The sequence below is a fragment of the Cornus florida genome, unplaced genomic scaffold (assembly GCF_030987335.1).
Source record: "Cornus florida cultivar Cherokee Brave unplaced genomic scaffold, ASM3098733v1 CherokeeBrave_3.0.0_Hap2_Chr08, whole genome shotgun sequence".
Lineage (NCBI taxonomy): Eukaryota > Viridiplantae > Streptophyta > Magnoliopsida > Cornales > Cornaceae > Cornus > Cornus florida.
The window spans coordinates 20,333,282-20,405,370 of record NW_026775578.1 but is presented as its reverse complement, the minus strand read 5'-3'; the positions used below and the strand labels follow the sequence as shown (position 1 = coordinate 20,405,370).

Below are 72,089 nucleotides of genomic sequence, written 5' to 3'. Positions count from 1 at the left end.
AGCAAAATAGTCATTTTACATTGTTGATATTTTGGAATAAAAAGCATTTAAAAAATTAGGGGCAAATTTGTATTTTCGCACCTTTTTAACTGTGTCGAAAAAAAAAAAAATGGATTTAAGTGATAGTAATTTTGTACAAGTGTTTCAATGTGATATTTGTCCAACCTCCGGGGTGTCTCTGAAATTAATAAGGGTGACTACGGATTGGATCAGATTAGGCATCAATCCTAATCGGATCCACTCCCAACGGATTTGAAAAATCTTTGTCTGCCACCGCTCCGTGGGATAATAGATCGGATCCGTAATACGAGGGATCAAATTCGCGGATGAAGGTTTTTACTAAATTGTCCAATATTGTTTATTTTTTAACCATAACCCAATAGATTAAAATTTTAATTTATCAACATCAATTCATATATATAAATTATCATTAACTAACTATATTAACTAATACATTATTTGAATATGTGTGTGTGTGTATAGATATATATATATCTCACTAATTGAATTGATCGTATTCACGGATCAGATCGAATTTTAAATCTGTCCAATTCGTGAGACACGGATTCAATTGAATCCATTACCCATCTGTGGTATAGCGATTCGATCCAATTCACATGGATCTGATTCATAGATTATTTGTCTCACATCCTAATTTACTCTTCAAATTCCCCTTAAAATTATTAGTTTTAAAATTATCTCTTATTTTTTCCTAATTTATTCTTCAAACTCCTTGAAAAAAAGTTAAATTTTTCTTATTAAATTAAATTTTAATTGTTTCATTTTTAAGTTATCATTTTTCTTACTTTTTTTTTTCCTTTTTATAATTTTTTTTCCCTCTAATCTTTTAAATAATTTTTTTTCTTGATATTGTGCTCCCCAAACTAAAATTCTGACTCCTCCCCTTATTTGGTGAATGTACCTACGTAGATACAAAAGGCTGGGGGAGACTTGTAATTAAGGTTCACAAGTACACAGCAAAGGGAGTCAAGCCCAGACACCTTCTGCCAAGTTTCATGCTAAACTTCGTGGGTGTTGTCATCACCAATTTAAAAATCGTCCCGGAAGGATTCAAGTTCTCATAATGAGTTATTTGTCACGACACAAAAACAAATAAATAAATGAAAGAAAAGAAAAGAAAAAAGGTTACAAAATCGTGTCAATTTAATTTCATCTTCCATTAATATGAACATTATCTGAAAAATGTGGCAGAATGTTTCATTTTCACTTTTACTCCAACCTACAGACTCCTATCAAAACATATGAACCTGAACATATTTACAATCGCGGGTCTTCATGTGAAATGGATGCCCTCTATTGCTCTTTCAGCTCTGATCATTGAAGAGAGATCTTCCTTCAACGACACATTTCCCTGCATCGTGCACGTGCTTAAACATGACCGGCACTGGTTCCTCCTCCTCCTCCGCCTCCTCCTCCTGATTGTAATGCTCTTACGAAATACTTATGACCTTCCATCCTACAAGTATGATGTCAATGCATTAGACATGATTCAGAGAAGTTTTCATAGAATAAAAACTTTATGGAGATACTTGAAAAAGTAGTTCAGAGGCGTACGATTCCATAAGGAATAGATTGTTGAACAAAAGAATGCAATTAAAATTGACTGACAATAATTAATTTATACAAATAGCATGCAGGAATATTACATCCTCTAATTAATAGAGACCCTCTGGTATTAGTATAATTGATGACACAATAAAGAAAGAGGAGATAGTAGACACAGGCACATAATTAAGCCAAGCATGGAACTTACCTGACAAAGCAAGAAGTGAGGATCAAGTCACTGTCGAGTCCACTGATGTTGAGCGGGCAGATTGTGGAAGTGAGGGTAGTTAGACACTGCAGATCATCAGAAACTTCAACTACACATACGGCCACGTATTGTTGATCGGGAGTACAACCTGAGTCTCCAGTCTTGATGATACAGAATCTTTTCCCAATCCCCGTATATGAAAAGCAGAACGAGAAATGGATGGAGTCGGACCAATCCCCAGGTGGGGCTGCAAACTCAGGAAATCCAACTAGCTGAGGAGGAGATATACGTAGATTGTTCTCATCAGAACAGGAACGAACCCGGTATGCATACAACCCTCTATTGTAGAAATAAATGACACCTTCAATAAACTCAGCCTTTCCAGAGAAGGGATGGTATATAGTTTTTTGGTCTTTTGACAAGATCATCTTCTCCCACTTGCTGTTCTTCAAATTAGAACCAGAGAAATTCCAGTAGAAAAATTCATTATGAGAATTTCTACCATTGAAATCTGCAACCGAAATGAGGAGAAAATTATTTACAACCGCATAACCTACAACATTGGTACAGTCCGGCAAATCAAACTGAGGAGGTAATTGTGATTGCCATTTGACCACTCCAACAGTAAAGGACTCAAGAGTTGGCAATGGGACATTCAATGAAGTTGCCGCAGATTGCCCATAAACAAGAAGGTCGATATTTCCAACAACCATAACTATGGGGAACGGTTTCGGTGTGACTCGATCAGTCTTTGGCAACTCAATGACTCGTTCATTCAGAGTGTCAAATAAATGAACAGGAGCTTGGCGGATCTGGCTGCCCTGAAGGTCGAGCTGCGAATAAGTACACAGTAAGTATAATTCATTATACACCATACCACAAGACACTGATCCTAAACATGGAGAAGATTCATAGCCCAAATACTTTCTCCGATTAAACACTTCAAATCGACGTTCAGCGTTTACTTCGTCCATATCCATCACTAATTTAAAAATCGCAGCAGAGTAAACAGAAGAACTTTTCAATTGGCAAACCATGTAAATTACTCCCCTCGCCTCCCGCGGATTCTTAATCGTGATCGGCAATTGTGGTTTCTCCTTCTCCACCATCTTCGTCAATCTCATCTTCTTTCTCTCCTTTGAAATATTTGGAAAAACTCTCTTGCTTTTTAGAGTTTTATTGTACTGAGATGAAGAGGCTCTTCTCAAACACATATGAACTTCCTTCTTGACAAAGCAAGAATTGAGGATCAAGTCACTGTTGAGTCCACTGACGTTTAGTGGGCAGATTGTGGAAGTGAGGGTAGTTAGACACCGCAGATCATCAGAAACTTCAACTACAGATATGGCCACGTATTGTTGATCACCAATACACCCCGAGTCCCCAGTCTTGATGATACAGAATCTCTTCCCAATCCCCATATATGCAAAGCAGAAGGAGAAATAGACGGAGTCGGACCAATCCAGAGGCGGGGATGCAAACTTGGGAAATCCAACTAGCTGAGGAGGAGATATATGTAGACCCTCCTCGTCAGAACATGAATCAACCTTGTATACAGACAAGGCTCCATTGCAGGAATAAATGACACCATCAATGAACTCAGCCTTTCCATGGAAGGGATAGTATACATCTTTCGACAAGATCAACTTTTCCCACTTGCAGTTTGAATTAGAGAAATTCAAGTAGAAAAATTCATTACGGGAAATTACACCATTGAAATCTTCAACCGAAAGGAGCAGAAAATTGTTTATAACAGCATAACCTTCAACGCTGGTACATTTAGGCAAATCAAACTGAGGTGGTAATTGTGAATCCCATTCCAGGTCTCCACAGCTAAAGCTCTCAAGTGTGGGCAATGGGACATTCAATGAAGTTCCCACGGATTGCCCATACACATAAAGTTGAGTTCCAACAGCCATAACTACGGGCATGGGTTTGGGTGCAACAACTCGATCAGAGTTTGACAACTCAAAGAGTCGTTCATTCACAGTGTCGAATATATGAACAGGAGCTTGGCGGATTTGGCCGCCGCCTTTACCGCCAAGCTTCGAATAACTACACACTAGGTATAAATCGTTATACACCATATCACAAGACACATCTCCTAAACGTGGAGGAGATTCATACCCCACATACTCCTTCCGATTAAACACAACAAATCGATCTTTAGCTTTTACTTCTTCATCGATTTCTATCTCTAATTTAAATATTGCTGCGGAGTAAACAGAAGAATTTTTCAGTTGAGCAACTATGTAAATTACTTGCCTTACCTCCTCGTCCTCCTCCTTAAACGCTGGTGCTTCCTCCTTCTCCACCATCATCGTCAATCTCATCTTCTTTCCCGGATCCATCGAATTAGGGTTTTATCGTAGGGCAGTTGATGTTGCGGTTGTTGAAGAAGGGAACAAATTCAAGGATTTGGGGATTTAATTTTGTATTTATATCCATACGGTCAATACTAGTAAAGGAAATTAGATTCCTAATCTAATTTTACATCCAAACTAAAAGGGCAAAACCTAATCCAAATCCAATTTGGAAACAGAACCTTCTCCTCCGCTAATCCAAATCCAATTTGGAAACCTATATTGAGGAGGGACAATACTTGCGTCCTTCCTTGTGGGATTTACAATATCCTGGCACCATTGATTGCTATGGATGAATAATAAATGAATACATACTTATTTATCAAATAAAAAATAGTGTTAATTAAAATAAAATATGTTCATTTATTATTAGTGAATACGTACTCAATATTTACAAAAAAAATAATAAGCATTATAATTTATGAAATATTACACTATTAAAATTAATATTCATCAACCATTATGGTTAAGTCCTTTGGTAGTTGCTAACCTTTACATAATATGAATATTAAATTAGATAGTAACTAATTTATGATTAATTATGTCTACTACAAAAATTAATATTTATTAATCACTATGATTGGGTCATTTTAGTTGCTACCAATCTTCACATAATATGATTGGGTCACTTTGGTAGCTACCAATCTTCACATAATATGAATATTAAATTAGACAGAAATTAATTCATCATTAAGTTATATTTACTACTAAAATTAATATTCATCGACTATTATGGTTAGGCCACTTTGGTAGCTACTAACACTCACATAATATAAATATTAAATTAGTTAGTAACTAATTAATCATTAATTTATCCATTTAACATTATACACACATACTCATAATTGTCGATTGAAGTTTAAGCCATTTCGATCTCAAAAACTTAATAGTTCGAAATTTCATAGAAAATATCTTTTTAATTTATATACATAATAAAACATATTATTTTATTTTCGGACTTAAAGATCATAATTGAATTAATCTAAAATTAATTCTCCATCATGTATATATGTTTGGGTATAAAACAATAATTCATTATGTCTAACAAAAATTTAATTAAATTTCTAGACTCACATATCATTCTAGAAATTTTATATAAATTCACATACTTGATGTATTTAATATTTTATTAATATTATTATTTTTAAAATAATAATAAAATTAGAATATTCATATTTAATCAGATGTATGACAAAATTCATTAACCAATCAAATCTTTAATGGACATTCATATACATCTATAGTAACTCGTGTGAAAGTAAGTTACCTTCCACAAAATTCATTACGCTCGAAAATTGAGATAAAAGGTCAAAATTCTTTACTACCAAAAAACATTGCTGATTCTTTCCGAGTCGTGGCATGCATCAGGAACATATCTATAACAACAATTAAAACATACATATGTGTGGAGGCGATTCCAAACAAATAAACTAAACAAATTATAGTTTAAATTTATACATATTATTTATGCAACTTTAAAAGAAAATAACGAGTTCCCAAACCATAAGCTCTGATACCACATGTAAACTATAATAATTCGTGTTAAGCCATTAATCACAAATTTACATGAATCTCATATTTTAGAACTTCATGATTTTCACATATCTATAATACATAAATAAATGGTTAGATATAAATACCTCGATTCATGATATCAAACATTGTTGAGATTAAATCCAACGTCTAGATCCTTTAATCACGAACTAATCTGCCACTCTGATCAATAGGCAAATGTGGAAACTGGTTTCTCTCTCTTGGCCTTTTGCACACATAAAACTTTTACTTGTTGTATCATTAATTATACATAATTGATGGAGTATATGCACTTTTATAAAGGTAGAGAGAGGACCAGTTTTCGTTTTAGTAACATAATTTTACTTTCCATCAAAGTAAGGAATAAGAAAGGAAAACACTTCTCCAATAAGTAATTACCAAAAATGTAATTATAAGTTGACCAAAAATAAATAATATTAATTCATATCTATTTACTTAGCTACCAAGTAATATGTCACATGTCTAAATCATGTGAGCCACAATTAAATAAATAATCTTACATTCTCCCACTTGGCACATATAATAATTTCTGTAGTGGTTTAGTAAAATAGTCATTAGTGTGCACCATAAATCAGATTAAGGTATTAAGTTGGTCATCATAAATACTATAGTAAACAAACTACCAATGTGAGTCATGGCAGTTGTATGTCCCTAAATGACACAGTCCCTTCCATGTACCACAATACTAGTAACCTATTCAACATAGTCTATAAATGAGAAGTATCAATAATGATCTAACAATAATGTCTTTTCCAAGACTATTCCTATTACCACTTATTAAAGCAATACTTCCTCCGATTAAACATACCACATGACACTGATCCTAAACATGGAGAAGATTCATAGCCCAAATACTTCCTCCAATTAAACATTTCAAATCGACGTTCAGCGTTTACTTCGTCCATATCCATCACTAATTTAAAAATCGCAGCAGAGTAAACAGAAGAACTTTTCAATTGGCAAACCATGTAAATTACTCCCCTCGCCTCCCGCGGATTCTTAATCGTGATCGGCAATTATGGTTTCTCCTTCTCCACCATCTTCATCAATCTCATTTTCTTTCTCTCCTTTGAAATATTTGGAAAAACTCTCTTTCTTTTTAGGGTATTATTGTACTGAGATGAAGAGGCTCTTCTCAAACACATATGAACTTCCTTCTTGACAAAGCAAGAATTGAGGATCAAGTCACTGTAGAGTCCACTGACGTTTAGTGGGCAGATTGTGGAAGTGAGGGTAATTAGACACTATAGATCATCAGAAACTTCAACCACAAATATGGCCACGTATTGTTGATCACCAATACACACCCAAGGGCGGATCCAGAATTTTCTTTTTCCCTATTCCACCCACTCCCATCAACCCTCTTCTTTCGTAAAAGAGACCTATATTATTAGGACAAAAGAGGAAAAGTTTTAATATATTCTGAAATTGAAAACTAAACTTCCAAGTCTTTAATTCCCATTAATAAATTAGTTGAGCATCACATCATAACAATATTATATATATGTATGTAGAAACAAAAAAAAAAAAAAAAAAAATCAATATGTAAAACATGAATAAATAAACCTAACTAATAGCTAAAAATGCCAATTAAAATTTTAGAAAAAGTAAGAGTTTGTTACCTGATGACTGATGAAGAATGTTTCTTGAACCTTGTTCTTGCTAAATGTTAAGACCCAGTGCTAACCCTAAAAAATAAGAAAACACTCAAGTTGTGAGGAAGAGGTTTCACAATCTCACTCATAACAATTAAAACACCACCATCTAAGTACTATCTGTATCATGTATTAACCCAACTCAACTATACTTTTAGTCAAAATGTTGAACACCTATCCGTAGAAAGAGGTGTGATTACGGATAGGTGTGATTAGCACATATTATACTCAACTCTTATGTTAAATTAATTCAATAACAAAGTACAATGCATCAGTTTAGGAATAATCTTCAAAATTAACAAATCAATATCCTGATATTCTGCATACTAATAACAAAAGAAAATCAAAAACCAAAATTTGAAAATAAAAATATGGTAGAAAGATTGAATATATCCTTCGTACATTACACAGATTGTATTTCTATGTGAAACAAAACATCCAGGATTTCTCAATGGGGTGGGCTAAATCAAAATATATCAACCAAAATTAATCCAAATCCAATTTGGAAACCTATATTGAGGAGGGACAATACTTGCGTCCTTCCTTGTGGGATTTACAATGTCCTGCCACCATTGATTGCTATGGATGAATAATAAATGAATACATACTTATTTATCAAATAAAAAATAGTGTTAATTAAAATAAAATATGTTCATTTATTAGTAGTAAATACATACTCAATATTTACAAAAAATAATAAGCATTATAATTTATGAAATATTACACTATTAAAATTAATATTCATTAACCATTATGGTTAAGTCCTTTGGTAGTTGCTAACCTTTACATAATATGAATATTAAATTAGATAGTAACTAATTTATGATTAATTATATCTACTACAAAAATTAATATTTATTAATCACTATGATTGGGTCATTTTAGTAACTACCAATCTTCACATAATATGATTGGGCCACTTTGATAGCTACCAATCTTCACATAGTATGATTGGGTCACTTTGGTAGCTACCAATCTTCACATAATATGAATATTAAATTAGACAGAAATTAATTCATCATTAAGTTATATTTATTACTAAAATTAATAGTCATCGATTATTATGGTTAGGCCACTTTGGTAGCTACTAACACTCACATAATATAAATATTAAATTAGTTAGTAACTAATTAATCATTAATTTATCCATTTTACATTATACACACATACTCATAATTGTCGATTGAAATTTAAGCCATTTCGATCTCAAAAACTTAATAGTTCGAAATTTCATAGAAAATATCTTTTTATTTTATATACATAATAAAACATATTATTTTATTTTCAGACTTAAAGATCATAATTGAATTAATCTAAAATTAATTCTCCATCATGTATGTATGTTTGGGTATAAAACAATAATTCATTATGTCTAACAAAAATTTAATTAAATTTCTAGACTCACATATCATTCTAGAAATTTTATATAAATTCACATACTTGATGTATTTAATATTTTATTAATATTATTATTTTTAAAATAATAATAAAATTAGAATATTCATAATTAATCAGATGTATGGCAAAATTTAGTAACCAATCAAATCTTTAATGGACATTCATATACATCTATAGTAACTCGTGTGAAAGTAAGTTACCTTCCACAAAATTCATTACGCTCGAAAATCGAGATAAAAAGTCAAAATTCTTAACTACCAAAAAACATTGCTGATTCTTTCCGGGACGTGGCATGCATCAGGGACATATTTATAACAACAATTAAAACATACATATGTGTGGAGGCGATTCCAAACAAATAAACTAAACAAATTATAGTTTAAATTTATACATATTATTTATGCAACTTTAAAAGAAAATAACGAGTTCCCAAACCATAAGCTCTGATACCACATGTAAACTATAATAATTCGTGTTAAGCCATTAATCACAAATTTACATGAATCTCATATTTTAGAACTTCATGATTTTCACATATCTATAATACATAAATAAATGGTTAGATATAAATACCTCGATTCATGATATCAAACATTGTTGAGATTAAATCCAACGTCTAGATCCTTTAATCACGAACTAATCTGCCACTCTGATCAACAGGCAAAGGTGGAAACTGGTTTCTCTCTCTTGGCCTTTTGCACACATAAAACTTTTACGTGTTGTATCATTAATTATACATAATTGATGGAGTATATGCACTTTTATAAAGGCAGAGAGAGGACCAGTTTTCGTTTTAGTAACATAATTTTACTTTCCATCAAAGTAAGGAATAAGAAAGAAAAACACTTTTCCAATAAGTAATTACCAAAAATGTAATTATAAGTTGACCAAAAATAAATAATATTAATTCATATCTATTTACTTAGCTACCAAGTAATATGTCACATGTCTAAATCATGTGAGCCACAATTAAATAAATAATTTTACATTCTCCCACTTGGCACATATAATAATTTCTGTAGTGGTTTAGTAAAATAGTCATTAGTGTGCACCATAAATCAGATTAAGGTATTAAGTTGGTCATCATAAATACTATAGTAAACAAACTACCAATGTGAGTCATGGCAGTTGTATGTCCCTAAATGACACAGTCCCTTCCATGTACCACAATACTAGTAACCTATTCAACATAGTCTATAAATGAGAAGTATCAATAATGATCTAACAATAATGTCTTTTCCAAGACTATTCCTATTACCACTTATTAAAGCAATACTTCCTCCGATTAAACATACCACATGACACTGATCCTAAACATGGAGAAGATTCATAGCCCAAATACTTCCTCCAATTAAACATTTCAAATCGACGTTCAGCGTTTACTTCGTCCATATCCATCACTAATTTAAAAATCGCAGCAGAGTAAATAGAAGAACTTTTCAATTGGCAAACCATGTAAATTACTCCCCTCGCCTCCCGCGGATTCTTAATCGTGATCGGCAATTATGGTTTCTCCTTCTCCACCATCTTCATCAATCTCATTTTCTTTCTCTCCTTTGAAATATTTGGAAAAACTCTCTTTCTTTTTAGGGTATTATTGTACTGAGATGAAGAGGCTCTTCTCAAACATATATGAACTTCCTTCTTGACAAAGCAAGAATTGAGGATCAAGTCACTGTAGAGTCCACTGACGTTTAGTGGGCAGATTGTGGAAGTGAGGGTAATTAGACACTATAGATCATCAGAAACTTCAACCACAAATATGGCCACGTATTGTTGATCACCAATACACACCCAAGGGCGGATCCAGAATTTTCTTTTTCCCTATTCCACCCACTCCCATCAACCCTCTTCTTTCGTAAAAGAGACCTATATTATTAGGACAAAAGAGGAAAAGTTTTAATATATTCTGAAATTGAAAACTAAATTTCCAAGTCTTTAATTCCCATTAATAAATTAGTTGAGCATCACATCATAACAATATTATATATATGTATGTAGAAACAAAAAAAAAAAAAAAAATCAATATGTAAAACATGAATAAATAAACCTAACTAATAGCTAAAAATGCCAATTAAAATTTTAGAAAAAGTAAGAGTTTGTTACCTGATGACTGATGAAGAATGTTTCTTGAACCTTGTTCTTGCTAAATGTTAAGACCCAGTGCTAACCCTAAAAAATAAGAAAACACTCAAGTTGTGAGGAAGAGGTTTCACAATCTCACTCATAACAATTAAAACACCACCATCTAAGTACTATCTGTATCATGTATTAACCCAACTCAACTATACTTTTAGTCAAAATGTTGAACACCTATCCGTAGAAAGAGGTGTGATTACGGATAGGTGTGATTAGCACATATTATACTCAACTCTTATGTTAAATTAATTCAATAACAAAGTACAATGCATCAGTTTAGGAATAATCTTCAAAATTAACAAATCAATATCCTGATATTCTGTATACTAATAACAAAAGAAAATCAAAAACCAAAATTTGAAAATAAAAATATGGTAGAAAGATTGAATATATCCTTCGTACATTACACAGATTGTATTTCTATGTGAAACAAAACATCCAGGATTTCTCAATGGGGTGGGCTAAATCAAAATATATCAACCAAAATTAATCCAAATCCAATTTGGAAACCTATATTGAGGAGGGACAATACTTGCGTCCTTCCTTGTGGGATTTACAATGTCCTGCCACCATTGATTGCTATGGATGAATAATAAATGAATACATACTTATTTATCAAATAAAAAATAGTGTTAATTAAAATAAAATATGTTCATTTATTATTAGTAAATACATACTCAATATTTACAAAAAATAATAAGCATTATAATTTATGAAATATTACACTATTAAAATTAATATTCATTAACCATTATGGTTAAGTCCTTTGGTAGTTGCTAACCTTTACATAATATGAATATTAAATTAGATAGTAACTAATTTATGATTAATTATATCTACTACAAAAATTAATATTTATTAATCACTATGATTGGGTCATTTTAGTAACTACCAATCTTCACATAATATGATTGGGCCACTTTGATAGCTACCAATCTTCACATAGTATGATTGGGTCACTTTGGTAGCTACCAATCTTCACATAATATGAATATTAAATTAGACAGAAATTAATTCATCATTAAGTTATATTTATTACTAAAATTAATAGTCATCGATTATTATGGTTAGGCCACTTTGGTAGCTACTAACACTCACATAATATAAATATTAAATTAGTTAGTAATTAATTAATCATTAATTTATCCATTTTACATTATACACACATACTCATAATTGTCGATTGAAATTTAAGCCATTTCGATCTCAAAAACTTAATAGTTCGAAATTTCATAGAAAATATCTTTTTATTTTATATACATAATAAAACATATTATTTTATTTTCAGACTTAAAGATCATAATTGAATTAATCTAAAATTAATTCTCCATCATGTATGTATGTTTGGGTATAAAACAATAATTCATTATGTCTAACAAAAATTTAATTAAATTTCTAGACTCACATATCATTCTAGAAATTTTATATAAATTCACATACTTGATGTATTTAATATTTTATTAATATTATTATTTTTAAAATAATAATAAAATTAGAATATTCATATTTAATCAGATGTATGGCAAAATTTATTAACCAATCAAATCTTTAATGGACATTCATATACATCTATAGTAACTCGTGTGAAAGTAAGTTACCTTCCACAAAATTCATTACGCTCGAAAATCGAGATAAAAAGTCAAAATTCTTTACTACCAAAAAACATTGCTGATTCTTTCCGGGTCGTGGCATGCATCAGGGACATATTTATAACAACAATTAAAACATACATATGTGTGGAGGCGATTCCAAACAAATAAACTAAACAAATTATAGTTTAAATTTATACATATTATTTATGCAACTTTAAAAGAAAATAACGAGTTCCCAAACCATAAGCTCTGATACCACATGTAAACTATAATAATTCGTGTTAAGCCATTAATCACAAATTTACATGAATCTCATATTTTAGAACTTCATGATTTTCACATATCTATAATACATAAATAAATGGTTAGATATAAATACCTCGATTCATGATATCAAACATTGTTGAGATTAAATCCAACGTCTAGATCCTTTAATCACGAACTAATCTGCCACTCTGATCAACAGGCAAAGGTGGAAACTGGTTTCTCTCTCTTGGCCTTTTGCACACATAAAACTTTTACGTGTTGTATCATTAATTATACATAATTGATGGAGTATATGCACTTTTATAAAGGCAGAGAGAGGACCAGTTTTCGTTTTAGTAACATAATTTTACTTTCCATCAAAGTAAGGAATAAGAAAGAAAAACACTTTTCCAATAAGTAATTACCAAAAATGTAATTATAAGTTGACCAAAAATAAATAATATTAATTCATATCTATTTACTTAGCTACCAAGTAATATGTCACATGTCTAAATCATGTGAGCCACAATTAAATAAATAATTTTACATTCTCCCACTTGGCACATATAATAATTTCTGTAGTGGTTTAGTAAAATAGTCATTAGTGTGCACCATAAATCAGATTAAGGTATTAAGTTGGTCATCATAAATACTATAGTAAACAAACTACCAATGTGAGTCATGGCAGTTGTATGTCCCTAAATGACACAGTCCCTTCCATGTACCACAATACTAGTAATCTATTCAACATAGTCTATAAATGAGAAGTATCAATAATAATCTAACAATAATGTCTTTTCCAAGACTATTCCTATTACCACTTATTAAAGCAATACTTCCTCCGATTAAACATACCACATGACACTGATCCTAAACATGGAGAAGATTCATGGCCCAAATACTTCCTCCAATTAAACATTTCAAATCGACGTTCAGCGTTTACTTCGTCCATATCCATCACTAATTTAAAAATCGCAGCAGAGTAAACAGAAGAACTTTTCAATTGGCAAACCATGTAAATTACTCCCCTCGCCTCCCGCGGATTCTTAATCGTGATCGGCAATTATGGTTTCTCCTTCTTCACCATCTTCATCAATCTCATTTTCTTTCTCTCCTTTGAAATATTTGGAAAAACTCTCTTTCTTTTTAGGGTATTATTGTACTGAGATGAAGAGGCTCTTCTCAAACACATATGAACTTCCTTCTTGACAAAGCAAGAATTGAGGATCAAGTCACTGTAGAGTCCACTGACGTTTAGTGGGCAGATTGTGGAAGTGAGGGTAATTAGACACTATAGATCATCAGAAACTTCAACCACAAATATGGCCACGTATTGTTGATCACCAATACACACCCAAGGGCGGATCCAGAATTTTCTTTTTCCCTATTCCACCCACTCCCATCAACCCTCTTCTTTCGTAAAAGAGACCTATATTATTAGGACAAAAGAGGAAAAGTTTTAATATATTCTGAAATTGAAAACTAAACTTCCAAGTCTTTAATTCCCATTAATAAATTGGTTGAGCATCACATTATAACAATATTATGCATATGTATGTAGAAACAAAAAAAAAAAAAAAAAAAATCAATATGTAAAACATGAATAAATAAACCTAACTAATAGCTAAAAATGCCAATTAAAATTTTAGAAAAAGTAAGAGTTTGTTACCTGATGACTGAGGAAGCATGTTTCTTGAACCTTATTCTTGCTAAATGTTAAGACCCAATGCTAACCCTAAAAAATAAGAAAACACTCAAGTTGTGAGGAAGAGGTTTACAATCTCACTCATAACAATTAAAACACCACCATCTAAGTACTATCTGTATCATGTATTAACCCAACCCAACTATACTTTCAGTCAAAATGTTGAACACCTATCCGTAGAAAGAGGTGTGATTACGGATAGGTGTGATTAGCACATATTATACTCAACTCTTATGTTAAATTAATTCAATAACAAAGTACAATGCATCAGTTTAGGAATAATCTTCAAAATTAACAAATCAATATCCTAATATTCTGCATACTAATAACAAAAGAAAATCAAAAACCAAAATTTGAAAATAAAAATATGGTAGAAAGATTGAATATATCCTTCTTACATTACACAGATTGTATTTCTATGTGAAACAAAACATCCAGGATTTCTCAATGGGGTGGGCTAAATCAAAATATATCAAACAAAATTAACTGTTGTTTAATTCAATTTTAATTAACTAACAATGTTTCTTTAGACAATTGACTGATTAAGGCATAGAAAATCCTATTTGGGTAATTAATAAAAAAAAATTACCAATTTATTTCTGAACAATTCACCACTCAGTACCCTATCTCTTCTTTTGACCAATTTACTAATTCTATTTGAGAATCTACCAGTGGAAGCAGAGTGTGAGGTAGTTCATGGCAAGCCCCTTCTAACACTATGGAATTCACTCAAAAGCATGCTTTTTGTAAGTATTTTAATTTTCAAGAAGTAACTTTAGAGCTTTACCCTATATTAACTACTTTTGCTTCTCAAAGTTCCTGTTATAAATTTTTTTTTTTTTTTAGTTCTGAAAAGATTTCCATCTTCAAAAAGCTTGGCATGTTGATAAAATTGTTTCAGATTCAATCTTTGCAGATTTCTAATCCAATTCAGATTCCCTTTTTTTTTTTTTTCTTTTTCGTGCCCAGATTCAAATTTTTTTGTAGACATAATTGACAAAATATATATATATATAGAAATAGAAGTTGTAAAAATAAAAATATATATATTTGTTTTGCTGAAATAAAATGTAAATTACGGTGATTACCTAAAAATGCAATGCAATGATTACCTCAAAATGCAATGCAAATTTTGTTACTTTATATTGTAATATATATATATATATATATATATATATATATATATATTTAAAAAAAGATCATAAAAAATTTCACCAAATAGGATTTAGTTTGCAAAGCAAGAATTACAAAGCTTAATTAGTTGACTTAGAAAAAATGAAATTAAAACAAAACCCATACATACAAGTTAGCATTTGCAGAGAGAGAGAGAGAGGGGCAAGCTTGAGAGTTGAGAGACAGTTGCTGAAGCTTGCGAACGGTGAACCTGAACTGGAACAGTGAGCGATTAAAACTGAAAGATATGGGTTTTGATGTTTTGAACAATCTGAAATGATATGCCAATATGGGTTTTGATATAGGTAATAGGTTTTGAACTTTTGATACTTGTAGACAGATAGATATACTAAAATATAGTTTGGAGTTGGAGAGAGAGAGAGGGGGGGGGGGGGGGGGGTAAGTTGTAGAGATGGAGGCGATTGGGAAGGCTGAAATGATTTGCCCCAAAATATTTTGTTTTTTGGTGACCCCTCATCCGTGGGCCTTTATTTGGGTCGGCTAATACTATATATATATATATATATATATATATATATATAGTATTAGCCGACCCAAATAAAGGCCCACGGATGAGGGGTCACCAAGTTGTAGAGATGGAGGCGATTGGGAAGGCTGAAATGATTTGCCCCAAAATATTTTGTTTTTTGGTGACCCCTCATCCGTGGGCCTTTATTTGGGTCGGCTAATACTATATATATATATATATATTTAGGTTGGACTAAAATTAGTATATTAAAAAAATAATTAAAAAAAAAATTTGGAGTAGGCTCAAGCCCACCAGAACCTACCCCTACATCCGCCCATGGCCCAATCCCAATTCCAACCCTAACCCATCTTCTTCAATGTTTCTTGTAAGAGTAATTATTATGGGCCATTTAAAATTGTATGATTAATCAATCTTTTTTTTTTTTTTTTTTTTAAAAAGCAAACATACAAACAAAACTACAAAACAAAAGAGGCATCTGCAAACAGAGCCTTTAAGACAGAAATGGGGATTGAATCCCAACACAACAATTTATCCCATGAAAATGTGGCCATTTTGCACATTGCATGTGCTGACCCATTACCCGACCTTGGGGTCCATTTTAGTGAGATGTTGTTTCCCCTATCCAGTAAAAACTTACAATCGTCAACAATCACATTCATAGTTGCCTCCATCGGACTGAGCTCCATGTAATGCCTCTAAAATTAAAAAGGACATAAGTGAGATTTTACTATTTATTTTAAGTGTTTTATGTGTTTAGGTTTGATTGATTAAATTATTTGTTCGTTCTTTATTTGATTTAATTGTTTAGTCTTTAATTAATTTAATTGTCATTTAGGTTGTTTTTGAATTATTTTGTTGGTTAATTATTTTATGTAATTTAATTGTGGTTTTAATTAATTGGTTAATTATTTTTTTATTTTATTTAATTAAATGGGTTAAATTATTAGGGTTTTGTCTCTTTACTGTCACATTTGAATAAAGACACCTTGTTTAATTAAGCCGCCTTAGAGATGTAAGGAATTGTTGATTTCCGTCTCTACGATTAAAGTAGAATTAGGGTTAATATCTTTTCCTAAGCCTATAAATAAAATAATAAGGGTCTGCTTAGGGTTGTAAGCACAAACCTTATTCACGAATAGTGAAAATACAGAGAGTGAAACAGAGAGTTTAAGGGAAAAACTGAAGGAGAGGAAGGTAGGGTTTGAGCCAAAGATTGTAAGCCGGACTAAGGAGGAAGCTTGAGGGTTGTTTGAGGGTTAGAACCGGAGCAGAAGAATCCTTGACGGCAATCACGATCGCCAGAAAGTTTAGGAAGAAGACGACGTTGAAAGGTTTCAAACCGAAACCGAAAGGCAAGTTCTTTTCTTCCTCCTTCCCTTTGGCTTGTGTTCTGTGCACGTAGATAGTCTCTAGGATTTAATTAATCAGGAACTAGAATTTACATGGTTAATATGTGCTATATTGATGGCTGTTCGTTGTTGAAATTAAATCTGTTACAATTCGTGCAAGTCTGTTTAGTTTTGTTTTCTTAAAGCATGTAAATTCTATTAGAATTTTAGTTACTGTATTTTCTTTCAACAACTGTAAACGAATGATTGGGATGCTACTGGGATTAGATAAGACTTCTAAGTTCAGTAGTGAAGAGGAACAGAGGGGATTGGAATGGAATTGATATTGCAAAATAGTTTCAGTTTTGTTCCTAAAGCAAGATGAGTTTTAGAAATCAACAGAGTGGTAGGAATGGTGCAGAGACAGAGCAAACAGACTGAAACAAAGCACCGGGGACTGAAGGCTCTCAAAGGAGGTGAGAGCCGGCTCCATAGAAGTGGGAGCCGACTCCCACAACAAGTAGAGCCGGCTCTAAGGAGTCCTAGAGCCGGCTCCAGGCTGAAAAAGAGCCTGCTTCAAAATTTGGAGCAGGCTCCCTTTTCATTTTACGATTTGTTTTAATTTTTTTTAATTTTCTACGTACTGTGCTTATTATTGGAGCATGGGTTTTAAATCTGTTGGGTCTGGGGTTCCACAGAGAGTTTAGAAGGCTGAATTTGGGTGTTATTAGGACCTTAAATTGATTAGAGTTTAATTCTAAATTGTCGGGACAAACAGAGTAAAAATTAAGACACTCCCTATGTTGTTAACAAATGGAAGATAAATTAATTGTTGAATTAAATTTCAGCAATTTGATGGAATATAATGTGTTTATAAAACTTGTTTTAGAATGCATTCAAGTGCATGATAAGGTCATTTAATGATTAATTTTGATCTATGCATGCTTAGGAGGCTAGTTTCTGAATTATTAAATCGTTTCCTGCAACTATATGGTTAATGCTTGGATTTAAATTGCTGAAATATTAAACAATCTTCTGAAATTGTTTTAGCAATTTATTGGATAATAATAGGATTATTTAACTTATTCACATGCACGATGGAGTCCCTGACATATTAAATTTGGTCTATGCATGCTCTGGATGTTAGTTATTGATTTATTAAATCGTCTCCTGCAACTATATGGTTAAATGCTTGGATTTAAATTGCTGAAGCTTTAAATATTTTTCTGCAATTATTTGGATGGTGGTTTTTGGGTCTGTAAATTATTGAACTGTTATATATGTTGTAATTTACATGGATATGGAGGATTGTATGTACCGGTATGGGATGGTGACATACTAGGGACGATTTAGCTCAAAACGCATAAACCTAACCTAATGGATTAATGGAATGGATTGAAAGATATCGAATCCTAATTGTGACTAAGTCAAATCAGCTGTAACCAAGTTGGATGACTTCCTGGATTAACGGATGGTAGTTAAGTCATAGCAATTGAATAAGTTGAGTGACTAACTAGTTGGTTTATTGTATGTCAGTTTAATAAATAGTTAAACTGCATACCCTGGATTTGGACGGACTTTATATATATGTTTATGGTACCACGAGTTGAGCTTGAGTCTCAGACTCGTTGGTTAGGGTGCGTATATGCAGTGGATGCGTAGCTGGTTATAATAGGTTGAGGTGTACCCTGTTAGGTCTAGGTACTCATGCCCACATTTGGGTGCGTTTATGCATGTTGCCTTCTATTCAGGTTGAGACCCCCTACATAGTCCAGTGAATGTCCCTTAGTGTGGATATTTATATATGTATGGACTAGATAGCTATTGCCGAGATATCTAGGGTGTATCTGCGTATCGGGTCACTGTCTGGATTGCAGTTAGGATAGAACTTGCATGTGGGCCTGACCCACTCTTATTTTTACAGGTGTTCGTCAGTTCCAGGCTTAGAGCTTGATCGTGCTGAGCAGATACAGTTATTCACTCCACCGATGACGTAGGAGTATTTTCTTATCATTATGATCGTTGGTTTTCTTTACAGTTGTTCATGTTCAGTATTGGAATATTTTTAGTAGGGGTCCACGAGATGGATTCCCGAGTTGTATTAGAAGTAAAGGAGAAGTTGGTGTATTCAAACTAGTTCTTGCATATAAAGTTTATTCGGAAGTTTTTTTCCATTAAAGGATTTTCATTTTAGTTCTTTTCAGCAAAATTTTATTTATTCCTGTTTCCTATATTGTATTCTGTGTTCGTTAAATTGCTAATTGATTTGATATCCTTGGGTTATCGGGCTTGGGCCTGGCCAACCCGCATCCGGAAATCCGGGGGTATCACAGTTGGTATCAGAGCATTCTAGGTTCTAGTGTCATTAGGAGTGTCTTTCGTTGTTGGACTTCCGCGTTGCGTCTCTTTAAAACTTAGAGCCATATTAGGATTTGTTGTACTCTAATTACGATTCGTTAGGAGGAGCTGATGTCAATAAATTCTGTAGATACAGAATGGTTGACAGTGGGAAGAGGAATTGGTCTACGGTAAAAGCAATAAAGACCTTAAGGAGTAAAGGATTACATAGTCGAGTTCTTTGCCAAAAACAGAACTTGGGATCGAAGGTTTAGTTATGGGGTTGGCATTACTTAGAAAGTATGAGTCAAGAAAAGATTATGGCGTATGTGTTAGGTCACCGTCTATGGGGATCAACACGATTTCAGTTGTCCTCAACTAGGAGGCAAGTGTGGAGTAGGGGTCCGAAGCGGATCCCAAGGGAGGAAATCTTAGAGTATCCAAGAGAAAGGATACTAAATCTTCGGGATGAAAGATTGCAAGAGGATGAATTTGATTCACTCGGGGTAGAATGAATGGAACAAGTAGAGTGGGTGTGAACCAATCTATATATAGTGAAACTCTTGGATCATCTCTAAGCGAGATATGTAAGAGGTACTCTTCAGAAGTTTAGGGAGCGGATGGAGTTCTTCGCAGAATGAAATACATAGTGATTTATCATATTCCAAAGAGTATTGGGATTAGGATGTGACATTCTAAGTTACTTTGTAAAGCCACGTTAGATGGGTTACATTCCGCATATAAGGAGGAGGAGAGTTAAGCTCGTTGGTTTCTGTTTAGGCAAACGATTATTGCTACTAAGCTATGTTTAATGGATGGGTTTCGATGTTGGATGGTTACTTATAAAACTATAAAAGGAAAGGGTGAACCAATCTAGTAAGGTTGAGTCCAAAGGAGACTTACTTTTCTAGAAGGAATAATGTTTAGAGGAGGATTATATTTTTGTTTAAGGTATGCATTTTATGTGTTTCATTTTTGTTATTGTATGTATCTTATGTGTTTCATTTGTTTTTTTTGTTAATTAGTTCGGATTGGGAGTATGGTTTAGTTAGGGGCACACATATGTGATCAGCCAACTATTGTTTTACTAACACGGAGTAATAGCGCTATGTGCGCTAGGATTTGTGAGCGTGTGGTCATGGGATTTGGTAGATATACATGAGTCTAACCAATCTATTGGACCTGAATATGTATCATTATGGTATGTTACTTGGGATCGGATAATTAACCTATCAGTACGCGTCAACTAACCTAAAACGATGGGTTTAATGTGCTTTACACTAGATAGGGATTTGTTTTTACAACACCCTAGGATTGGTGGATATCATTATGATTGTATTCATGGGGTTGTGGTAGATAAAGACCGCCGAAATACTACCATAGTTTATGAAAGGTGTCGAAGGTGCGGAAAAGCTTCAGGGAAATTTCTGAAGTGACCACCAAGACGGAAGGAGAATTTTGTGCTGGTAGTATTTAGTAAAATGTCGTCGAGAGAGAAGGGTAGATCGATTAAATGTTCATCAATCTATTCGTAATTAAGACACTATTCACAAGGGTGTCATTTGGAGGGGTTACTGGTGTTGCACTTAGAGGAGGAACCAAAGTTTCTACACTGTATAAAATGTGGAAATTTTTAGGGTCATAATTCGCAACAATTAGCTGTTGTTAGAACATGGATGACTATATGGAGAATGGGAAAAGTTCCATATTCGTTTGGAACGAAACAAGGAGTAAAATTGACACTACTTATATTAAGAAAGTAGGGTGTGTCAAAGACAGGATGTTGAAATCAAACACCCATATAATGAAGCGATGCACGGTGTATGTAAAAAAAGTCATAGGTTAGCTTTTGACAGTGCCCTAAATTAAGTATTTGGTGCCGACGGAAGCTGGTGGTACCAGACTAATGGTACTTTTGGTAGACAGATTGGGAGAAGGATACCGGGACTGACGTTCAGAACACTTAGTTCTTTCTTCATACTGACGGATAATATGATGCACTCACGATCTGGAGCAAATTTTTGGAGGGCCGGAGGAGGGACAAAGTGATTTTGTCTTCCAGTCTGATATTATTAGATGGTCAAGATGGACCAGTAGAGATCGCTAGATCTTTGCAGTCATTTTTTATACAAAAGTGGAAATGATAGAGCATTTTCACGGGTTTAGTTGAGAGATTGCTAACTTTACCAGAGGGTTAGGATTCTGGATGGGATACTGGTTGATTTCTAATGAAATCAGCTCAATTTTTTAGTTTATTTTGAACTGGTAGGACATCAGTTCATATGGATAGAGTGGATTATGTGACAACTTAGATGCATCAAAGTGGGGATTTACGCTTCGCTTGAAGTTTTGTCTGGTGGAATGGAATGTGGAGGTGGACGCTCTCAATAACCGATAGGAGTTTTCGGTTAGTTGTTGCATTAGGAGTTGAAGTCTTAGTTTATGTACTAATGACACTTGCTTTTACCAAGGAAATTAAGGGGGGTCAACCTCAAATATCGGAGCTGACCCTAGAGGCAGTGTTACCTTACTCAGAAACAGTATATGGTATTAGAGGAGGATTCGTTGATTCGGTGAATGTTATCGGAGTGACTGAGATGTAAAATTTGTAGAAATTTTCTCGATGCACTCGGACGGTTATAAGGAACATCAAGACATTAAAATTTAGTTCTAGTGAACAAGTTTGGGAAAAGACGTGTATATAAACGTCTATACGAGTCACACCTGTTAGAAAAGGAGAGTAGGCTTAATCAGGAATGGATGGTTGGTCGAGATTATCAACATTTACTGGAATTTTAATTTCATAGGGATTAAGAGTGGTGGATTACGCAAGTTTGCCGAGGGACATTAATTCTCGTAATGTTCACTTTTGGACTTCGCATCAGTTCTACATTGCACTGATAACGGAGGTATAGCTGTGGTTCATATCTCGACGGAAGTTTGAATCGAGAGTGTACATTTGATCAGTTGATTTGGAATGTCTTCCATATCAGGAGCAAGGTGTGTTGCCAGGGAAGTTGTTATGTATTCAATTGTTTTCATGGATAGTGTTACTAATTTACTAGGATGGGTGCATAGACGTTTTGCAAATCTATGCTATGGAATTTGGAGGAATGTGGATCTTTCCCTAGTAGAAACAAATTTGGGTAAGAGTGAGTAGTTGCTAAATCCAACTTATATGTTGAATAATTTTTATGTTTTCTTTTACATCGGACTCATAAATTGTTCCTGGAAGTTTTGGAGTTCAGTGGAGCTCCTACTCAAAGGCAGCGTTCATAATGGAACGTTAATGAATTTTAATGAAAATAATTCAGGGTTTCATGAATTCCGAGGACGGAATTCCGTTTGTTAGGGGAGAAGAATGTAATACCCTAAAATTAAAAAGGATATAAGTGAGATTTTACTATTTATTTTAAGTGTTTTATGTGTTTAGGTTTGATTGATTAAATTATTTGTTCGTTCTTTATTTGATTTAATTGTTTAGTCTTTAATTAATTTAATTGTCATTTAGGTTGTTTTTGAATTATTTTGTTGGTTAATTATTTTATGTAATTTAATTGTGGTTTTAATTAATTGGTTAATTGTTTTTTTTATTTTATTTAATTAAATGGGTTAAATTATTAGGGTTTTGTCTCTTTACTGTCACGTTTGAATAAAGCCGCCGTGTTTAATTAAGCCGCCTTAGAGATGTAAGGAATTGTTGATTTCCGTCTCTATGATTAAAGTAGAATTAGGGTTAATATCTTTTCCTAAGCCTATAAATAAAATAATAAGGGTCTGCTTAGGGTTGTAAGCACAAACCTTATTCATGAATAGTGAAAATACAGAGAGTGAAACAGAGAGTTTAAGGGAAAAACTGAAGGAGATGAAGGTAGGGTTTGAGCCAAAGATTGTAAGCTGGACTAAGGAGGAAGCTTGAGGGCTGTTTGAGGGTTACAACCGGACCAGAGGAATCCTTGACGGCGATCACGATCGCCGGAAAGTCTAGGAAGAAGACGACGTTGAAAGGTTTCAAACCAAAACCGAAAGGCAAGTTCTTTTCTTCCTCCTTCCCTTTGGCTTGTGTTCTGTGCACCTAGATAGTCTCTAGGGTTTAATTAATCAGGAACTGGAATTTACATGGTTAATATGTGCTATATTGATGGCTGTTCGTTGTTGAAATTAAATCTGTTACAATTCGTGCAAGTCTGTTTAGTTTTGTTTTCTTAAAGCATGTAAATTCTATTGGAATTTTAGTTACTGTATTTTCTTTCAATAACTATAAATGAATGATTGGGATGCTACTGGGATTAGATAAGACTCCTAAGTTCAGTAGTGAAGAGGAACAGAGGGGATTGGAATGGAATTGATATTGCAAAATAGTTTCAGTTTTGTTCCTAAAGCATGTTTCGTTTCGGTAACAAATTTAGTTTTAATTTGATTTGAACTTCTGTAAATGAATCATAGGAATGTTACTAAGGTGTTATAAGACTCTTAAGATGAGTTTTAGAAATCAATAGAGTGGTAGGAATGGTCCAGAGACAGAGCAAACAGACTGAAACAAAGCACCGGGGACTGAAGGCTCTCAAAGGAGGTGAGAGCCGGCTCCATAGAAGTGGGAGCCGGCTCCCACAACAAGTAGAGCCGGCTCTAAGGAGTCCTAGAGCCGCTCTAGGCTGAAAAAGAGCCTGCTCCAAAATTTAGAGTAGGCTCCCTTTTCATTTTACGATTTGTTTTAATTTTTTTTTAATTTTCTACGTACTGTGCTTACTATTGGAGCATGGGTTTTAAATCTGTTGGGTCTGGGGTTCCATAGAGAGTTTAGAAGGCTGAATTTGGGTGTTATTAGGACCTTAAATTGATTAGGGTTTAATTCTAAATTGTCAGGACAAACTGGGTAAAAATTAAGACACTCCCTATGTTGTTAACAAATGGAAGATAAATTAATTGTTGAATTAAATTTTAGCAATTTGATGAAATATAATGTGTTTATAAAACTTGTTTTAGAATGCATTCAAGTGCATGATAAGGTCATTTAATTATTAATTTTGATCTATGCATGCTTAGGAGGCTAGTTGCTAAATTATTAAATCGTTTCCTACAACTATATGGTTAATGCTTGGATTTAAATTGCTGAAATATTAAACAATCTTCTGAAATTATTTTAGCAATTTATTGGATAATAATAGGATTATTTAACCTATTCACATGCACGATGGAGTCCCTGACATATTAAATTTGGTCTATGCATGCTCTGGATGTTAGTTGTTGATTTATTAAATCATCTCCTGCAACTATATGGTTAAATGCTTGGATTTAAATTGCTGAAGCTTTAAATATTTTTCTGCAATTATTTGGATGGTGGTTTTTGGGTCTGTAAATTATTGAACTGTTATATATGTTGTAATTTACATGGATATGGAGGATTGTATGTACCGGTATGGGACGGTGACATACTAGGGACGGTTTGGCTCAAAACGCATAAACCTAACTTAATGGATTAATGGAATGGATTGAAAGATATCGAATCCTAATTGTGACTAAGTCAGATCAGCTGTAACCAAGTTGGATGACTTCCTGGATTAACGGATGGTAGTTAAGTCATAGCAATTGAATAAGTTGAGTGACTAACTAGTTGGTTTATTGTATGTCAGTTTAATAAATAGTTGAACTACATACTCTGGATTAGGACGGACTTTATATATATGTTTATGGTACCACGAGTTGAGCTTGAGTCTCAGACTCGTTGGTTAGGGTGCGTATATGCAGTGGATGCGTAGCTGGTTATAATAGGTTGAGGTGTACCCTGTTAGGTCTAGGTACTCATGCCCACCTTTGGGTGCGTTTTTGCATGTTGCCTTCTATTCAGGTTGAGACCCCCTACATAGTCTAGTGAATGTCCCTTAGTGTGGATATTTATATATGTATGGACTAGATAGCTATTGCTGAGATATCTAGGGTGTATCTGCGTATCGGGTCACTGTCTGGATTGCAGTTAGGATAAAACTTGCATGTGGGCTTGACCCACTCTTATTTTTACAGGTGTTCGTCAGTTTTAGGCTTAGAGCTTGATCATGCTTAGCAGAAACAGTTATTCACTCCACTGATGACGTAGGAGTATTTTCTTATCATTATGATCGTTGGTTTTCTTTACAGTTGTTCATGTTCAGTATTGGAATATTTTTAGTAGGGGTCCACGAGATGGATTCCCGAGTTGTATTTGAAGTAAAGGAAAAATTGGTGTATTCAAACTAGTTCTTGCATATAAAGTTTATTTGGAAGTTTTTTTTCCATTAAAGGATTTTCATTTTAGTTCTTTTCAGCAAAATTTTATTTATTCCTGTTTCCTATATTGTATTCTGTGTTCGTTAAATTGCTAATTGATTTGATATCCTTGGGTTATCGGGCGTGGGCCTGGCCAACCCGCATCCGAAAATCCGGGGGTATCACACTCCATAACTGATTTACAGTCACCTTCCATAACTGTGTTTGACAAATTCCAATCCAAACACGTTTGAATGGCAACACGCAACACCAAACCTTCTGCAACTGTGGCTGATGGTGTATTAGAGAAAGAAATAGAGGCAATTCTCAACAAAATACCTTCATGATTCCGGAGAACAAGCACCCCCTGCATTCGAGTGATCTCCCATTAAAAGCAGCATCAACATTCAGCTTACAAAACCTAGTTGGAGGAGGGGACCATAAAAACCTATGGTTTGGACACTGGTGTTGACGACGAATCTCTTGGCCTCAAAAAAATCCCGAATCATATTGTCTGTTATATCTTTAGGCTCCATTTTTTTCTAATTAAACTCCCCATTGTTTCGATTCTTCTATATATGCCAATAGATATAGGAAGCCAAACCCGCATAATAGGGAAAACAATTCATCTCCTTCCAATCATCAACAAGAAAAGCCCAACGTCTAAGCCAACGCATTGGAAGTAAAACAGCAAAATCTAGCATTAAAGGACACATCTTCCACACTGCTTGGGATTCAGGACACATACATAACATGTGGTCAACTGTCTCTTCGGCTAGGCCACATCTTTTACACACAGACTGATCAGTGATACGCTTCAACTTCAAATTAACATTAATAGGGATCTTTTCATGCAAACTTTGCCACAAGAAGAACTGCACCTTCCTAGAAGAATGAACCGTCCAAACATCTTTCCATCCCTTCTTGAGTTGTTGAAGGTAGCTGCATGATGCGTCTTGTGGAGGACCAATGGGAGTGAAAATTACCTTTAAGATAAGAGATGGCTAAAAAGTAGGCACTCTTTACTGAGAACTTTCTATTTTTTTTACCAATTCCAGACCTCATGTCTTCCCCTTCACAATACTTACTAGTAATTGCAAAATCTTCTATCTGTCCCTACTGTTAAATTTGCATTAATAATATCCACCTTCCAACAATGATTACAATTGTCAATAAGATCAGCCACCAACCAAAGACATCCCCCATTCTTCTTTGATAAGACCTTGCAATTTGATTTTCTTGGAAGCCACGGGTCAGTCCAAATGTTAATTGACTGCCCATCCCCTATTCGCCATTTTAGTCCCAATTGAACAATTACTTTTGCAAAATTTAGGCCTTTCCACATCCACAAGGCTCCCTTTTTGCAATCAGATTCCAAAAATGAAGAATTTCGGAAGTATTTTTGCTTCAACATTCGAATAAGTAGAGAGTTATCCACCGTTTCTAAGCGCTAAGCGAGTTTGGCAAGCAAAGCCAAATTGAACGCTTCTAAATTTCAGAAACCCAGCCCCTCATCCACCTTTCAGAAACAACGATGATCCCAGCTGATCCATTTTGTTTTCCTTGATTTCGCTTTCCCACTCCACCAAAAATTGGTTAGGCTACTTGTAAGTGTTGATAACACTGACTAAGGAAGTTTATAACATTGCATTGAGTATGTGGGTAATGCAAAAAGAACCAATTTCACAAGAACTTCACGTCTTGCCTTTGACATTATTTCTCCTTTTATGGACTTCACTTTGGAGGAGACTTGGTCAATTAGAAAGTTAAAAGAAGACAACTTAGATTGCCCTATAATTGAAGGCAGATGAAGATATTTGTTAATCCATATGGTAGAACGGATTTCCAAAATTCTACGAATTTGATCCATGACTTGTGGATTCATTTTCAAACTAAAAAATAAACTTGACATCTCAAAATTCACTAATTGACCCGTTAATAATCCTTACCTGGCAAGGTTGGCCTTTAAATGGAGAACTTGGATAACATTTGCCTTACAGAACAACAGTGCATCATCAGCAAAAAAATAAATGACTTAAAGGACTGTAACCCCAACCCATAGACAACCCATGAATCAGATTCGTCTTCTCTGCTTCTTTAAGTAGGATAGACAGACATTTCGTGCAAAACAGGAATAAGTAAGGTGATAAAGGATCACCTTGTCGAAGTCCTATAAATGGAGTAAGTAGCTTACCACGTTCCCCATTGATTACCACTGAGTGTGACACGGTTATGTTACATTCATAATCAGCTGAACCCATCGTCGTCCAAAACCTAATGGAACTTGGCCTTGTTGTTGTTGTGGTTGGTGAATGAATAGCCTAGGCATGTCTAATGGTGCTTGCATGTTCTCATGATGCACATTTGGATGAAAGATACCTTGTTGGTCTATATGACCAAGGTCCTCTACATGCTCTTCATTATGGCTTTCCATTGATGTAATGGATTAGGTAGAACTAGAACTTCCTTTTCCCCTAGGATTTCTAACTACGGATTCAAGATGCAAATCAAGAGGGACAAGAGTTGGTCTTAGTGATCTATGACCTTGCATGCACAATGTAAAAACACAAACACAATGAATGAACAAACACTTCAACTTCACAACAATTTCAATGAAACTTCCTCCACAAACACTTAACCCATACTCCTATGCTTTAACAATAATGATGCAAAGAACAATTAAAAACAAGCCTCCACGTGGGCTCACGATTTATTTAAGAAATTAAAAGCAAGTCTCCACGTGGGCCAACGATTTAACTAAGGGATTGAGTAAGAAAAAGCTCACAAAGGTCCTATAGCACTTCAACTCCAAATTCATAGCTTAGCTTAGCAATTTTTTAAATTTTTAGCATTTTTCCATGGTTGCTTAGCTCCTTTGCTTGCCTCCTAGCTCAATGTTCCTTGTCAAAGATGAATAAACACAATAAGTAATCAAAAGAAAAATAAAAACTAAGTAAAGACACGATCAAAAGAGTACTAATTCCTAATTGATTCCACAAATATGACATTGCCTAATCCCCGGCAACGGTGCCAAAAACTTGGTGGCAGTTGTTTTGTGTCGTCCTACCACACATCAAGCTTAGAGAGTGTGTATTAAGGCGAGGGCCAAGTTTTACATTTATAGAAGCCATTACTACCTTCACTAAAAATATAGTTAGGGTGAGTAGGGATCGTCCCAAGGGATTGGAGTCGTACTAGCTTGTGGAATCACTATTAGGGTTAGTAGGTCGAGTGATCAAACAAATGGTTGGTTGGTTGATTAAACTGGAGAGCAAATTAAACTAAATAATTAAAAGCAATAAGGAGTAAGTAAGAGAGAAAGAGTTCTTGGGGTTTAGAGGTCACCACCAAGCAATACTTTTCTACACCCTTAACAAGTGACTAATGAGGGAAATGTGTGTTGCAATATTGATGTGTGTGTGTGTTTGGTTGATTCAATTAGCAAGGGTGACCAATTAAGCATACATTGTCTAATCAACATGTGAAAAGCACAATATATCTAGCAATTAAGTATATATTGTCTAAATAACATGTGAAAAGCACAATATATCAAGCAAGTTAATAATCATTTCATTAAGCTCATAAGCCAAATACACCACAAGGTTAGAGACATGCTACTTGCATTCAAAAGTATGGAACATCAAACACAAAGCATGGATTGTCCTCCCATCTAACAACTATGCTACCACTACACTACAATTAAGCTAATGACATGAAATTAAATTAATTAAGCTAAGGGAGAGGCACAATCCATCAAGAAATAAGCATGAACCATCTAAAAAATTACAAGAGCATTCCATTAAGCACAATGTTTTGATAATTTCTAGATCTATGACATTAATACACATAGACATACATCAATAACACAAGAAGTAGAGACAAACACATAAATATCTATTCTAGCATACATAGACATATGGATAGAATGAAATGATTAATTGGAAGCATTAAACCACATAAATTATTGAATAAACAAGATCTATATATATAAAAGTGCCAAAACATGTATTACAACACTAATCCCTCAATAATACACAAAATTAAGATGTAGAAAGCATGCTTGGGGTTAACTCTAGCCCCAAGAGGATGTCTAGCTACTCACGGTAGTGCTTCTCTAACCCTCAAGGGCTAACTCCATGGTAGAGATTTGCTCCTTGGTTGATGAAGAGTCTCCAGTGGTGTCTCTAGCCTCCTCCTTCTCTAAGCTTGCTCTCTAAGAGTTCTTACAAGGTATGAGATGATATGATGTGATGTGTTATGATGTAAAAAGTAATCCTTATCCTTATATAGGTAGGTCAAATAACACCCAAAGCTGTGGTCGTGTACAAAATATTCCCCAATGATTGGATAAAGGATAACTTTTTGTGAGCTGGAGATTTAACTTTTTCGCACTGGAGGAAGTTCGATCGAGCGAACCTTGGACTTGGATCGATCGAACATGGCTGAGATCTATCGAACTTAGGCTGGATCGATCCTCACTGGTGGCGTTTTTTGGATAAAGACAAATTTGAGATATTTTGAAGATATTTTTGGGAAAAGGACAAAAGTGGTTGGTAGGGTGGTACAACTAGATAAGATCAATCATTTGGATAAGGACAAGGCAGTTCGATCGATCGAAGAATGATGTTGGATCGATCGAACTTTGAGATCTCTGAAAATGTCTTCATGGCTCTGATCCATCTTGAAGTGTTGAGATCGATCATGTTAGATCGATCGAACTTTGATCTGAGATCAATCGAAGATGTTGATTTCCACCTTTTTTCTTCCTTTTGCTTCCACTTGGCTCCTTTCTTTGATTCATCCCAAAATTGCTTCATTTCTACTCTTATTTGGCTGAGTTAGCTTATTTTTGGGATAAGTACCTGAAAATGGAAATAATACGAAATCAATCTAAAATGGTAAAGTAAGATAGATAAAGATACTAGAATGCCTAAGCTTAAGGGGTTTAAATACGCACTTTTCAGTGTTCATCATCTCTCAACCTTACAATGTCGTAAGTTTATTCTAAACCCTAGGTAAACAACTTAGGTGAATATTTATAGGCCACACAAATCCTAGGCTCTCTTAAACCCTAACTGGATTTACTTGGCCCATAAAAATCTAGGTTTATCCCAATGACGGCTGTGAACTACAAACCTAACATACGAAACCAATCCTACAGTCACGTTAAAACTAAATAAATTTAATTAATTAAATTCATACCATTAAATCAACTAAGTAAACAAACATAATTTAAATAACAATTAAACAACTAATACACTAAATCAATAATTAAAACAATTAAATAAAGTAACTACAATTAAAGCAATTAAATAAACACATAGGCATTTAAACAATTAAAAATTTAAATTTAAACAATAAAGGAAATACCAGGACTATCCTTTTGAAATTAGGGGTATTGCATTCTTCCCCCCTTACAAAAGGAATTCCGTCCTCGGAATTCGCTCTTACCTTCTTCCAAAATTTTAGGAAATTGCGAGCGAATAACATCCTCCCGCTCCCAAGTAGCCTCAGCCTCATTGTGATGACTCCACTGGACACGAACTAAAGGAATAACCTTGTTACGAAGGATTTGATCCCGACGGTCGACAATACGACACGGTGGCTCCAAATAAGTTGCATCCGGCTGCAACTCAATCTCCCTAACATCGATATGCTGATACCGATCCTCATCTCGCAAAAATTTCCGCAACATGGAAACATAGAACATATTATGGATGCGATCCAAATTATCCGGGAGTGCCAACCGATAAGCGATAGCTCCAACTCGATCCGTAATCATGAATGGACCGAAAAACCGCGGTGACAAGTTCCCTTTCTTCCCAAAGCGCATTACACCTTCCATAGGCGACACTTTAAGTAGAACCTGATTCCCAACCAGAAACTCCAAAGCACGTGTGCAACGATCCGCATAACTCTTTTGCCTACTCTGGGCAGTGCGCATGCGATCCCTAATAAGAGCAATCTTCTCAGAAGTATCCTTGATGAACTCAGGACTAGGGGTGGTAATTCGGGTTCGCGTGTCATAATCGTGTCGTGTCGAACTAAGGGTATAACACTAAACAGGTCAACCCGAACACGACACGATTAATAATCGTGTTACATATCCTAAACCCGAACACGACATGTTTATTAAACGGGTAACACGACACGACACGTGTAACCTGTTTAATAAACGTGTCGTGTTAGGTCTTGTTTAATGACCTGTTTAACATGTTAACCCGTTTAACCTGTTTAACATATTTAAACGTTTAACCCGTTTAACACGCTTACCCACTTACATAATAAAAATAAATCAATTAACATTGTGGATTCGGTGTCAAAATCTGATTCAAGCTTCTTAACAATATAAATGGAGCAACAAATAGAGCCCACAAATAAACAGAAGAATAAATCTACTAAAATCATCATAAACATCATTATCATCACTGGTTTTAATAGGAGATCTTTCACTGGTTTTAATAGGAGATCTTTCTTTGGAATCTTAATCTTGAGCACACCATTCTTCAACACCACCGTGATATCCTCCACCTTGTAGTAGCCCCGAGGGATTTGGATGTTGCCGGAATACTTCCTCGGATAATACTTTCTCGGATAAAACTTCTTCTCATGCTCCTTGTCCACCTCTTCCTCTCCGTTCACGTGCAGAGAGTTACCATCAACCCACATATATTTCAACTGATCCAAAGGTAAAAAATAAATCAACCAAAATAAATCCAATAATTAGAGCCATCATCACATCCAATCTAGATCTAAACACATGCACATACAAAACCTAATTATAGAACCTCTGAATCAATTAATCCATTTTAGATACATACAAAACCTAATTGTAAGAAACTTTGAATCAATTAATCCATTTCAGATTGAATAATCATTTTAGTACATCCAACAAGAACATCTAACCAGCTGAAGGATGTAGATCTGTACCATAATAATTAGAAAAACAGAAAAACCTAAATACAAAAATTTAGAAAGAGAGAGAGAAAGAGGGATGTGGTATACCAGACTGACCTTGGTTTGGAGAATGGTGTTCACTTCGTTAAAGACACATTGGAGGTTAGCGAACTCCTTGCGAGCCTCAGCTAAGAGAAAAGACCGAGAGAGATAGAGGAAAGAGGAGAGACAGAGAGAGAGATTGAAGAGTGAAGTCTGTGAACTGTGAAGAGAGGCGCCGTGTAAGAGACTAAGAGTATGACTGTATGAGATATATTTTCATTATTTTGTATAAAAGGCTTAAATCTTAATAGGGTTTCTTATGAACCATGAAATGACCAAAATGTCCCCTAATAATCAGGTCAAAACAGGTTATACGGGTTATACGGGTGACACATTTAATTAAACGGGTCAAAACGGGTTAAACGGGTTGAGCCATAAAACCCGAACACGACACGTTTAACTAAACGGGTTATTCGTGTCAACCCGTTTACGACACGAACCCATTTATGGTAAACCCATTACCCATTTAACTCGTGTCGTGTACGTGTCGTGTTGGCGGGTCGTGTCGAACTTTGCCACCCCTACTCAGGACCCAAGAATCTGCTCTCGCCAACCTTCATCCAATAAACAGGTGATCAACACGGTCGGACATATAACGCCTCAAACGGTGCCATCCCAATAGTCTTCTGGAAACTATTATTATAAGCAAACTCCACAAGCAGTAAGTAATCCTCCCAGTGGCCCTTGAAATCAAAAACACACGACCGAAGCATATCCTCCATAATCTGATTCACCCTCTTAGTCTGTCCATCAGTCTGAGGATGATAAACGGTACTAAGGTGTAATTCTGTACCCAAAGCCTGCTGAAAACTCTTCCAAAACCCTGACACAAAGCTCGAAACAAAAACAAGTATCTAGACTACGCAAGAAATGAAATTTAAGATAGAAATGAGGGAGGAATAGGGTTTTGACACCCTACAAAATGTCGTGCTAGTCTTTAACGTCTCTAATAAGACATTGGGCTCTTTTAGCCCGGATCAAAGATCTTGTAATGCATCCCCTCCTTGTTGGGGTGATAAATGCTTTGAACTCCACCCAATAAATGGTTCTTTGAAGAACTTGTTGGATTAAGCTCAAAATAAACTTTTGATCCCTTGTCAATGCAATCGCAACCTTTGGGCTTCGATGCCCTTTCAAAGCAAGAATTTGAAACAACACTTTGAGAATGCAAGGTTGAAGATGATCCTTTTGAAGTTTTGGTCTTACACAAAAGCTCACTTCCTTAACATTGAAGATCATGACATTTGTCTACAACATTAACCTCTCCTTTATAATTGTCAAATGAATTGGGTGTAGGATTGAAGATATTCAACTTTACCTTCATGTGGCCAAATGAGATCTTCATTATCCCCGTCCTACAATTGATGTTGGCATTAGCGGTTACCAAGAAAGGGTGACCAAGGATAACGGGAATTTGGCTTTTAGGATTGGGGACCGGTTCTGTGTCAATGACAATGAAATCAAAGGGGAAGAAGAATTTGTCAATCTTAATCAATACATCCTCAATTATACCCCTAGGCTTCTTAATGGATCAGTCAGTAAGTTGTAAAACTACCGACGTCAGTTTCAATTCACCTAGGCCCAATTTGACATAAACCGAGTATGGAAGAAGGTTAACACTTGTTCCTAAGTCAAAAAGCGCTCGATTAATGATATGATCACCAATGATGCATGAAGTAGTAAGTGAACCAGGGTCCTTAAACTTTGGTAAAGTGTTATGTTGCAAAATTTAGCTTACTTGCTCGGTCAAAACCACTTTTCTTGGTGCTTGGCTCTTATTCTTTCGCTTTTGGGTGCACAAGTCTTTCAAGAATTTAGCATAAGCCGAAATTTGCTTGATTGCATCCAAAAGTGGAAGATTGACTTTCACTTGTCTAAACATTTCCATGATTTCATTGGTTTTTGCTTTTTGCTTGTCTTTTGAAATGGATCATCTTAAGGCATCCGAAAATGGAACTTTTGGCTCAAAGACTTTTTCAGAATTTCCTTTTGAAGTCTCTTCAACACAAAAAGTTTTTAAATCACTTTGTTTCAAACCATTTTTCAACAAAACCTTTTCAAATTCATCTTTCGGCAAATCTTTCTTTAAATCATTTTCAAAATCATTCTTCAAATCACATTTTGAAGTTTTCTCATTCACAAGATCATGTATATGCAATGAAGGAGGAATGGGATGTGAAACGGGACGGGTGGCAACTTGAGGTTGCACCGGTTCACTCTCTTCATTGGACATTTCAACTTGATTGTCCACAATCCTACCACTCCACAAGGTAGTCACCGCATTAACATGCTCAATGGTATGGCCTTCCGATGAGGAATGGGTTTCCATAACACATTGTTGCTTAGGTGGGGCATTAATAGACATCTTTCCCTTCTCTCTTGCATTGAGAGTGCTTGCTATTTGCCCTACTTAGGTTTCTAGCTTCGCAATAGATTGAGAGTGGGAATGAAGCAATTGAGTGTTAGCCTCTAAAGTGCCCAAAGCATTCAAAATTCTTTCTTCAAAGGCGGGACTTCTGGCATTTCCTTGGGAATAAGATTGGTTGGGAAAATGAGAGTTAGCAAATTGATTCCTTTATGATTAATAAGGTTTATAACCTTGGGATCCTTGGTTTTGAAGTGGAGGTGGAATGTACTTCCCTTGAAAACCGCCTTGGGAAGGGTTTGAGCCCTCTCCTTGGTTTTTCCAAGAGAAATTTGGATGATTCCTCGAACTTGGATTATAATGAGTATTATAAGGATTGTTCCCTTGGTTCACAAAAGCTGCATTGACTTGTTCATTAAGTTCATTTTGCACTTGTCCGTGAGGACAATGAGAAGTAAAATGAAGAACACTAGAACAAGTCATACATGTTTCATTTGATGCACGATGAGAATGGTTAGGGAAGGAAGATACTTGATTCGCCGAGTTTTGGTTAATCAAGAATTGATCAAATCTTTGAGATAAAGACTTCATTTCGGCGTCTATTTCATTTGAATGGTCAACTTGATGTAAGCCAACACTCTTCCTACCTTGTGAATTTCTACCATTCTTGGATGATAATGTTCTATGCAAAGAATTTTCATTCATGCTCTCATAAAGACACCACACGTCATCCTCATGCCTATCAATGTATGAGCCACCCATGGAAGCATCAACCATGCCTTTGTAATTGTCTGATAAGCTCTCAAAGAAATATTGAACTAATTGCCATTTGGGCATGTCATGAAGTGGACACTTCCTAAGCAATTCATTAAAGCGTTCCCATGCCTCATGAAACGTTTCTCCATCCCCATGTGAAAATTTTTGAATTGAGGTTCTCATGACATTGGTCTTAAAAACCGGATACTACTTCTTCAAGAACTCTTGTTGCATTTCTACCCAATAAGTGATTGAAAAAGGCCTAAGATTGTTAAACCAATACTTGGCCTTATCTTTTAAGGTGAATGGAAAAAGTTTAAGTCTTAAGACCTCTTCCGGCATGTCCGTATATTTTACGGTGGAACATACTTCTAGAAACTCATCCAAATGCTTGTAAGGTTCTTCACTTGGAAGTCCATGATAATTAGGAAGCATTTGAATGGTTTGTGGCTTAATTTCATAGTGATGTGCTCTAAATGGTGGCAATTGAATGCATGTGGGTGCATTGTATTCATTAGGATACATTGTTGTGAACAAAATGCGACTACCAATTGCAATATTAAGCATGGACCATCTAATTTATGTATGAATTATCTACCTAAACTAAGTGTAGCACAACCCATCAATTTTAAGCATGACCCATCTAAGTAGCAACAATTGTAGCACACATCAATATAGAGAATCATGGAATTTGCAATATTAAGCATAGACCATCTAATTTATGTATGAATTATCTACCTAAACTAAGTGTAGCACAACCCATCAATTTTAAGCATGACCCATCTAAGTAGCAACAATTGTAGCACACATCAATCTAGAGAATCATGAAATTTACAATAATAAGCCATGGAATATCTAAGCTAGCATAGATTGTCTACCTACCTACAAGCATGAATTAAATTGTAGAACAACCCATCAAGCATAAGTATAAACCATCAAATTAATTGACAAACCCATTCAATAAAAACCCATGCTTAGCCATCACTAAATCCTTAATTAATCACACATAGACATGCAACCAACATAGAGAATCTAGTGTAGAGATCAATTCCCCAAATAATCACACATAAGACAACATGTAATTAAAATAGAGAATCAATAGAAAGAATTAATCCATATGAATCATGTAAGAAATAATTCCTAATTTAATCACACATAGACATGTAAATAAACTAGAGAATTAATAATAAGAATTAAACCATAGAAATCATAGAAATATACGAAGATTCATTAAATTCACAAGGCTAGAGCACTAATCACAACAATATATATAAATCCCCAAAAATAGAAATACAAGGGTTTGGATTACACAAGACTTAGGGCTCATCCAAGCCCTAAGTGTAGATCTAGCCAATCATGGAGGAGGTAGATGCGGTCATGGAATCAAGCTCCAAATATGGCTCCATCTTCTTCTTCCTCTTCTTTTTCTTCTTCTTTGAAGCTCTAGAGATGAAGAGAGAGTGGTCTAGAGATGGGTCTTGAGATGTGCCTCCACTTCCCTCTTTTCTTCTAACCCTAATCTCTAACTTTGCTAGAGAGAGAAATAAAAAATACAATGTAAAAAATAAAAAAATAAAAAGCTTTTTTACAAATGGGTCTCTTCCCTTTATATAGAAGGTCCTTTTCTTAGTCACTAAGTCAGAAATATAGCCCCAAAAATATCTAATCCCGTACTATGTGATAGGTGGACTTTTGGGCACGCACGGAGTAAGACAGCTTGCTGCCAGCACTGTTCAATCGATCAGAGAAGTTGGATCGATCAGAGAAAAAGTTGGATGGATCAAACTTGGCAGTTTTTCAGCATTGGCCTCCTTTTGCTCCAAATCAGCCTCTTTTGCTCCGGATCATCACTAAGACTTAATTTGACTCCAAAAAGGCCTTAAGAAACTATTTTTAGCTCATTTTAACATTATTGACCTGAAATAGACAAAAACACAAATAAGAACTAAAACGAGTAAATAAGATAGATAACGGTCCTAGAATACTCAAGCTTAAGGGGTTTAAAAGTGTACTTTTCAGCGCTCATCATAGAGCCGGCTCTAGGGGATGTAGAGGCGGCTCCACCCCTCTAGAGCCGGCTCCAAGAAGTATTGGAGCCTGCTCCATTGTTGTTTGGAGCCTGCTCTACAGGTTTAAGAACAAGCTCTCGTATTTTCGTAAAATCTGGACTTTTAGGCACTATTTGGGACTAGTTTGGTATGAAATGTTTAAATGTACTGAGGGTTTTGAATGTAATTTTGTGAATTATTAAAACCTCATATGGCATAAATTATACCTATAGGCTAACAGATGGAACAATAGAAAAGTATTAAACTTTGCATGTTGTTAACGGATGGAAGGAGTTTAATTACTTAATTTAATTTTAGCAATTTATCGGAATATAGTAGGATTATAATTCTTATTTCGGATGTGCAATAAGGTCATTTGTGTATTAGATTTGATCCATGCATATTCTGGATTTTAATTGTTGAAATACTAAATTCTTTTTTGCAATTACATGGATTAAGGTTTGGATTTGAATTGCTGAAATGTTAAACACCATTCTGCAATTACTTGGATTATGGTTTTGGACTTAAATTGCTATACTATTATTTATGGTTTGTAATTTACATGGTTCTGGACTTTAATTGCTAAATTATTATATTAAATTCCGCCAATTATCTGGATGTTGTGGATTGTATGCACCGGTATAGGACGATGGCATACTAGGGATGGTTTAGATCAAAATGCTAAGACCTACCCTATTGGATTAAAGGAAAGGATTGTAAAATATTGAATCCTAATTTTATTTAAGTCAGATCGACAGAGTAAGTTGAGTGACTATCTGGATTAATTGTTGGTTGTGGTTAAGTCAGATCGACTGAGTAAGTTGAATGACTACCTGAATTTATTGTTATTCGCGGTTAAGTCAGATCAACTAAGTAAGTTGAGCGGCTAACCGGATTATAAGTCTTATGTCAGATCAACAAAGAATTGAATGACATATTCTGGTTTTGGATGGACTTTAAATATATGATTATGGTACCACGATATGAGCTTGAGTCTCAAAATCGATGGTTAAGGTGCGTATATGCAGTGGATGCATAGCTGGCTATGATAGGTTGAGGTATACCCTGTTAGGCTTAGGTACTCATGCCCACTTAGGTGCGTTTTTGCATGTTGCCTTCTATTTAGGTTGAAACCCCCTATATAGTCCAGTGAATGTCCCTTAGTGTGGATATATATATGTATGGACTAAATAGCTATTGTTGAGATATCTAGGGTGTATCTGCGTATCGGGTCACTGTATGGATTGCAGTTAGAATAGAACTTGTTCGTGGGCTTGACCCACTCTTATATTTTTCAGGTATCGGACGGTTCCAGTCTTAGGGCTTGTTCAGCTGAGCAGATACGATCATTCAATCTACCGAGGATGTAGGATTTCACTCCATGTTTTGGATTTGGATTTTATTTCCAGTTGTTTTTAGTTTCAGTTGGGATTTTTATTTAGGGGTCCACTTGAGGGATTCCTGAATTGTACTCTTGGAGGTTTTAGAGAGTTGGATTATTTTGGTCATTGATGATTGAGTATTTTATATTAGTAATTCTTTCAGCTTTGTTTATTTCTTAAATTTTTTATATTCTGTGTTCGTTTATATATTAATTGTTTGATATTCCCTCAGGTTCGGGCTTGGGCCTGATCACCCGTGTCTCGGATTCGAGGGGTATCTCAAGAGATAAGTGGGTAGGTGAGAGCAAAATAGTCATTTTACATTGTTGATTTTTTGGAATAAAAAGCATTTAAAAAATTAGGGGCAAATTTGTATTTTCGCACCTTTTTAACTGTGTCGAAAAAAAAAAAAATGGATTTTAGTGATAGTAATTTTGTACAAGTGTTTCAATGTGATATTTGTCCAACCTCCGGGGTGTCTCTGAAATTAATAAGGATGACTACGGATTGGATCAGATTAGGCATCAATCCTAATCAGATTCACTCCCAACGGATTTGAAAAATCTTTGTCTGCCACCGCTCCGTGGGATAATAGATCGGATCCGTAATACGAGGGATCAAATTCGCGGATGAAGGTTTTTCCTAAATTGTCCAATATTGTTTATTTTTTAACCATGACCCAATAGATTAAAATTTTAATTTATCAACATCAATTCATATATTTAAATTATCATTAACTAACTATATTAACTAATACATTATTTGAATATGTGTGTGTGTGTGTGTGTGTATATATATATATATATATATCTCACTGATTGAATTGATCGTATTCACGGATCAGATCGAATTTTAAATCCGTCCAATTCGTGAGATACAGATTCAATTGAATCCATTACCCATCTGTGGTATAGCGATTCGATCCAATTCACATGGATCTGATTCATAGATTATTTGTCTCACATCCTAATTTACTCTTCAAATTCCGCTTAAAATTATTAGTTTTAAAATTATCTCTTATTTTTTCCTAATTTATTATTCAAACTCCTTGAAAAAAAGTTAAATTTTTCTTATTAAATTAAATTTTAATTGTTTCATTTTTAAGTTATCATTTTTCTTACATTTTTTTTTTTCCTTTTTATAATTTTTTTTCCCTCTAATCTTTTAAATAATTTTTTTTCTTGATATTGTGCTCCCCAAACTAAAATTCTGACTCCTCCCCTTATTTGGTGAATGTACCTACGTAGATACAAAAGGCTAGGATCAAAGCTGGGGGAGACTTGTAACTAAGGTTCACAAGTACACAGCAAAGGGAGTCAAGCCCAGACACCTTCTGCCAAGTTTCATGCTAAACTTCGTGAGTGTTGTCATCACCAATTTAAAAATCGTCCCAGAAGGATTCAAGTTCTCATAATGAGTTATTTGTCACGACACAAAAATAAATAAATAAATGAAAGAAAAGAAAAGAAAAAAGGTTACAAAATCGTGTTAATTTAATTTTATCTTCCATTAATATGAACAATATCTGAAAAATGTGGCAGAATGTTTCATTTTCACTTTTACTCCAACCTACAGACTCCTATCAAAACATATGAACCTGAACATATTTACAATCGCGGGTCTTCACGTGAGAAATGGATGCCCTCTATTGCTCTTTCAGCTCTGATCATTGAAGAGAGATCTTCCTTCAGCGACACATTTCCCTGCATCGTGCACGTGCCTAAACATGACCGGCACTGGTTCCTCCTCCTCCTCCTCCTCCGCCGCCTCCTCCTGATTGTAATGCTCTTACGAAATACGCATGACCTTCCATCCTACAAGTATGATGTCAATGCATTAGACATGATTCAGAGAAGTTTTCATAGAGTAAAAACTTTATGGAGATACTTGAAAAAGTAGTTCAGAGGCGTACGATTCCATAAGGAATAGATTGTTGAACAAAAGAATGCAATTAAAATTGACTGACAATAATTAATTTATACAAATAGCATGCAGGAATATTACATCCTCTAATTAATAGAGACCCTCTGGTATTAGTATAATTGATGACACAATAAAGAAAGAGGAGATAGTAGACATAGGCACATAATTAAGCTAAGCATGGAACTTACCTGACAAAGCAAGAAGTGAGGATCAAGTCACTGTCGAGTCCACTGATGTTGAGCGGGCAGATTGTGGAAGTGAGGGTAGTTAGACACTGCAGATCATCAGAAACTTCAACTACACATACGGCCACGTATTGTTGATCGGGAGTACAACCTGAGTCTCCAGTCTTGATGATACAGAATCTTTTCCCAATCCCCGTATATGAAAAGCAGAACGAGAAATGGATGGAGTCAGACCAATCCCCAGGTGGGGCTGCAAACTCAGGAAATCCAACTAGCTGAGGAGGAGATATACGTAGATTGTTCTCGTCAGAACAGGAACGAACCCGGTATGCATACAACCCTCTATTGTAGAAATAAATGACACCTTCAATAAACTCAGCCTTTGCAGAGAAGGGATGGTATATAGTTTTTTGGTCTTTTGACAAGATCATCTTCTCCCACTCGCTGTTCTTCAAATTAGAACCAGAGAAATTCCAGTAGAAAAATTCATTATGAGAATTTCTACCATTGAAATCCGCAACCGATATGAGGAGAAAATTATTTACAACCGCATAACCTACAACATTGGTACAGTCCGGCAAATCAAACTGAGGAGGTAATTGTGATTGCCATTCGACCACTAACAAGTAATTCCAATCATGCCAATTAAATAATTAAAACACTAACAAGTAATTCCAATCAAATAACTAAACCAATTACACTTAAACCATTAATGCCACTTAAATAATTAAAACACTAACAAGTAATTCCAATCAAATAACTAAAAATAAATATCATTTAAATAAATTAAATCACCACAAAAGAAATAAATTAAATCACCACAAAAGAAAACAATTAAGCACTTAATAAAAAAAATAGTGACACATAATAAAAAAAAATGCACTTAAATAATAAATTAAATACCATTAAATACCAGGAATATCCTTTTTAAAATTAGGAGTATTACATTCTTCCCCCCTAACAAAAGGAATTCCGTCCTCGGAATTCACTCTTACCTTCTTCCAATATTTCAGGAAACCGTGAGCGAATGACATCCTCTCGTTCCCAAGTGGACTCAGACTCATTGTGATGACTCCACTGAACACGAACCAAAGGAATAACCTTATTACGAAGAATCTGATCTCGTCGGTCGACAATACGACACGGTGGCTCTAAATAAGTTGCATCTGGTTGCAACGCAATCTCCCCAACATCGATATACTGATACCGATCCTCATCTGGAAGAAATTTCCGCAACATGGAAACATGAAACATGTTGTGGACGCGATCCAAAGTATCCGGAAGTGCCAACCGATAAGCAACAGCTCCAATGCGATCCGTAATCATGAATGGACCAACAAATCGCGGTGACAACTTCCCTTTCTTCCCAAAGCGCATAACACCCTTCATAGGAGACACTTTGAGTAGAACCTGATCCCCAACCTGAAATTCCAAAGCCGACGATCAGCATAGCTCTTCTGCCTACTTTGGGCAGTACGCATGCGATCTCGAATAAGAGCAATCTTTTCAGAGGTATCCTTGATGAACTCAGGACCTAAGAATCGATTCTCTCCAACCTCCATCCAACAAACAGGTGACCGACACGGTCGACCGTACAATGCCTCAAATGGTGCCATATCAATAGTCTTCTGGAAACTATTGTTATAAGCAAACTCCACAAGTGGCAAATATTCCTCCCAGTAGCCCTTGAAATCAAGAACACACGACCGAAGCATATCTTCCATAATCTGATTCACCCTCTCAGTCTGTCCGTCAGTCTGAGGATGATAAGCAGTACTAAGGTGTAACTCCGTACCTAAAGCCTGCTGAAAACTCTTCCAAAATCTAGATACAAAGCTCGAATCCCTGTCCGATATAATAGACAATGGAATGCCATGTAGCTTCACAATCTCTGAAATGTAAAGCCTCGCCAACTGCTCCGAAGTGTAGTCAGTGCAAATAGGCAAGAAATGAGCTGACTTGGTCAACCTATCCACAATGACCCATATGGAATTATGCCCCTTGAAAGAATTTGGCAACCCTTCCACAAAATCCATAGATATGCTCTCCAATTTCCACTCCGAAATTGGTAGTGGCTGTAGAGCTCCTGGCGGCCTCTGATGATCAATCTTAACCATCTGACAAGTACTACATTGAGAAACAAAAAGAGCAATGTCCCTCTTCATACCTACCCACCAAAACTGCCGCTTCATATCTTGATACATCTTATCGCCTCCTGGATGAACAAAGAACTCAGAGTGATGAGTCTCAGTCATCACATCCTTCCTCAAATTATTAGCAGAAGGTACCACTAATCGTCCCTTGTACCTTAAACCTCCATCAGCCCCAACATAGTAGAATGGAACCTCTCCAGAAGCTATCTCTGCGACCTTGTCGACACACTGCTGATCGGTGAGTTGTGCTTGTAAAACCTTGCGAATGATGGAAGGTGTAACTACCATGCAAGCCATAAAAGCATCCGATAACTCATCCACACTCTTTAAAGCATTCCACTCAGTAGTGAATAGAGCAGAAAGACTACCAATAGGTCGGTGACTGAGTGCATCCGCCACTACATTCGCTTTCCCTGGATGGTACTGTATAGAAAAATGATAGTCTTTTACAAACTCCAATCACCTGCGCTGTCTCCTATTTAGCTCCCGCTGAGTGAACAAGTACTGCAGACTCTTGTGATCACTGAATAATCTGAAGGACTCACCCAACAGATAATGCCTCCAAATACGCAAAGCAAAGACCACTGCTGCCAACTCCAAATCATGTGTTGGATAATTAAGCTCATGAGGCTTAAGTTTCCGAGATCCATAAGAAATCGGTCACTCCTCCTGCATCAATACACATCCAAGACCCTGCAACGAAGCATCCGTGTAAACAAGATATTCTATCCCGCTCTGCGGAGTAGCCAGAACCGGTGCAGAAGTCAGCTTCCTTTTCAGCTCATCAAAAGCTCGCTGACAGTGTTCATCCCACACGAACTGTACACCCTTCTTGGTCAGATGAGTGAGTGGTCCTGCTATCTTAGAGAACCCCTGGATGAATCTCCTGTAATATCCTGCCAGACCGAGAAAACTCCGAATCTCAGTAGGTGATGTAGGCTGTCCCCACTCAACCACCGCTGAAACCTTGGCCGGATTCACTGCTATCCCCTTTTCTGACACCACGTGACCCAGAAATTTCACCTCCCGCTGCCAAAATTCACACTTCTCGAACTTGGCATATAACTGGTGCTCACGAAGCGTCTGCAAGATTATGCGAAGATGTTTAGCATGATCGTCCTCCGACCGAGAATAGATCAAGATGTCATCAATAAAGACAATAACAAACTGATCCAAATAAGCCCGGAAGACTCTATTCATTAAGTCCATGAATACTGCAGGTGCATTAGTCGTCCCAAACGGCATAACTCGAAACTCATAAGAACCATATCGCGTGAGAAATGCTGTCTTAGGAACATCCTGCTCCCTGACCCTCAGCTGATAATACCCAAAACGCAGATCAATCTTGGAGAAATATGTGGCTCCCCTTAACTGATCAAACAAGTCATCAATCCTGGACAAAGGATACTTGTTACGAATCATAACCTTGTTCAACTCCCTGTAATCTATACACAGACGAAGCGAACCATCCTTCTTCTTTACAAACAGAACCGGTGCTCCCCAAGGTGATGTACTCCTACGAATAAAACCCTGGCTGAGTAACTGCTGAATCTGATCCCTCAGCTCTCTCATCTCTACCGGTGCTATCTTATAGGGTGCCCTAGCAATAGGCGCAGTGCCTAGAGCTAAGTCTATCACAAAATCGATCTCGCGACTAGGTGGCAACCCTAGAATCTCCTGAAATACATCCGGGAAATCCTGTACAATCGGTATGTTATCCAATGACACAGTAATCCCCTCCTCATTTTCCTCCTCCACATGGAACAAATAGGTGCTACCACCCCCTTTAGAACATGGCATAGCTACTACATACATATCTTGACCAGGTATGGTAAAAATAATAGATCTATCAAAACAAACAACTTGGGCATGGTAGTGAGACAACCAATCCATCCCAAGTATCACATCATAAGTGTGCATGTCCAGGACCAATAGATTGGCTAGAAATCTGAGTCTGCCAATATCTAGTGTCATAGGCCCATCACTCTCATGTATAATAGCTGTATCACCCAATGGTGTAGAAATACCCTGAGGTCTAGTGCATACCCTCGTCCTCATCCCAGATAAAGCAACAAAAGTCCTAGCTACAAATGAGTGTGTAGCACCCGTATCAAATAAAACACGTCCATGCAAACCATGAATAAGAAACTTACCCTCAGTAGTCTGAGGTGCCTGAACATCCTGTGGCATGGGGTTATACACCCTGCCATAGTGCAATTGCTGTGGTGTCTGTCCCTGAATCTGCGGCGATGCCGGTAAAGCCAGATGTGTCTGTCCCTGAATCCGTGGAACCTGTGGAGCTGGTAGAGGCATTGGCGCCCTCTGTCCCTGCTGCACATATTGTCTCTATCCCTGTCCTTGTCCTGCTTTAGGACACTGCCTGGTGGTATGACCATACTCTCCACAAGTGTAACAACTACCCTGGAAAGTACCAAATGGCCTCCTCTGTCGGTTAGCCTATGGCTGACCCTGTCCTGCCTGTGGTCCCCCATTCTGTTGCCTCTGAATAGGTGCCCCATTCCGGTGAGCATCTGAACCACCTTTGTGCTTCTTCCAAGGCTGTTGTCCTTGGAACTTGCCTTTGTCATTCTGCCGGTGACTATTGCCATTCCCCTTTTCAGCTGACTGATTAGTAGAGTCTTTATCTCCCCGTTTCTCACCACGAGCCTGTCTGATGTCCACAGTCAACTGATACTGTTGTAGAGCGGCGTCTACCACCTGAGCATAGGTAGTATAAGCTGGACTACCTGTAATAGCTCTCTTGATAGACCACATCAGTCCCTTGACAAAACTGTTGCGCTTCTTCTCCTCTGTATCCACCTCCTCCTGTGCAAAGAGAGACAAGCGTGTGAATTGCTGCTCATACTCCGCCACTGTCATGTTTCCCTACTGCAGACTTAGAAACTCGGTCTTCATAGCTGCCCTGACTGCATAGGGAAAATATTTCTCATCAAAGCGAGCACTGAACTCATCATAATACAATGTCATCCTCTCCTCTGAGGTGGTAACTGACTCCCACTACTATAATGCATCCCCAACTAGCTTGAAAGTAGCAAGCATCTGCTTCTGAACCTCCGTGCACTGAACCAAACGAAGATGACGCTCAATGTCCTGTTTTCACTGGTGAGCTGCTCTCGCATCGGTTGAGCCTGAGAACACAGGTGGACTCCCCTTTGTGAAAGAGCTCCTAGCCTTTTCCCAAGAATCCGTCTGAACCATTGGTGCTGGTACAGGTGCCGGCTGTACCTGAGGCTGATTCCGAAGTGCAGCTGTTACCCCAGCCTCTATAGCCCGAGCAACGAGGTCATTGAGGTGAGGAGGAATCTCTGGATCTCTGACCTGGTCCAGAGTCTGTTGAACATTCTCCTGTTCCTCCTGAAACTGATCCATGTCATCTTGAAACCCAAGCCTTTGCTGCTCTTCCTCCATTTGTTGACGCTGTAGGAGATATTGTTGCCTACGTGCCGTTCTCCTTTCCTTCCTAGTTCCTTGCATGTTCTATCCATTTCTAGCGTTAACCATCTGTTAACACGAAAAGACAAACGTCAGTACCCTTTCTATACGAACCATAAGGAATACAATGAATCCTAACTTAAGCTCTATTCAAGAGAAAACGCTACGCGGAAGACTTAATACGAAAACATCCTAGAGACACTTGAACCTGGAGTGCTCTGATACCAACTGAGATACCCCTCGGATCCGAGGCACGGGTTGATCAGGCCTAGGCCCAAACCCGAGGGAATATCAAACAATTAATATTTTATAATGAACACGGAATACAAAAAAAATTAAGAAATGAAATTAAAGCTGGAAGGAACTAAAAATAGAATCCGCAAAATATTAAAATTATTAAAATCCATCAAACCCAAACTCCAAAACTCCATCAGTTTACAACTTGGGAATCCATCTCTAGTGGACCCCTATTAAACATCCAAATGGAAGATAGAACAACTGTAATAAACGTCCAGAAATAAAACTATAGAGAGAGCCCTACATCGTCGGAAGAGTGAATAGAGACCTCTGCTCAGCATGAACACGTCTAAGCCTGGAACTGTCGTGTACCTGAAAAATAGAAGTGTGTCAGGCCCACGTGCAAGTTCTATACTACTACAATCCAAACAGAGGCCCGATACGCATGTATATCCTAAAAAATTCAATAATAGCTAATAGTCCGTAAATATATATATATATAGTCACACTAAAGGACTCTCACTGGACTACAGGCCGGTCTCAACCTGAATAGAGGTAACATGCTAAAATGCACACGAAGTGGGCATATGTACCTATACCTAAACAGGGTACACCTCCAACCATCGTAGCCAGCTACACATCCCGATGCATATACGCTCCCTAGCCATCGGTCCTGAGGCTCAAGCTCATACCGAGGCACCATAAACAGTACATATATAAAATCCATCCAAAATTCCTGGTATTGCCGCTCAACAAGTAGTTGCCATGACAATACAAATCCACGAGACTTAACTTTTAGTTAATCCCATCCTTATTCCAAGTAGGTGGGTAATGGTATTGTTTTAAAAACCAAACCCATCCTTAGTATGCCACCGTCCCATACCGGTGCCTACTTTCCAATCCTCCAGTAGTCAATAATACCAATAAATCAAGTATATATCAACTAAATTCCAACATCCAACATTCAATGTTAGCAGTGATAAAATAAGCATTGATAAATAGGGTCACAACAACAACATATACATGCCCAATTTAAGTTGTTCCCTTTAGTCTGATATAAAGACAGAATTAATTAAAACTTCCATTTAACACCTTACAAATGACATACAGATATGTAGGGTATGTATCACAAAATCCTAACCTCCACAGTTGATACTAACTGTGATAATGTAAGCATCAAAACAATATTCACAGTATGTATATAGACATGCTCAAATTATAGTGTTCCACAAAACCGATCTAGTGTTAAACTCAAATCCTCCTAGTATTTAAGTTCCAACAGTTGCTATTACAGAAGTTAAGATAGCTATCATCTAGACCCATCCTTCTAATAATTTATACTAGTAGTGGTAAGGAAAAACGTGAACCACAGAACCACAATGCATCCACAAACATGCTTAGTCTAGGTTAAATAAGCATATAACACTACTATAACTACCAGTTTCATAGCAAAACAGATATCATTTTAGTTTGGTTTAATCTTCATTAATCCTGAAATCATTTAAGAGTGCAAAGAGTATGAAGCCTAAGGGAAAGAGTAAGGATAGAATCTTGCCTCAGAAACTTTTGTTCAAAGTTTCAACGTCGTCTTCTTAAAAAATCCCGGCAAGTTCCAAAACCCGGTTAATGTTCACGGGTACAAAACACTATTCCCGAACTCAAAATTTGATCTCCACCATTCAGATTGTGCGACACTGAGTCATGAACCTATCCTCCAAATTTTAGCTCGATCGGACCACGGACGAAGCAAAATCGGATGTTTGATGAAATCTGGGCAGAATGGAAAAAACCTGTGCGACCCAGTTGCTGTTCATGAGTACGAATCATTGTTCCCAAGGTCAAACTCTAATCTCCACCGTTCAGATTGTGCATCACTGAGTCGTGAACCTCTCCTCCAAAATTCAGCTCGATCAGACCACAAACGAAGTAGGATCGGATGTTTGATGAAATCTGGGTAGAATGGAAAAAACCTGTGCGACCCAGTTACTGTTCACGAGTATGAATCACTGTTCCCGAGGTCAAACTCTGATCTGCACCGTTCAGATTGTGCGTCACTGAGTCATGAACCTCTCCTCAAAAATTCAGCTCGATCCAACGACGAACGAAGCGGAATCGGAGCTTTGATCAAACCTTGGCAGAATGTGAAAAACTACGTTTTTCCTTCTCCACTTCCACAAAACGTGCGCTTTGTTTAAAAAAAACCCTACACAGACGTCTACCTTATACTTATAGAGTTTTCCAAAACCCTAGGTTCATTTAAGTCCAACTCACAATCCTAACCGGCCCATCCAATTAACGTAGAAACCTACGACGGCTATAATATAAAACCCTAATTTATTCTGTAATTAAAACTCTAGTTAGATGTATTTACCTAATTACCCTATTCACCATTAAATACTTAACAAATAATCTAATTGAACAAAATAATAATTAGTAAACCCAATTAAACCAAATAAGACACACATAAAATAAGACACACATAGAATAATTAAACCAATTACACTTAAACCATTAATGCCAATTAAATAATTAAAACACTAACAAGTAATTCCAATCAAATAACTAAACCAATTACACTTAAACCATTAATGCCACTTAAATAATTAAAACACTAACAAGTAATTCCAATCAAATAACTAAAAATAAATATCATTTAAATAAATTAAATCACCACAAAAGAAATAAATTAAATCACCACAAAAGAAAACAATTAAGCACCTAATAAAAAAATTAATGACACATTATCAAATAAAATGCACTTAAATAATAAATTAAATACCATTAAATACCACCTACCCACCAAAACTGCCGCTTCATATCCTGATACATCTTATCGCCTCTTAGATGAACAGAAAACTTAGAGTGGTAGGTCTCAGTCATCACATCCTTCCTCAAATCATCAGCAGAATGTACCACTAACCGTCCCTTGTACCTCAAACCTCCATCAGCCTCAACGTAGTAGAATGAAACCTCTCCGGAAGTTATCTCTGCAACCTTGTCAATGCACTACTGATCCGTGAGTTGTGCCTTCAAAACCTTGTGAATGATAGAAGGTGTAACTACCATACAAGCCATGAACGTATATGACAATTCATCCACCTTCTTCAACGCATTCCACTCAGTAGTGAATAGAGCGAAAAGACTACCAACAGGTTGGCGAATAAGTGCATCCGCCACCACATTCGTTTTCTCTAGATGGTACTGTATAGAAAAATGATAGTCTTTCATAAACTCCAACCACCTGCGCTGTCTCATATTCAGCTCCCGCTGAGTAAACAAATACTGCAAACTCTTGTGATCACTGAATAATCTGAAGGACTCACCCAACAGATAATGCCTCCAAATATGTAAGGCAGAGACTATAGCTGCCAACTCCAAATCATGCGTTGGATAATTAAGCTCGTGAGGCTTACGCTTCCGAGATTCATACGAAATTGGTCACTTCTCATGCATCAAAACACATCCAAGACCCTGCAATGAAGCATCCGTGTAAACCAGATACTCTATTCCACTCTATGGGGTAGACAAAACCGGTGCAGAAGTCAACTTAGTCTTTAGCTCATCAAAAGCTTTCTGACAATGTTCATCCTACACGAACCGTACACCCTTCTTAGTTAGATGAGTGAGTGGTCCCACTATCTTTGAGAACCCCTGGATGAACCTCGTGTAGTATCCTGCCAAACTGAGAAAACTCTGAATCTCGGTAGGTGATGTAGGTTGTCCCCACTCAACCACAGCTGAAACCTTGGCTGGATCCACCGCTATTCCCCTTTCTGACATCACGTGACCCAGAAACTTTACCTCCCATTGCCAAAATTCACACTTCTTGATTTTGGCATACAACTGATGCTCACGAAGTGTCTGCAACACAATCCGTAGATGTCTAGCATGATCGTCCTCAGACCTAGAGTAAATCAAAATGTCATCTATGAAGATAATGACAAATTGATCCAAGTAAGCTCTAAAGACTCTGATCATTAAATCCATGAAAACCACTGGTGCATTAGTCAACCCGAACAGCATCACCCGAAACTCATAAGATCCATATCTAATGAGAAACGCTGTCCTCGGAACATCTTGCTCCCGTACCTGAAGTTGATGATATCCAGACCGCAGATCAATCTTAGAGAAATAGGTAGCTCCCTCAACTGATCAAACAAGCATCAATTCTGGGTAAAGGATACTTGTTACGAATTGTAACCTTGTTCAACTCCCTGTAATCTATACACAGGCGAAGCGAACCATCCTTCTTCTTCACAAATAACACTGGCGCTCCCCAGTGTGAAGTATTCCTGCGAATGAAACCCTGGCTGAGTAATTGCTGAATTTGATCCCTCAGCTCTCGTATCTCCATTGGTGCCATCCTATATGGTGCCCTAGTAATAGGCGTAGTGCCTGGAGCTAAGTCTATCACAAAGTCGATCTCACGACTAGGCGGCAACCCTGGAATCTCCTGAAATACATCCAGGAAATCCTGTACAATTGGTATGTTATCCAATGATACAGTAATCCCCTCATCCGTTTCCTCCTCCATATGAAACAAATAAATGCTAGTGACCCTACTAGAATGCGGCATAGTGACGACGTACATGTCCTGACCGGGTATGGTGAAAATAACTGACCTATCATAACAATTAACTTGGGCATGGTAATGCGATAACTAATCCATCCCAAGTATCACATCATAAGTGTGCATATCCAGGACCAAAAGATTGGCTAGAAATCTAAGTCTACCAATATCTAGTGTCACAGGCCCATCACTCTCATGAAGAATGGCTGTATTGCCTAACGGTGTAGAAATACTATGAGGTCTACTGCATACCTGAGTCGTCATCCCAGACAAAGCAACAAAAGTCCTAGCTACAAATGAGTGTGTAGCACCCGTATCAAATAAAACACATCCAAGTAAACCATGAATAGGAAACTTACCCTTAACAGCCTGAGGTGCCTGCATATCCTGTGGCATAGGGTTGTACACCCTGCCATAATGTAACTGCTGTGCTACCTATCCCTGAGGCTGCGGCAGTGCTGGTAAAGCCAGATAAGTCGATCCCTGAATCCGTGGAACCTATGGAGCTGGTAAAGGCACTGGCGCCCTCTGCCCCTGTTGCACATGCTGTCCCTGTCCCTACCTCTGTCCTTGTCTTACTGTAGGACATTGCCTGGAAGTATGACCATACTCTCCACAAGTGTAACAACTACCCTGGAAAGTACTAAATGGCCTCCTCTGTCGGTTAGCCTATGGCTGACCCTGTCCTGCATGTAGTCCCCCATTCTGCTGTCGCTGAACAGGTGTCACATTTCTAGGAGCATTTGAACCACCCTTGTGCTTCTTCCAAGGCTGTTGTCCTTGGAATTTGCCCTTGTGATCGGTTGGTCAATTAACATCAACCTTCGCAATAGCACGAATCATTGTAAAATAGGGCTATTGGTCGGGTAAGTCGAACCACTGGGACTGCGCTAGTCTTAAGGCAACTTAAGTGTCTAAAGTCATTTTAGAGTGATAAGGGGTGTTCATAGAGGGTTTGTTTTATGGTCACTAAACTAGGAATTCAAAGTGCATAAAATAATAGTGTTAGTAAATGAGAGTTAGAGATAATAAAAGGGGAAACTAGAGAAGTGAATCCACCTACGCCCTAAATACATGCTAAATCAAGACTAAATTGGGGATAAACACTATATAAGCAATGATCAAGAATTATGTAGCAACACATAGTTGCTTCATAACCAATAAGAAGTTCATGAGATTAAAACAAGAATGGTCTATCAAAAGACAACACATTTGGACTACCTAGACTAGGGTGTAGTATCAAATACATTAACTTAAGCAAAAGACCATCAAGCATTCAATCAAATGATGAAGCACATGAAGGTAAGAATCAAGCATAATCCATCAAAGGAGGTACCTAAGCAATGGAATATCAAGTTTCAAAATCAACATGCCTTGAAAACCATTCATAGTTAATATCTTCATTGTCACTATGAAAATAAAAGCAATAAGACTAATGTAAGAATCATCAAGACAAGCTAAATAACTCACATCAATCATTTAAACATGAATATTCATTACAAGAAGTAATAAGCTCTTAAACTATGAAAAGACCAAAGTTTATACATTATAATCCCCAAAATAGAACCTAATCTAGAACATGAACAAAAGGGGAGGCTTCATCACCTCCCTAGATGAGGTTTAGTTACCCATGAGTGAGCTAGAAGAAGGAAGAAGCTTGCCCTTTTCCTCCATTTTCGAGCTCCCTTCCTTTTGCTCCAAGAACCCTCTTCTTCTTGCTCTCTTCTCTCTCCTCTATCTTGTAGAATATAGGATAATGATATGTGTGGCCTTCCTTGCCTTATCTCCTTCAACAAAGCTCTCTCTCTCCTCCAAAAAAACATCCCCAACCACCTCATAAAGAAGTAAGTAGAAAATGAGGAAACCAATGCACAAGTGGCTGCCAAAATGAGAATTCCCGAAGGCAATTCTGCCCCAAATTCGAGCACTCTAAGCAAGGCCTCGAGCGCTCGAATTTAGTGTAAAAATGCCCATGCTTCACTTGCTCCGCCCAGACCTACTTTGGTTAAACAGCCATAACTTTGCGTTCTGAACTCCGAATGACAAACCGTTTAAAGATTTGGAGAGCTGATTCAGAGCTTTAAAAACTTCATGTTTTGATGAAGACCCAAATCTCAAGTCTGGTTGGTCGAAAATGGGGAGAAAGGCAGTACTTCAGTGCTGCCAGGCAGTTCTGCGCACCTCTGGTAACAAGGCCATAACTCTCTGGTCTGAGCTCCGAATGACGAACTTCTTGAAGATTTGGAAAGCTGATTCAGAGCTCTAAATATGCCATTTTATAATGGAAGTCCAGTTCTCGAGTTTGCAAGGTCAAAATGGTGAGCAAAGTCCTGACTCCACTGCTGCCAGAAATTCAGAATTGTGCCTTTTGATGGCCAAAACTCCACAAAGCCTTGATTTTGCTCCTTTTTTGGCAAATGGACCTGAAAATGCATAAAAACATAGAAATGAAGATAATCTACATAAATTAACATACAACGGACTTTACTAATGCAATTTAGGGCGCTTGAATATATAATATTCGGCGCTTATCACACCCCCAAACTTACATTTTGCTAGTCCCTTAGCAAAACTACAATGAAAAATTTAATGAAAAGACAACCATGGGCTTGCTACAGCAAAAATATCATCCATGGTAAAATAAGATATATACATTGCTCAAAAAATAACTTGAAATAGAAAAAGAGCTGGAGATGGGGTCATTGGGAAGACTACCTTGCATATATGAAGCGTTGATACAAAAATTGGCTAAATACATTTCCACATACATGCATCAACATCAAAGTCTATATAAATAACTCAATTATCATCTCTTGAATGGAAATCAACTCTAGCTTCAGTGAAAGTGAATTAGATTCTCAACATGCGGCTTTTACTTTCTTTTCTAATTCCAAAGCGCAAGTTTTCAAATCATTGAATTCCCCTTTAAATGAGGTCCCTAAGGCATGATTTTATTTACAAGACAACTTTTGTTGCTTGTTGACAATTTATTGTAACTCAAGCGAAACATAGAATGGTTGTGCAATGCTGAAGTCCCTTAAGCTTTCTAACCAACTTATGTAGCAAGCGTTAGGCCAACAACTCCCAAACCAGATGGCTTTAGGGTGTTAAGTGTAGAGACACTCCTAGGGCTTAATAGCTCAAGTTGGAAAGGCTACGAACTCCAACGAACCATGTTTATTACTAGTTTATTTTTTTTAATGACCGTGCAATGTTTAAGTCCCTTAAGCTTTCTAACCAACCCTTGTAGCAAGCGTTAGGCCAACAACTCCCAAACCAGACGGCTTTAGGGTGCTAAGTGTAGAGACACTCCTAGGGCTTAATAGCTCGAGTTGGAAAGGCTACGAACGTCCACTGGTCATTTTTTTCTTTCTTTCTCAGTTTTTTTTTTTTTTTAGACAACTTAAATCATGCCAAAGATATTCATCTATCAGGTTCATCAAATCAAATTAACTAGGCCAAGGTCAAGGTCGATCAAGTGGCATGCCTCACAGTTTAGTTTCCAATGTGCATATGTGCATTGTGAAGCTTAAAAGAGTGTCAAATCCAGCAAGAATCTAATTGAGACATTTATACAGACTAATTTGAATCCACATGATCATTTCAACTTAAATTTTTCTTTATTTTCAAAAATGTCAATTGCTTCTATACACAAGGTATTAAACATATGCTTCATCTCCAACTAGTGTCAAGTTATACTATCATTGCTTAGCAAAAATGCAAAACCAAAAATGCATAAATGCACCCCCAAACTTAAATGTCACATTGTCCTCAATGTGAGAAGACAAGTAAATCAAAATAAGAGCAAAAAGGGGGGAAAGGAACAATAATACCAAGTGGAGTGACGACGACGTAGATGTTCAGCCATGTGAGTGCGCAACAGCGTCCCCCAAACTTGGATATGAAGACCTATCAAAACACAACTAATGGACACAGGTAAAAGCATAGGTCTCGTAAGAAAAACCAAAACAGAAATTAAAACACTAACCTAAATTTTAGTGCAAGATAAAAAATTCAAACAAAAGACAAATGCTGACATTAGCCACAAGCGTAAAATACAAAACAAAATAATGCCAAAAAATTTATTTATTTATTTAGTATTATTATTATTATTATTACTATTAATTTCTGTAGCAAGACAAATGGTGGAAGATGCCGAGAGATGTGTGCATGCAGGAGGGGTGCCCGAGCATGGTGGTGTTGGGTTGTGGGTTTGGTTGGTTGATGTTGGGGTTGAGAGGAAGGATGGTGGAAGAGAGAGAAGTTGGTTTGCATGGTTGGCTGCGAGAGGTTGGTTTGTGGTTGATGGGGTGGTGTTGAAATGCATGCATGGTTTATGGAGATGAGGTTGTGGGGTTGGTGTTTTGGGTTGCAGAGAGATATGCCGAGAGTGGTTGGTTTGGGGAATAGAGGTTGATGCAGGGAAGGAAGTTGGTTTGGTGTTGAGAAGATGGGCTGCAGAGATGCCGAGAGGGTGGGGAAGGTTTATGGGTTATGGGAGTTGGTTGCTTGGGGGTGGTGTGTGCTTGGTGTTGAGGGGGTGGTTGTGATGAGGGTGGAGTGTTGTGTAGTGGTGTGCATGGTTTGGGTGGTGAAAGCATGGTGGGCATGGGGTGAAGATTGGTTGTTGTGAGGCTCGGTTTGTGTTGTTGGTTGATGTGTGGAGAGAGATGCCGAGGGGTTGGCATGGTTGGGTGGTGATGGTGTTGGTTGGTTTAGGATGGATACCGAGATGTGAGAGATGCATGAGGTTGTGGTTGCATGGATGTGCATGGGTTTATGGGCTTATGGGTTGCAAGGTTGTGGGTTGTATTGAGAGTGGGTTGATGGTGGGATGAAGAAGATAAGGGAAGGTTGTGAGATGGGTGTGTGGGAGCCGGGAGGGGTGAGTGAGAGAGGCTTGGTTTTAAAAGAGAGAGGGAAGCTTGGTTCGAGCACTCGAATGGTGTCTTCGAGTGCTCGAAATTGGGGCAGTGGGCTCAGCTGTGAGGATGGTGTATTGTGCTCCACATTTCGAGCACTCGAAATGGGACTTCGAGTGCTCGAAGTCTTGGCAGTGAGGGAGGGAAAGGTTGAGAGAAGTGGTCGAGCACTCTAAGCATGGAAAAAGAGTGCTCGAATTGGGACCAGTAGCCTCAGCAGCTTTGGGGTTTAAAATTCAAGCAAGGTCGAGCACTCCAAATTGGAGTTTAGATTGCTCGAAATGAAGCCAGAGAGTTCGGGTTTGCTGGGATGTGGCTGCGAGCACTCCAAAGGAACTTGAGAGGGCTCGAAAATGAGGCAGTGGCTGCAAATGAAGGGCTGAAATTGGAGGGCATCAGCGAGCACTCGAACTTGGATTTTGAATGCTCGAAATTAGGACAGTGGTGCATGCAAGATTGGAGGCATCAGCGAGCACTCGACAGGGACGGTAGATTGCTCGAAATTGGATCAGTAGGCTTGAAAATGAATTCATTGCAATGGAATGTGTAATGTGAGCAACATGGAAATGGAAGCTGTTCAAAATGGAGTCCATGCATGGAAAGTCAGTGGCTTGGAGATGAAAGAATGCATGCAATGAATGCATGCAATGAAAGAATGCATGCAATGAATTTTAATGTAGGGAAAATTTTTGAAGCCTTGCAAGAGAATTCCAATCCAATGCATGGATGGAAAATTTTTGAAACTTAGCACTTTATCTCTAAAGCATGGAAAAAATTTTAAAATTTGCAAATTCAGTCCATTCCACTGCATGGATGGAAAATTTTTGGAAAAATTGTCGAATTGCTCAACATTTCTAATGCCTAGATGAAAAATTTTCAAACTTTGCATTTCATCTCCAATGCATGGAAAATTTTGGGGAACCATGATCCAACAATGCGTTGAAAATGAGAGGTTGTGCACATGAGTTGCATGCCAAAGATCCTATGAACTTGCTCGAAAGCGATGGAAATTTCCGGGAATGAAAATTAGAGCTGAGAAGGTCTAAGAGGCCAGTCTAAAATTGCGGAACGCAACTGAAGATCATTTTAGAAAAATCAAAATTTTGGCTTTTCTAAACCATTTCCCATAAAATTTCAAGGCACGAGCAATTTGAGAAGGTAGGGAAGCTTGGAACATCGAAAGAATTTCTTCCCTTGCTTTGCTAAATTTAATGTCGATAGCTAGACGAACCAGGATCAGGATCCATTGGAGAGATGGATCCTTAACGCTCCGTATGCAACTTGCCTCCTTCATATGGTCTCAAACTTAGATCAATGAATGGTGAGGGATATTGATCCTTCCGAAGAGAAACAAGTTTGGCCTTAGAGGATTTGAGCATCGCTTTTAATCTCACTTCTTTTATTTTCAGATTTAAGCAAAGGTGTTGCTTGTTCGAGATTATGGAGGCTCGTTGAATGTCATTGTTTTGACTAACAATGGTAGGATCATGACCTTCCATATTTGCAATCTCCAAGTCATATACCTCATTGTACTCAAATGGTTTGTTCACAGGTTGAGTATCATGGACAATGATTCTAGATTGGGCTGGAATGATTGGAAGAATTTTCAGCAACTTGTCAACATTCTCCTTACCTTTGTCCGGTGGTTCACCCTCAAAATGTTGAGGTAACTCCGGTGAAGAAATGGAAGGAGATGGACAATCCCACGATAGAGATGGATTTGGTGCTTCCCATAAAGGAGAGGAAAATGGTGATGGAATATCAAGCAAGGAGTTGACTTCCCGAATGGATTTATCCACACCAAAATCCTCAAAATCAAAAGCGACCAAGCAAGCATGTAGGGGATCCTCCGTTGAAGGAGGTGGGATTGGATTTTGAATGTGTTCATCAGCAATAGTGATTTCAAAACACTCATTGTCATCTGAAGGAAGTTGCACAGCATTGAAGATATTGAGCTTAACATTCATATTCCCAAAAGAGATATCCATCAATCCGGATCTACAGTTAATGGAAGCATTAGCTGTAGCTAGAAAAGGACGTCCGAGAATTATGGGAATGTGTTTTCTTGGATCATGGAGTGGTTCCGTATCAAGAACCACGAAGTCTACCGGGAAGTAGAATTTGTCCACTTTTATGATCACATCTTCAATAATTCCCCGTGGTTGCTTAATAGATCGATCAGCAAATTGCAACACTATCGGAGTTGGCTTTAGATCTCCCAAACCAAGTTGTAGGTAAACCGAATATGGAATCAAATTCACACTAGCTCCTAAGTCAAGGAGGGCCCTCTCGATTTTGTTGTCACCAATGACACAAGAGATTGTGGGGGCACCCGGATCCTTATACTTCGGAGGAGTGCTGTGCTGAATGATCGCACTAACATTTTCGGTTAACCTCACTTTCTTTGGTAAATGACTTCTGGAAGTGCGCTTTTGAGTGCACAAATCCTTAAGGAATTTTGCATAGGGAGGAATTTGCTTGATAGCATCCAAGAGAGGAAGATTGATCTTTACTTGCCTAAAGACCTCCCACATGTCTTGAATTTTGCAATTCTTATTCCCAAAATGTGTCGACTCTTGAAGACGTTGAGGGAACGGAGCTTTTAGCTCATAAGTAGTTTCCACATTTGGGGTGACATGCGTGGGACTTCCGTGAATGGTATTTGGACAAGAAGAACTTGGATTTGGACTTGAAGAGCTTGAATTTGGATTTTTCAACGGAGGGTTTTTCTCACTTGTGTCTCCATCAACCTTGTTGTCAACCACTCTACCACTCCGAAGGGTGGTGATAGCTTGAACTTGTTCATGAGTCGGCCCACTCGGAGGAGGGGTTTCATCAATCACATGCATTCCTCTAGGATTTTCAAATGGTTGAGCGGGAAGCTTACCCTTGTCTTTTTGAAGAAGTTGGTTCACTTGGTTAGCTATTTGTCCCATTTGATTTTCGAGCCTAGCTATGGATTGAGTATGGGAGTGAACCATTTGGAGAGTAGGTTGCAAGGATGTCAAGAGATGCTTGTTGGAATCTATGATTTGCTTGTTTAATGATTCCATCATTTGCACATTTAATGATTCCATCATTTGCTTGTTTGCAGCCACTATCTCATCAATTGGATTCACAGGAGGTTGAGTGGAGACATTTGGATTGTATGGAGGTTGGTAGTTTGAAGAGGCTTGGAAAGGCCTACCTTGATATTGAGAAGAGGGCTGATTTTGAGGCCCTTGATTTTGAAGTTGGGAATTTTGTGGGGCTTGTTGCCTCCACGAAAAATTCGGATGGTCTCGCCAACCCGGATTGTAGGTGTTGGAATATGGATTGTTCCCGGGCCGTGAGAACATGGCATTAGCTTGCTCTTGGTTGGGATTGGGAAATTGCTCCGGTGTGGGGCAATCTTCCGAGAGATGAAATGGACTATTACATGAGGCACAAACCGAACTTGCCGAATTTTGAGACAATGAAGGAGGAAGATGTGGTGCCATCAATTGGTAGAATTTATGAGCTATGGCATCCACTTGAGATGATTCCTCCCTTATTGATTTTTGTTGACAAGGATTGGTGTTCTTTGGAGTGGTTGAGGTCGGAGCCCTACGAGAATTGTGTTGAAGTGAATTTTCACTCAAATTCTCAAGTAAGGTCCAAGCCTCATCCGCATTCTTGGACATGAACATCCCACCACAAGAAGAGTCAACCATAAATCTATGGGTGTCGGTCAAACCGGCATAGAAAGCTTGCACTAATTTCCATTTTGGGATCAAATGATGAGGACATTTTCGAAGAAGATCTTGTAGCCTTTCCCAAGTCTCGTGGAGTTGTTCTCCATCAACTTGAGAAAAGCTTAGAATGGAACGCCTCATTTGGTTGGTTTTACTCACCGGATAGTACTTCTTAAGAAATTCTTGTTGCAATTGAGCCCAAGAAGTAATAGAGTTGGGAGCGAGGGAGTTCAACCAATATTTTGCCCTATCCTTTAGGGAGAATGGGAAAAGATGGAGATGAAGTGCATTGTCCGGAAAACCTCTCAACCGGATGGTCGAACAGATTTCAAGGAATTCATCAAGATGCTTATATGGATCTTCATTATCAAAGCCATGAAATGATGGAAGCATTTGAATGGTACTAGACTTGATCTCATATTGAGCTGCATCGATGTTTGGCATCACTATGCAAGATGGAGAAGCATAGGTGGTAGGGATGAAATGATCTCTAAGAGTCATTGGCTCGATATTAGGAATTTTAGCCCTTTCATTCCCCGGATTTCCTACGTTATCCCCCATTATATTGAATTCAGTTCCAAGGTCCCTTATAAGAGTGGGTTCCCTAAGGTTCCGTCTAAGAGTTCTTTCAAGTGAATTTATATCAATAGGCGAGTTAAGTGTGGGAAGAGAGAGTGACCTACGGCCAAACATCAACAATTCACAACAACATCATCGCAACAAATCTTTATCATCAACTCCACATACGATGTTCCCTTTCTCCTCAATTATCAAGACAGAAAATAAATGGCCACGACAAGGACCGATGCTTGGAATTGAAAATACACAATTGAAAAAGCCTCGACAAGGGCTTGCAATTTATCTACTTCTAAGCTTAACACATGCACGATATTCACAATTTGAAACTAGAAGTCACGAGACTTACCTGGGGTCCTCTAGACTTACAATTTGCTAGCATTCCCACGGCGAGCTTCGAGTTCCTAGAATCTCACTTACAACACAAAAATGGTTAAACCACACAAGAAATATTCACAAAACACAGTATTCACAATCAAACTAAATTTAACCCTAAACTTTGGTTGCTAAACCGTTTGCAGTCCCCGGCAACGGCGCCAAAAATTGATCGGTTGGTCAATTAACATCAACCTTCGCAATAGCACGAATCATTGTAAAATAGGGCTATTGGTCGGGTAAGTCGAACCACTGGGACTGCGCTAGTCTTAAGGCAACCTAAGTGTCTAAAGTCATTTTAGAGTGATAAGGGGTGTTCATAGAGGGTTTGTTTTATGGTCACTAAACTAGGAATTCAAAGTGCATAAAATAATAGTGTTAGTAAATGAGAGTTAGAGATAATAAAAGGGGAAACTAGAGAAGTGAATCCACCTACGCCCTAAATACATGCTAAATCAAGACTAAATTGGGGATAAACACTATATAAGCAATGATCAAGAATTATGTAGCAACACATAGTTGCTTCATAACCAATAAGAAGTTCATGAGATTAAAACAAGAATGGTCTATCAAAAGACAACACATTTGGACTACCTAGACTAGGGTGTAGTATCAAATACATTAACTTAAGCAAAAGACCATCAAGCATTCAATCAAATGATGAAGCACATGAAGGTAAGAATCAAGCATAATCCATCAAAGGAGGTACCTAAGCAATGGAATATCAAGTTTCAAAATCAACATGCCTTGAAAACCATTCATAGTTAATATCTTCATTGTCACTATGAAAATAAAAGCAATAAGACTAATGTAAGAATCATCAAGACAAGCTAAATAACTCACATCAATCATTTAAACATGAATATTCATTACAAGAAGTAATAAGCTCTTAAACTATGAAAAGACCAAAGTTTATACATTATAATCCCCAAAATAGAACCTAATCTAGAACATGAACAAAAGGGGAGGCTTCATCACCTCCCTAGATGAGGTTTAGTTACCCATGAGTGAGCTAGAAGAAGGAAGAAGCTTGCCCTTTTCCTCCATTTTCGAGCTCCCTTCCTTTTGCTCCAAGAACCCTCTTCTTCTTGCTCTCTTCTCTCTCCTCTATCTTGTAGAATATAGGATAATGATATGTGTGGCCTTCCTTGCCTTATCTCCTTCAACAAAGCTCTCTCTCTCCTCCAAAAAAACATCCCCAACCACCTCATAAAGAAGTAAGTAGAAAATGAGGAAACCAATGCACAAGTGGCTGCCAAAATGAGAATTCCCGAAGGCAATTCTGCCCCAAATTCGAGCACTCTAAGCAAGGCCTCGAGCGCTCGAATTTAGTGTAAAAATGCCCATGCTTCACTTGCTCTGCCCAGACCTACTTTGGTTAAACAGCCATAACTTTGCGCTCCGAACTCCGAATGACAAAACGTTTAAAGATTTGGAGAGATGATTCAGAGCTTTAAAAACTTCATGTTTTGATGAAGACCCAAATCTCAAGTCTGGTTGGTCGAAAATGGGGAGAAAGGCAGTACTTCAGTGCTGCCAGGCAGTTCTGCGCACCTCTGGTAACAAGGCCATAACTCTCTGGTCTGAGCTCCGAATGACGAACTTCTTGAAGATTTGGAAAGCTGATTCAGAGCTCTAAATATGCCATTTTATAATGGAAGTCCAGTTCTCGAGTTTGCAAGGTCAAAATGGTGAGCAAAGTCCTGACTCCACTGCTGCCAGAAATTCAGAATTGTGCCTTTTGATGGCCAAAACTCCACAAAGCCTTGATTTTGCTCCTTTTTTGGCAAATGGACCTGAAAATGCATAAAAACATAGAAATGAAGATAATCTACATAAATTAACATACAACGGACTTTACTAATGCAATTTAGGGCGCTTGAATATATAATATTCGGCGCTTATCACCTTGTCATTCTGTCGGTGTCCGTTCCCATTCCCTTTCTCAGCTGACTGGTTAGCAGAGTCTCTGTCACCTCGCTTCTCACCCTTGGCCTGTCTGATGTCCACGGTCAACTAGTACTGCTGTAGAGTGGCGTCTACCACCTGAGCATAGGTAGTATAGGCTGGACTACTTGTAATAGCTCTCTTGATAAACCATATCAGTCCCTTGACAAAATTATTGCGCTTCTTCTCCTCTATATCCACCTCCTCTGGTGCAAAGAGAGACAAACGTGTAAACTGCTGCTCATACTTCGCTACTGTCATGTTCCCCTGCTGCAAATTTAGAAACTTAGTCTGCATGGCTGCCCTGACTGCATAAAGGAAATATTTCTCTTCAAAGCGTGCACTGAATTCATCATAAGTCAATGCCATCCTCTCCTCTATGGTGGTAACTGACTCCCATCACTGTAGTGCATCCCCAACTAGCTTGAAAGTAGCAAGCATCTACTTCTGTACCTCCATGCACTGAACCAAGCGAAGATGTCGCTCGATGTCCTGTTTCCACTGGTGAGCTGCTTTCACATCGGTGGAGCCTGTGAACTCAGGTGGGCTCCCCTTTGTGAAAGAACTCCTGGCCTTCTCCCAAGAATCAATCTGAACAACCGGTGCTGGTAACGGTGCCGACTGTACCTGAGGCTGATTCCGGAGTGCAGCAGTTACCCCCGCTTTTGTAGCCAGAGCAATAAGGTCATTGAGGTAAGGAGGATACTCTGGATCTCCTCCCTGATCCCGAGTCTGTTGAACTGCCTCCTGAACCTGACCACCATAATCCTGAAACCCAAGTCTTTGCTGCTCTTCCTCCATTTGCTGACACCGTAGGAGATATTGTTGCCTACGAGCTGCCTTCCTTTCCTTCCTAGTTCCTTGCATGTTCTGTCTGTTTCTAGCGTTAACCATCTGTTAACACAGAAAGACAAACATCAGTACCATTTCTAAATGAACCGTAAAGAATACAATGAATCCTAAACTTAAGCTCCAATCAAGAGAAAATGCTACACGGAAGACTTAATACGAAACATCCTAGAGACACTTGAACCTGGAGTGCTCTGATACCAATTGTGATAACCCTCGGATCTGAGACATGGGTTGATCAGGCCCAGGCCCAAACCCGAGGGAAATATCAAACAATTAATACTTTAATGAACATAGAATACAAATTGAATTAAGAAATAAAATTTAAGCTGAAAGAATCTAAATATATACATAAACCTACACAGTTTAGGTTGTTTCATAAAATCCGGTATCATGCCAAGTTTAAATCTTAATAGCATTCAACATCCAGCAGTTAATATTATAGACAGTTAAGGTAAACATCAACAAAATCCATGTCTCCAATAATTGATACTAGTAGTGATAATGAAAACATCAACACAAAATTACAGTATACACATAGACATGTTTAATCTGTAGTGTTTTCACAAAATCCAGTATAGTGGTAAGTTTGTTTAAATCTTAAAGTCACTTAACACCAATTCATCCAAAACAAATATAATTCAGACACATGATCATGTTATATGATAAAGCATATTATTTGTCTTAGAAGATTACAAATCACAGAGAATTAAACCAAATTAAATCTTCCGACTCCAACCACAGTGTGTTATTTTGCTTACAACATATACTGTTCAAGTGACAACCATAATTAGATTATTAACATGCCTCCTAAAGTCTTTGAATTGTCTCTAAGCATCATCCATACACCTCACACAAAGTCCTAAACCCAACTGAAAACACAGAGAACCAACCACTGCAACTAAAACTATCTGAAAACGAAAAAAGTAAAAAAAAAAAAAAAAAATGCATCAAGGAGACATCTCCCAAAAGTGGAGCCACCTCCTTTAGGTCTTGGATCCGGCTCCCACGCTTGGGAGCCGCCTCTAACTCAAAAGGAGCCGGCTCTCTCTAAGGGAGAGCCGGCTCTCTCCCTCTCTGCCTCGCCTCTTTGCCTTCTCTCTTCTTCAGACGTCTTCTGCAACTTCTCTACGCTACGCTATGGTTTCCAGAAGTTGTAACTCAATCCCAATAGGTTCCCAGTCCATGTTTAAGTCATTAACACATCCCATACATAGGTTTAAACAGAGAATTAAGCAAGCAAATAACATGTTTTAACAGGTTTTTTAAGCATGCAACACATACTGATATGTTTCAGTTTAAGCACAAACAGAGAAAATTTATAATTGATTCAATTAATCCTAGAACTGTTTAAGAATGCAAAGAACATGAAGCCTAAGGGAGAGAGTAAGGATAGAACTTACCTTACACCAACGTTTGTCTCAAATTTCCGGCGAATCCTCTGTTTGCTCTCTGTTCTTTCCCAGCCGTCTCCAAAACTTCTCTCAACCTTACAATGTCATAAGTTTATTCTAAAACCCTAGGTAAACAACTTAGGTGAATATTTATAGGCCACACCAATCCTAGGCTCTCTTAAACCCTAACTGGATTTACTTGGCCCATAAAAATCTAGGTTTATCCCAATGACGGCTGTGAACTACAAACCTAACATACGCAACCAATCCTATAGTCACGTTAAAACTAAACAAATTTAATTAATTAAATTTATACCATTAAATCAACTAAGTAAACAAACACAATTTAAATAATAATTAAATAACTAATACACTAAATCAATAATTAAAACAATTAAATAAAGTAACTACAATTAAAGCAATTAAATAAACACATAGACATTTAAACAATTAAAAATTTAAACTTAAACAATAAAGGAAATACCAGGATAATCCTTTTGAATTTAGGGGTATTACAAGTATTGCCTAAAAACAAATATCCTAAGGTCTATTGTATAAGTGTATCACCAACCAATCTATAAAAAAAACATTCCCTGTTTCTGAAAATTCCATAGAGCAGAACACATAAAGTAAAAAAAATACTCCAAAATCTTCCCATTTTAGACTATTGTTCTATCCTGGGAATACCTCCTTCTAAACCAAACCTACCATATTGATTTACAGAAGTTCTTTCACAAAATCCTTGGTAATCATCCTGTCTCAACATAATGTACCACAAGCAAATATCTGTTTGCCTGAGCAAAACCAATCATCCCACTATGATAGACATTTATGAGCCCAACATACCCATTCTAATATAGCTTAATAAAACCATATGTGTATAAATTGCCAAAAATGCCATCACAAAACACAATAAAATAGCCAAAACCGTTAGATCACTTTATTAAGAACTTTTTCAAACCACAACTGTCAACCCAATAACTGTAAGGTATTCTTTAACATAATCCTAATGTATAAGATTAAATCCATACTACATTCTTACTAATACCTCCTTCACTACTAGTAATTATAAGTACTTTTAAAAGAGCAGTCACCCTTGAACTCCGGTGCCCTCCATCTTGGATGCTCCGGTATCTCCTTCATCCTGATCTTCTTCGAGGTCTTCCTCTCCGCTTGGTTCAGCTTTAAGCACCACCGAAGTTGTGTTGGGTCCACAATATGGTGGCCAATCCCGCATACAAGAAATCTTCCTTGACTTGTCCTCCGAAGCAACGCCTATTGGAATTAACTCCCTGGTCTCCATTTTTGCCTTCTTGGTCGGCCTTCGTAGGGGAATCACCGGAGTAACCTTCCTCAGCCTTGGGCCCGTCTTTACTTTCTTCGCGGACCCCATCCACTTCCTAGTGCCAAACATTCTACAATTACAGAATTAACTTGACATCAGTACTTTCTAAACGAACCGTAAAGGAATACTATGAATCCTAAACTTAAGCTCTAATCAAGAGATAACGCTATGCGGAAGTCTTAATACGAAACATCCTAGAGACACTTGAACCTGGAGTGCTCTGATACCAACTGTGATACCCCTTGGATCCGAGATATGGGTTGATTAGGCCCAGGCCCAAACCCGAGGGATATCAGACAATTAATATTTAAACGAACACAGATGACAAAATGAATTTAATAAATAAAAGTTTAAAAGATGAAAAGAATACTAAAACATGATCCTTAAAATTTAATACTTAAAATCCCACATAATAAAGTTATAATAATCTAACTTAAAAACCTCCAAAGGTACAACCCGGGAATCCATCCAGTGGACCCCTAATAAGAAACCAAACTGAAATAAAACTAGAAGAAATTCATAATTAAATCATGGAGAGAGATCCTACGTCGTCGGAAGAATGAGTGACCTTTTATGCCTAGCATGAACAAGCTCAAGCTTGGAACTGACGTACACCTGAAAAATACGAGTGGGTCAGGCCCACGAACAAGTTCTATCCTACTACAATCCAAGCAGAGACTCGATACGCATATACATTCTAACCAACTCAACAATAACTGAATAGTCCGTAGATATATATATATATTCACACTACAGGACTTTCACTAGACTACAGGCCCGTCTCAGCCTGACTAGTAGGCACCATGCAAAGCGCACCTGAGGTGGGCATGACTACCTAGACCTAGTAGGGTACACATCAAACCATCGTAGCCAGTTATGCATCCCTATGCATATACGCTCCCTAACCATCGACTCTGAGACTCAGGCTCATATCGTGGTACCATAAAAATATATTTAAAATCCGTTCCCATCCATCCGTAAGAAATCCAGTTTAGTCGTTCAGCGTAATCAGCTGCACAGACTAACATATAAGGAGGACTCCATTTATTAAAATCCGTACCTTTATTCCAAAATAGGTATGACTTAGCAATTTGAGCTAAACCAATCCTAGTATGTCACCGTCCCATACCGGTGCATACCATCCATCCATCCAGTAGTTGACATTACAGATAAGGAATGTAAACATCAAACTAATCCATAACTACAAGAATTGATAATATAACTATGTAAATATAAATATCAATTGTTCCAAAAATACCTAGTCAATACGTATAGTAAACTGAACCAAAAGAAGCATACATAGAAATATAAACTAACATGCTTACTCCAGCAACTGATAAATCTAAATAATGAGATACATCAATTAATTTCATGACAAGCATAATACAAATAGACAATCTATCATGCACATACTATACCAACCCATTAATTGATGCTATAAATGATAAAAAGATACACATCAATTAATCCTCACTAAACATGACAAAAATAAAGAATTTGACATACATATTTTACATCATTGATACCTAATTAGAGACGAATGATCCCTGATAGAAAATTTATAAATTAAGTTCTAGCAATTTAAACATCCATAGTCAAATTCAGTATATGTAAATTGCTAAGAAATTCTTGTTATTCAAATTTCTAACAATCTATAACTGGGTACACCTTATGTGTTTTAAACCACACTTCTAAACCATCCAAAACCTACCATCACAGTCTCTAACTTAAGTCTGAAAACCCAAAAATCCATTCACAGTAGCCCAACCTCGCTGGAAATAGCAGAAAAATAAAAATAAAAATTAAAGAAAACAAAGAAACAGGCTAAATTCCCAACTTAGCAAGCTAAGTTCCCAATTGAGCCAGCTAAGTTCCCAACTAAGCAAGCTAAGTTCCCAACTTAGTCGACTCGGTTGGTGATGTCGTCTTTTTCACTTTCCTTGAGTCCGGCATCTTCCCGATGATCCTAAGATCTGAACTAGACTCCAAGGTGTTCTAGAAATAATTAAACCCTTTGTTTAATAATCGACAACAATTGCAACCTGAACTATGCAATAAGGATTTAAAAACAAGCAACTTACAGTTCATCAACGTTTACTGTTTAAACAAATCAACCATGAAACCCAGACTTATTTTAATGTTTACCCAATGTGTTCCAAACTTAATTCAGTTCCTTATTCAATAATTCGTCGTCATTTTAAATCATGAATTAAGCAAGAAAAATTCAAAACAAACAAGTTTACGCTACATGAAACACATATTGATTTAATTACCTCAGACATGCAAACCAGATTAATGTTTATATTTCTTTACTCCTAAAGTTGTGTTAAGAATGTAAAGAACACGAGCAAAGAGAAAAAGTTAGGATTAGAACTTGCCTGTAAGACTTTGGTTCAAAATCTTAGCACCGTCTTCCTAAGGTTTCTGGCAGTCCTCACTGTAATTCTCCTCCGTTCCTTCTCTGCCTCCACAGTCGTGAGTAAGGTTCTAAAAACCCTTGGCAGAACCTTATACGTATATTTATAGGCCAAACTAATCCTAGGTTCAATTAAACCCTAAACTGACTTACTCGGCCCACAAACCAACCTATGTTAGATATACGTCGGCTAAATACGTGAATTCTAAAAATACAAAAAACCTAATTTAATAAATAACACCTTTAACCATTAAAATAAAATAAAATCTAATTTAATAAACAACTAAAATAAATAAAATCCAATTAAATAAACATGAGATTCAAATAATTAATCAAATAACATAAAAACAAAACCATTTAATTAAATACATACACAATTAAATAAAATAATTAAATAAAACAACCACATAACACAAGTAATTTAAATAATGCACAATTAATAAATTAAAATGCAATTCAATAATTAAATAAATTCCAAAACTATCCTTTTAAAATTAGGTGTATTACATAAATTGAATGGATCATCATTTTCTTTATGCATAAAACTTGTATTTACACATGAATCTAGATCTTTATTTGAAATTCTCTCATAAAGTTTTAAAAATTTCCATTTCCCCAATAGTGGTATCAGAGTTAGATTTGATTCATGTATAGAGTTCATATTTTTTATTGAAAAAAATCATCATTCATGGATCCAAAGTTATATATGCATATGTATATATTAATATATGATCATTGTAATGACCCGGTCTTTTTCCTCCTTTTCCATTTTTGGTGATTTTCTTTTTTTTCATTTTTTTTTTCTCTTATTTCATCTTTTACTCGTTTATCGTTTTTCCTTGCTTAACCTCACTTTGGGTGTTCGGATTTGATTCCGGTTTTGCATGCATTCATGATACTTGATTTCCATGACATTAGTATTTTCGCTTTTGTTGAAAAGCATGCTAGTTGCTTTTATTTTTCATAAAGGGCATGAATGCTTACTTTAGTGTAATTATTCATAACTTTTGGGATTTTAGTGTAATTATGTAAAATTATTATTTTTCGTTTGAGGGACCTTTTTGCAATTTATTTTAGAAGATATTTTGAAAAAGGACCATTTTGCAATTTTTGGAAAGTGTGACAAGTGTTACACTCTCATGGAGCCATTTGTTGGCATTTAGGTGAAGAGACTTGGCACCATGACCTCGTGACATTTAGTGGGTGGAAATTCATCCATGTGTTGGCCTTAGATTGGTGCACATGTAACCATTGATTGTTGACAAGTGTAAGCTTAGGATTAAGTCTTGGAAGAGGCATTGGATTAGTGACAAGTGTAAGGCCATGATGTAGTCTTGCATTATGTGTGTGTGAGAGGTAGTGCAAGAGCACATAGTGAGTGGAGGATCTCTAGCCCTTCCACTCACCATTTTTACACTTTACGTTCTTCATTTCATTATCTCACATAAACCCTAACAAATCCATTATTGGAGGAAAGCTTAGTTAATAGCTTACCCCTTCAATTTGGCTCACTTCCATACACCTTAGACTAAAAACCTTGGGAGAGAAAAGTTTCCTCTCATTCTCCTCTTCAAGAACCCTAAACTTGTTTTCCATTTTGTGTTTGGTAGCTTGGATTATAGAGACACAATTCTCTATTGAGGTAGGGGTGGTAGTATGTTTATTTTCTAAGTGTTTTGAAATCCTTTGGGGTTTAATATATATTGTATACATGCTTTTAGAATTGTAGTATTGCATACTATAGGAAATCCTTATGATTGACGTAGGATTTCATTGATCAAGCATGTATGTTGTGTATATATCTTGAGTAGGATTGTTGAAGTTGTATAGAATTCTTAATGATTTGAGTTACTATACTATTGTGATGGTAATCCTACATTCTAGTAGATTACTATTGATAATCATGATTGTTTTAGAAGCTATTTGCTAAAATGCAAACATTTAGTATATATGTCTTATTGTTGAGGCATGCTTAAATTGATAAGTTAATGATATTGTTTTGTACATTATATCATGTTAAGAACTTGTCATCTATCATGCCATTTTAGACTTGGAACCCTAAGACATGGTTGTGTGGTTTCAAAGTTCTTGTGCTTGTAAGGTGATTGATATGCCTTATTATTTATATATATAAGTTTTGAACTTGATATATATTTTGGATTCTCCTGGGACATGGTTACTAGTAACATGGCTAGAGTTTGGCTCTAGTGCGGGAGGTATGAGTTCTCCCCAATTGAGATACTGCGCACTTAGGGTGGTCTTCCCTGTGGGTTAATGCTCGGAATAACCGTTGAGGTCTCGGCAGAATTCCAAACTTAGGTGTCCAAGGATTCCACTTTTTTCGATTTCGCATTCATTTCCAAGTTAACAATCAATGCTATTTGTAACTTGTAAATTTTGTTATATACGATTTGATGTTGTTAAATACATCCATTTTGATGTTGTGTTGCTAAGAAACATTTAAGTTAGCTTAAGATGATCCCT

The 72,089-nt window shown here is 36.9% G+C and overlaps 2 protein-coding genes and 1 pseudogene across 2 annotated transcripts; 1 reads left to right on the top strand and 2 right to left on the bottom strand.

Moving 5' to 3' along the window:
• Nucleotides 1–1,159: 1,159 nt before the first annotated feature.
• LOC132270667 (uncharacterized) lies at nt 1,160–4,414 on the bottom strand. Its single transcript, XM_059771850.1, has 2 exons — nt 1,775–4,414; nt 1,160–1,477 (listed from the first exon to the last, which is right to left on the bottom strand). The coding sequence occupies exons 1-2, from the start codon at nt 4,123–4,125 to the stop codon at nt 1,390–1,392; spliced, it is 2,439 nt and encodes an 812-aa protein (XP_059627833.1). The 5' UTR covers nt 4,126–4,414; the 3' UTR covers nt 1,160–1,389.
• Nucleotides 4,415–36,196: 31,782 nt separating this feature from the next.
• LOC132272182 (small nucleolar RNA R71) lies at nt 36,197–36,295 on the top strand (annotated as a pseudogene).
• A 4,633-nt stretch (nt 36,296–40,928) lies between these two features.
• On the bottom strand, nt 40,929–67,237 carry LOC132269837 (uncharacterized). The gene is made up of 4 exons (XM_059771072.1): nt 66,939–67,237; nt 66,532–66,638; nt 41,659–42,274; nt 40,929–41,361 (listed from the first exon to the last, which is right to left on the bottom strand). Exons 1-4 carry the CDS (start codon nt 67,235–67,237, stop codon nt 41,268–41,270), a joined length of 1,116 nt encoding a protein of 371 aa, XP_059627055.1. The 3' UTR covers nt 40,929–41,267.
• Between the last annotated feature and the right edge of the window lie 4,852 nt (nt 67,238–72,089).

Bases quoted from the DNA above. Each gene is read 5' to 3' on its own strand.
- LOC132270667 (XM_059771850.1), bottom strand. From the start codon at position 4,125: ATGGATCCGGGAAAGAAGATGAGATTGACGATGATGGTGGAGAAGGAG. The intron at 1,478-1,774 runs GTAAGTTCCATG...TCATACTTGTAG, and splicing joins CTCACTTCTTGCTTTGTCAG to GATGGAAGGTCATAAGTATT.
- LOC132269837 (XM_059771072.1), bottom strand. From the start codon at position 67,237: ATGGGGTCCGCGAAGAAAGTAAAGACGGGCCCAAGGCTGAGGAAGGTT. The intron at 42,275-66,531 runs GTATTCCCAGGA...ATTACTTGTTAG, and splicing joins TAGGTTTGGTTTAGAAGGAG to TGGTCGAATGGCAATCACAA. The intron at 41,362-41,658 runs GTAAGTTCCATG...TCATACTTGTAG, and splicing joins CTCACTTCTTGCTTTGTCAG to GATGGAAGGTCATGCGTATT.